The sequence below is a fragment of the Setaria viridis genome, chromosome 7, assembly GCF_005286985.2.
Source record: "Setaria viridis chromosome 7, Setaria_viridis_v4.0, whole genome shotgun sequence".
NCBI classification, from domain to species: domain Eukaryota; kingdom Viridiplantae; phylum Streptophyta; class Magnoliopsida; order Poales; family Poaceae; genus Setaria; species Setaria viridis.
Genome location: NC_048269.2, coordinates 7,784,752 through 7,848,543, shown reverse-complemented (window position 1 = coordinate 7,848,543; position 63,792 = coordinate 7,784,752). Strand labels below are relative to the sequence as shown.

At 45.4% G+C, this 63,792-nt stretch overlaps 2 protein-coding genes across 2 annotated transcripts; one reads left to right on the top strand and one right to left on the bottom strand.

Moving 5' to 3' along the window:
- The first annotated feature begins 10,809 nt into the window (after positions 1-10,809).
- LOC117865664 (cytochrome c oxidase subunit 2) lies at positions 10,810-16,402 on the top strand. Its single transcript, XM_072295403.1, has 2 exons — positions 10,810-11,687; positions 12,920-16,402. The coding sequence occupies exons 1-2, from the start codon at positions 11,300-11,302 to the stop codon at positions 13,345-13,347; spliced, it is 816 nt and encodes a 271-aa protein (XP_072151504.1). The 5' UTR covers positions 10,810-11,299; the 3' UTR covers positions 13,348-16,402.
- A 43,997-nt stretch (positions 16,403-60,399) lies between these two features.
- LOC117864559 (uncharacterized mitochondrial protein AtMg00810-like) lies at positions 60,400-60,912 on the bottom strand. The gene has a single exon (XM_034748692.1). The coding sequence runs from the start codon at positions 60,910-60,912 to the stop codon at positions 60,400-60,402; it is 513 nt and encodes a 170-aa protein (XP_034604583.1).
- Between the last annotated feature and the right edge of the window lie 2,880 nt (positions 60,913-63,792).

Genomic DNA, 63,792 nt, shown 5'->3' with positions numbered 1-63,792 from the left:
ACAGCAAAGTAAACTCTCGCTGATGATAGAAGAACAACTCTTAGGGCAGTAGCAAGGAAACTATGAGCTATTTATTGTTCCTTTCTTAGACAGGCTACAAGATAAAGGATGGCTTATGGTCTATTTTCTTACTTGACTATCCTGCCTGACTTGGCAAATAAAAGAGAACCCCACCGGAATTGGACTTGTTTGCTACCTTGGGAAATCTTTCTGCTTACCTACTTGCTGACCTTAGGATAGGAAATGCATATTACCTGAAAGCTAGTCGCTCGGCTGGCACGCTATCAAAGCACTTAGGATTGGCTGGAACAGAACCCCCGAGAAACTTTTTAACATTTCGGAGAATATAGAGAGGAGGGAGATAAATGTATATTTTGTATCGTTTCTTCGATACCTCGCTTACGTTTAACTTCCCTTCACCAACCTCAGAGGGTACTACGAGCTTAGACTCTCTAAGATATCCATCACTAAACTAAAGAAAGTAGCGAAAATCATAAGAGAAGCTTTGTGTTCAGAAGGTTGGGAAGGAGTACGCCCGGTTTGTCTTGATTTGCTTCATCCATGATTCCCCTTGTGGAGTGAAGTGGAATGCTAAAGATACAAAAGTGAACCGTAGGATCTCGTCTTACCCCATTGACAAAACTTGTCCAAGAAACCCTGTATGTATCGACTATGTAAATAAAGCCCTAATGTTTCAATTCCGCATACACCAAGAACGACCAATTAGCTCTAGCCAAACCTTTAACATAATTTTTCATTTATGCCCATACAAAAAGGGACAACAGGTTTTGCCCATTGGTTCAAAGAAGTATTAAAATTTCCTTGGATGTGTATTATTCTTCTGGATTTGGTCGGTTGTATTATATATCGACTTTAAAATATAAAAATTGAGCATTCTACTGTCAATGAAGTACATACTAAAATTTGGAAATGTTGAGCTCTATTGTTTGGAATAGGCTCGCTCCATCCTTCCGCCCGGCTGTGCTTTTACCTTTTTTTTTGGTAGTGGTCTCCTGGTATTTTTTTTTAAACGCCTGCCTTTTCCAATGATGGTGGAACCAGATCCAACACTTTCGGGATATCTCCCCGTGCTGCGCTCCGCATGTCCCACCATCTGAGCTAACCTAACCTGTCCTTAGCACGGACAGCACTCAATATCTCGCAGCGGAATATGTCTACCGGAGTACGCTCCGCAAAGCTCCTCACTCGGCACACAATCTATATCCAAGTCCCCCATCGCACTCCACAAGTTTGGGACGACCCCTTTCTTAATGGTGCCTTAACACAAGGCTTCCCTACTAAACCAGTACACTAAGTACGGGATCACTACTCATGACTCCTTGGTCTTCATAGTCCTCGAGAACACGATCAACAATGTCTCCCATACATTGTATGACGAAATGCCTCCTCACTATCCAATCAAAAACCAGACTTCCAAGATCCATCTCACTCAGACCCTTTTGAATGTAGCGGATAACAACGGAGCGGGGCTATCGAATTGATATGTATTCGAATCTTAGGAGCTGGTAATCACTGATATGCTCATATTGGTGACGTTATTGTTGCTGTAATCAAAGAAGCAGTGCCCAAAATGCCTCCAGAAAGATCAGACAGAAGTAAGACGAGCTGTAATTGTACGTACATGTAAAGAACTCAAACGTGACAACGGTATGATAATACGATATGATGACGATTGTCATTGATCAAGAAGGAAATGAAATCCAAAAGGAACTCGAGGTGCGATCGCTCGGGAATTGAGACTTATGAATTTCACTAAAAGAGTCTCATGAGCTCCTGAGGTATTAAAAATACTAGTAGTGGAGACTATGATATAGTAGGGTACCAGAATATAGATCAATTAGTAGATTGTGTCTGACGCATATACATGAAAAAAGAAAATAATTATATAATTATAAGAATAAGAATTCTAATCTTAATAAAAGGAAGGGTTCGAATAGCATCTACTAATATTACCGAAAACTTTGTGAAAATACTTCTACGAGAAGGTTTTATTGAAAACGTTCGAAAACCTTAGGGAAAGTAACAAATCTTTCTTGGCTCGTGCCCCTGCTCCTGGTCTTCGAACTAGTCATTAATGGTCGGCAACATAGGTACCCTTTTTCGGTATGTGCATTGCGAACACTTTCATTTTTAGCGTCTCATCTTCTCTGGAGAAGCTCAAATCGAACGGATAGAGCAGATGGTCCAACTACAGAACTTCTTCTTTTTCATTACTTCCATGGTCGTGCCCCGTGGCACGGCAGCACCCGTACTATTGAAATGGTTCGTCAGTAGAGATGTTCCCACTGGTGCCTCTTTTTCCAATGGTACTATAATTCCTATTCCTATCCCTTTATTCCCTTTTTTGGTCTATCTACATTCAAGGAAATTCATACGCTCCATGGACAGAGCAAAAAGTGGAGTGTTGGTCAAAGCAAGCCGCCCTATTCTATTACCAGACAAAATTGGGAGAAGCTCATCCGCTAGAAATGCTTTATTTCGTTTCGTTCCCGTTCTTCATTTCCTTATTATCGAATCCATGGGGGACTTGTCATATTTAGAATCTTTCTGCGGTCTGCTCTGTTTACAATTCTTTTGTACTCTCTTCTCTTTACCACGCGATAGGTCAGCGAAGCGTGAGCGGGCGCTTCGAAGTAAAGGCCAAACACTTCGGCCTAAGGGGAATGAGCAACAAAATGACAAGATGAGGTGCCCCGGGCACCCCCATATAGAAAGAAGGGTCGAAGGTTTTGGGCCTGTAGCTTTCCCCGCCCCCCCCTCGTCGAGTGGTGCTTGTTTGGGGGGTGTGCCACCTGAAATCGGGCTTGAAGCTCTCGCCCTACCAACGAGCCGACTGTTGATGGCTGTTGGTCACGACTACCACAAAAAAGTGAAGATGAATCTTTCTATTTCACATGGAGGAGTGTGCATCTTTATGTTGGGTGTTCTTCTGTCGTGCGACCCGATGGCTTATGTGCGACCTGTGGCCCACGCCTCCTATTCTATTTGTTCAGGGCGGGCGGCGTGAACTCTGATTCGATCCGGGTATTCAATCCCGCCGCTGAGATGCTCAGTTGACTCCTTAACCTTGATAGGAAGATGGCTTATTCCTAAATTCGTGCATAAGGGTAAGGAACTTTGGATGAATTAATGCGAATGGGTGTAAGCCTCGCAGCTCGGAAACACCCAGTGCTGACCACACTGAGAGACACGAAAGCGCAGGTAATGCCAGTTGGCGAAGTGGCGTTAAGCATCCCTAGCAGTACGCAAAGAGAGGTCGTGATGATATCATCTACGTCCGTACCGCTCCTCGTGGAGTAGATCCCGCATCCAACCAACCCTTTTTTGACCAGGGAACGGGAGAATTCCCACTACCGCAGGCAGGCCAGCCGGGCCGTGAGCGCGGTGGGAACGGGCTTCCCAAAAAGCGAGCCCCGGCCCGGGTCAGCATAGAATGGGGGGGGGGGACGGCCCTAATGTTGTGTTGGCCGGGTTGCGGGCGGATAAAAGCGGACGTGGGGACTCGGGTCGGGGCACAGCGTAACTAAGAGAGCCATTCCATTTAGTGCGAGACAGAATGGGCGGGCACAAGCGGTCTGGTGTCCGAGCCGATTGGTCAGACGATGACTACTGCACATATTATATTAGCCGCCTATCCCGGAATGGACTGGGATGGAATAGAAAGAACGCGAAGCAACAAGCAAGGGATGAGCGCTTTGTTGCTAAAGCGCATACGTTTTCTTGCTGGGTCGGTTTGTTTTTTGGGGGTGGGGCAATAAGCTTGCTTCTTCACAAGCTTATCCCCGCCCCCTTTCCTGTCTGTCCCGACCGGCAGCAGTTGGGTCTCCCCATCTCTCCTCAACTTCCCCGGTCCTCGGCCTGAGCTGTATGAGGCAGAAACTCGTCCCACGTACGGTTCGGAGGCCGAGCCCCACCCCTGCAATAATGGTGCGGCTTAGGTCAACTAATACGAATAAGATACAGTTCACTCAACGATTGCCTTTGGGTCCCGAACTCCATATGGGGAAGGAACGTTGTTGTTTGCGAGGTCTCGATCATTTACATGGACCCACTTCTCATTCCATTTGTGGGAATTTTTTGATTTATAAACCGTCCCCAACGAGCGAAAGGTTCATGTTTGAACATGATGAATCACTTCGTGCCGACCTGTTGCCCATAAACTTTCCTGCCTCATATGAGAATGGAAAACTGGAAGATTTTCTGCATCGGTGGATGAAGAATCACGAACATAAGAATTTCTGGTTTAGCATGTTCCCAGAAAGAAGATACTTTTTTTCCATTCGAGAAACGAGGAGCACGACTGAAGTGGCTATACATACAAATCCATTTACGGATCTATATGCTCCGATTGGAACTGGAAGTTCCAGAACTAGCGGCTGGTATACCACCATAATGAAATTGCCTTTTATTTTTAGTATTCGGATAGGATTTCTGTTGGCTTCATCGGGAGGCTCGCGTAGTTTGTTACGTCAACTCCAAAAGGATAAGTTGCATTGGAATCGAGAAAGTTTCGTTCATAATTGCATAAAAGGAGTAAAAATAGTGGCTGCGGCGCGTCGAGGGTCAACCTTGATATCGAATAACCTTTCGAGCCTTCCCCAATGGATCTCTATCCTCCTTTGAAACCAGTAGAAGTTCACTGACCATCCCTGTCAAACATAACCCAAGGTAGGATCGAGAGGAGAAGAATAGGACTCTTGCTAGTATCATAACCTCTCGATGGGAGTGATTCCCCGAAAAGAGATCGTTCCCAGCATCCTCGAGTTCGTAGTCAAACTCACCTTCATCCACCTTTCATGGACTGGCGCGGGCAAGCGCCGATGTCTGGAGCAGGAGATGGAAGCTTGGGTTGAGGAGGCTGTCAACGAGTCATCAAAGGCGATAGATTGGTTATATTCGGATTCGTTTGCTTTTTCTTTTTTTTTGTTGTGAGAGGTCTGAGTCCACAGCTGGGGAAGAGTCGTCAGATGACAATTGAAGTAGGGGTCTGCCTCTTTCAAAGGGAAGCAAGAGTCTCATAGGGAAGGAGATCCTGCACAGACCAATCCCAATCTGGAAGAGAGTCTTGTTGTCAATGAAAGCAATGAGACTATGTCACATATCTGCCTATCTCGTGTTGTGAGCTATAAAGTACCCACCAGGGGGTGGACCAAGAAAGAGGCAGGCGATTGGGTCCTTCCCATCCTCTATGATGTCAGTCTCTTTGTCATTCTTTCACCCTTGCTGAGTAGTGAAGTGAGCATACTCAAGATCCAATTCATCAATCATTTGAGTTGGTACGAACATAGGAATCCAGACTCCGCTTGATTCGATCTTCAGTTTCGACCTTCATCAGTCAGGAAAAAGAAGAAGGACCCACTTATTCCACTCAGAGAGACCGAACCAGGCAACAAAAAGGCTGAAGGAAGTTCTCTTTCCATTCCAACTAAACTAAGTGAAAAAAGGGGGAGAGCAAAACAGAAACACAGGAACAAAGAAACTATGTCCAAACCAACGAGTCCTTTGGTCGACTCTAAAGAATGTATCGGGAGTTGGGAGTTAGCCGTCTCATAGGAGTGATAGCTGGGTTTTTCACGGAGTTTCTTCGTACGATTGAAAAAAGAGTGCTCTAGGTCGGAGAAAACAAGAAGAAGATTGTTCACCAGTCTGTCTCCCAACCTCTTTAAAGCAGCTACCTACCGTGATATGGTCTTGGGACAGCATTGGCACCTCCGTTTGCTGGATCTTCTAGGCACTCTAAAGCGCTTCCACGAGAGACAGATGGACTTTGAGTTATAGACGGAGAAGAGCCTTTAGAGGATCAAGAGTGATTCCTCAATAAAACAAATGGGATTTTGAGGGAGGGCTGAACGTGATGTACTGAAGGGTTCGCTTTCGCTGATCGGCGCCAGTCTTTCCTGCTGTGAATTTCCCAGGTCGAGAGTGGCCCTTTCCTTCTACCTTACTGAACCCATTCACCAATGATTGGATCACTCAAAGCCAAAGACCAATTCCTTCCTTTTAGGTGGTCTAGGTGGCTGGGATACTATGCCCTTATTTTTAGAGGCTCAAAGACGAGTTCTTTGAAGGAAGCAAAAGAACCCATGTGTCTCGGATGAAGTCTACCCTCTTTTTTTTGCCAGGAAGAAGAATGAGATCCAACTCAAAGTCAAGGAAAGCGGCCTAGACCACTGACTTTTGATGGAAGGCTTCTGAACATGGATTGGTCTGATAAAGCCAATTTTTCGGCGAAGAAAATATTTTATGAGAGCACTAGACCTTCTCTCTTTCAGGATTGATTCCCACTCACTGCCTGATAGTAGGCTTGGCCCATGAGACCTATTGTCTTATTGTCCTGGCTCACTTCACTACTTTGGAGGATGGGTTTTTCCCCTTTTTGGTTCGCAAACGCTCTAACCCATCGAGAAGCTCCATCCAAATTGGAGTTGATGTGAGCACTTCCCCAGAGGCAGAAGCTGAGTCTACAAAAGGGTGGGAGCATAAAATGTAGGTGAGTCAATTGCGTGTGGCCTTCAAGTATTTCGTATTGTAACAATATTCAATCGGCATCCAAACAAAGGTGCATGTACGGTTCCTAAGGGATACAATTTTGTCCTAATCAACCAACTTCATCGAGAAAGATTAAATAAGTTGATAGCGCGATCTCGTACTAACACATACTCTCTAAATATTGAAGAACTTGCATGCGGCCTTCAAGCCACAACCGCGGTATGAGTTCTGATCTCAGACTTTGTTTGGGGGCTGCTTGCCCCTTCGCGTCGACAAGGAAACTGTGGACGACAATGGGTTTAGAATTAGAATAGAACGAGGACCCTATCGAACAAATAGAGGAAAGGGCGGAAAGGGGAAAAAGTAAAGTCTAAGCGACACGACATATGGCACGAAAAGGAAATCCAATTTCGGTAAGACTTGATCTGAATCGTAGTTCAGATCCAAGTCGGTTCAGTGAGGGCGACCGCGAAAGTCACCGAATGGGTTCGGTCCGTCTTTTCCTGATCTTTGTTTGTCCCCTCAAAAAAAGGCGTGAGAGGACGTTGCAGATGTCCGGGACGGACACGACTTCTTCTAACGCTAGAAGACCACAGGAAGAAACCCGGGACCAGAGCATGTCGTGAAAGACGCACACGGGGCGGGCGTGCTTCGACCGTGTCTCCGGGGCACAGTTGAATGTAGATATCATGAACGCGAGGATAAGGATACCAGGCCGAGAAACGCGGGCAAGTACTCCCCTAATGTGCCGATCGCTAGCGCATCCAGGGCCCCGGCGCCCAGCTCCGCTTGAGAGGCCGTCACTGATCTGAAAAGTGCGTCTGCGGTTCGGATAGACTGATTCTGCGAACGCCTAGCCCCAGGAATCAATAAAAAAACAAGTGCGAAGTTTCATTTCAGATCAGTGAATAAACCGAAAAAAGAGACCTTTCTCGCTCGGCGCCGCACTATGCTCCGCTTCAACAAATGAGAGTTTTCGGTGGAACCGGTGAACCACGCGAGCTGGTTAGATGCGTGGGGCAGAGGGCTCGTAGTACCTGATAGCGCAGCTATGCAGTGGAAGGGAAGGAGCCTAAATCGACCCCCTTCTTTCTTTTTTATTCAAAGACATAAAATCACAGTACAAAGAGATTGGACTCTCGGATGAGACTAAGCAGCTACCGTTCCGACGCGCCCCTGACCCTATCTTGATTAAAACCGAAAACCCTCTCTAAGGTGGAGCCTAGTTGAAGCTGTCATTCAAAGAAAAAATGGGAATCAAAATCCACTTTTAGGGATATAGATGAAGTCTCGCTCAGTAAAGAGAGTTGTAGATTCGTAGAAGAGGATCAGAATACGTGCGCTACAAAAGGCAGCTAGCCAATGAAAGTAAGTGGAAAGAATATAGTACTTTTGTACTGACCCCTCCGGGGCCCCCGGTTGTTTTGGCGCGCCCTACCCCAACGTTAGACTATTGCCTTTTTAGCCTACGCTTGCTGCTTGCAGCATGGATTCGATAGATCTATCGAATCCATGCTTCCCCCGCCCCGAAGCGAGACTCTATCCAGATCTCAAAGAATAACGAGCTAGGCGGCCGGCGGGCAAAGAAAGGGGGCGGGCCGGCCGGTCGGGGCCTTGGCGATACGTTCTTCTTTCGAAGCGTTTTGCCAATAGAGCGAGGGCGTCCTTCTGGGGTGGGGCGTTTACTTGAAAATGACAACCGCCTGTTCCAGCAGCGGGGGCCTTGCACGAAAGCAAACCGCCCGATTAAGTAGCAGTTGCTTCGCTGATGGGCCCAGTGAGGGGGGCATTGTCCCTCAGTTCTTACCAACCTCAGGTGTGTAATCGACATCTAACTTATTATCTTCTATTTTTCATGCAAGCCTGACCTCAGCTGTCCATTTCTTATTCATTCAGGGCGCCCCTAGTGGACTTGGCGGTGCTCCTTTCTCAAACCAGAACAACTCAGAACGTTAGGGAAAATAAGGGAAGACCACCTGAGCGAACCGACCGAAGGGACTTTATTACTTATCCGAACCGAACGTTAGCGGCTTAAGCTAAGCCTATCACGAGCAGCGTTGCTGCTTGATCGGCGGGGAGGAAGATCTCAAAGTATGGGGCAAAGGATCAAGCGCTTTTACTTTGCTTTGTCCCCCGGGATCCACCACAGGTTGGGTTTGAGAGCCGTGTGATGGGTGACTATCTAGCACGGTTCAGAGAGCACGTGTATGTAGTCTGCGCTGGTGAATGGAAGCCCCCGCCGCAAAAAAGAAGCGGCTTTTCCCACGGCTCTGTCACCATTGACTCTATTTATTATTATGGTAAATCATTGTATCAAGATGTCAATCTTAGATCTTATTTCAGTTCGATACGTCCACCTACGAGACTCACCTTTGGCTTTCGTCTCGGTAGGTGTATTATTCTACATTTTCCCAAAAGGACATTCATTCATTTCTTTCTTCCCCGTTGACCACTACGACTAAAACGACGCGACAAATCAAGACCCGGAAAGGATAAGGGACGGTGGTGGGCATTTGGGAAAGTCGGGCCGATCGGGTGTCTTCATTCAAGCGAGGGTACAGAGGAAGAACGAAACGAAGTGAGAGGCCGGGGGGCAGGGAAAAGAGTCGAGTCGATCGACCGGGAGAAGCAAAACGAAATCCGGATTTGGCCGAAAAAGATGCAACGTTATGGATACCATGACCGATCACCATCGAGAAAGAAGAATTTTTCTAAATCACTTCGGGTGAGCGGGGCCTTCAAGCATCCGAAATACGCCGGGGTTGTAAATGACATAGCCTTCCTGATAGAAAATGACGACTCCTTCAGAAAAACTAAGTTATTCAAGTTCTTTTTACCAAAGAAGTCCCGCTCTGACGGCCCGACGAGTCATCTACTAAAAAGGACCCTCCCCGCTGTGCGCCCCTCCTTGAATTATTCGGTCATGCAATACTTTTTTAATACAAAGAACAAAATGCATTTCGACCCCGTCGTAGTTCTCAATCATTTCGTGGCACCGGGTGTGGCTGAACCATCTACGATGGGGGGAGCGAAGGGAGGAAGCTTAGATAAGAGAATACGCTCTCGCATCGCTTTTTTTGTAGAAAGCTCGACCAGCGAGAAAAAGTGTTTGGCCCGAGCCAAAAAGAGGTTGATCCACTTCATTCGCCAAGCGAATGATCTTCGCTTCGCGGGAACAACAAAAACCACCATCTCGCTCTTTCCTTTCTTCGGTGCTACCTTTTTTTTTCCAAGGGATGGGGTTGGGGTGTATAATAACCCATTTTTTGAGTATGCCCGGGAACAACTCCTAGGTCAATTAAGGATCAAATGTAGGAACCTCATGGGTAAGGATAAGGTAATGGAATTGATAGAGAAATTCATAGACCTAGGTAGGATAGGCAAATTGATAAAGGGAATAGAGATGATGATAGAGATCATACTGAGAAAGAGGATAATTCCGTACGGGTACAACTCTTATTTGAACGAAGTGCAAAAAATGCGATCTTTTTTGTCTAATAGAACAAACACTAATACCTTAATTGAGTCGGTAAAGATCAAATCAGTTTATCAAAGTGCTTCTCTGATTGCTCAAGACATCTCTTTTCAACTGAGGAACAATCCAATCTCATTTCGTTCCATTTTTAGTCAAATAGTGAAGGATATTCCTTTAATAATGCCAAAAGGGGTGGAGGGGATACGTATTTGTTGTTCTGGTCGATTAGGGGGTGCGGAAATAGCTAGAACTGAATGCGGAAAGTATGGAAAAACATCTTGTAATGTATTTAACCAGAAAATCGATTATGCTCCTGCGGAAGTATCTACTCGTAACGGAATTTCAGGTGTCAAAGTGCGGATCTCATATAGTCAAAATAAGAGGGGACGTGCTATATCCGAAACGTACGAAATATAGTAAATATAGTAAATGCAGATGTAGTAGGGGTCGCGAACCGGATGGTACACAACTTGGTTTTGGAAGATATGGCACCAAAAGTAGTAGAGCTGGTCGTCTTTCATATCGAGCCATTGAAGCAGCGCGTCGGGCTACAATCGGACAATTCCATCGTGCTATGAGCGGACAATTCCGAAGAAATTGTAAGATATGGGTAAGAGTTTTCGCAGATCTTCCTATTACGGGGAAACCCGCAGAAGTTCGAATGGGAAGAGGAAAAGGAAATCCTACGGGTTGGATTGCTCGTGTGTCCACGGGACAAATCCCATTTGAAATGGATGGTGTGAGTTTGTCAAATGCTCGACAAGCCGCTAGATTAGCGGCGCATAAACCATGTTCGTCAACCAAGTTTGTTCAGTGGTCGTAACGTAATTGGTTAGTGGGGAAAAACCGGGCCGGGACTCAAAAGAATTTTACGAAGTGTTTGTTCCTGAACGAGGGAAGTGGAAAGACAAAGAGGGATAGGGAGCTCGCCTCCTTCTTTTTTGTAATCGCCGAAATTGAAATTGTACGACGACCCTTCTTGTTCCAGGCATACGACCCTGAGACGTGACGGTGTCACTTTTCCGGCCCGGTAAAGTGACAGTTATATAAATAAGAATAAGAAAGAGAAGCGTGATGTTGTCGTGTTGTCAGCAATCAAATTATCGTAAATAGATAGTACGGTTGCGTTGTTTCAATTTGTGTTCGTCTGTCCTTGGGTTACAAAGGTGTGGGCCCGCTTACTAATATGGGGAGGGTTCCGCATGAAAAAGACAATCTTGAACTTCTTCGTTTCGTTGGTAGAACCAACGACGACCAAAATCCAAGTCTCCCTTTCTCTTTTGGGAGCTGAGCTGAAAAAGATGGGAAATTCCAATGATTCTTCGTTCATTAGAATGTCGATTCCTCACAATCGCTCTTTGTGATGCTGCAGAACCATGGCAATTAGGATCTCAAGACGCAGCAACACCTATGATGCAAGGAATCATTGACTTACATCACGATATCTTTTTCTTCCTCATTCTGATTTTGGTTTTCGTATCACGGATGTTGGTTCGCGCTTTATGGCATTTCAACGAGCAAACTAATCCCATCCCGCAAAGGATTGTTCATGGAACTACTATCGAAATTATTCGGACCATTTTTCCTAGTGTCATTCCATTGTTCATTGCTATACCATCGTTTGCTCTGTTATACTCAATGGACGGGGTATTAGTAGATCCAGCCATTACTATCAAAGCTATTGGACATCAATGGTATCGGAGTGCGCCTCTTAACGAGGGTGATTTAAGTGCAACGAAATGTACCGGTGGTTCGCGAAGCATCTGGCTTACCGGTCATCTCCCATTCCCGTCGTCGAGAGACTAAAAGAACTATAGCATGCCAGAAACGGGGAGTTGAGAGACCTATACCCCGAAATGCTCCCAGCATAGGAGCCTATGGTTCCATTCTTGTTATTGCTGGAGGTACACATACCTCTTCTCGGTGTGGTGGAGCGATATACGAAAAATAGATGCTAAGCCTGCAATGTCCGATAACGGGGCTTCAGTAGTGAATCTATCGGCACCACAGCAGTGGCATACAACTTTGGACCTAAGGGCCAGCCCCGTTACCTTTCGGAATGGGGGATCCCCGTTGGCAACAACCACGGTAGTAGTTGCGGAACTACTGGGCCAAGAGAGGACAACCTGTTGTTCCTGCTCCTCCTTCTTCGCTTCGGGGACGGAGGTCCTACGGTAGGTAAGAGCACGCACAAGCACTTGACCGAAGGGGACCAGCGCTTCTACTCCTCCACCGAGGAGCCGTTCTTGCGAGAAGCAAGGGATGTCGTGAACGGTGGGAGGTCAAAGAAAGAGAATTGACCTCTGAATACAGTGATCCTATGATCTAGATAGACTCCGTCCTTTTTTTTTAGATAAGGGTGACTCAAGAGGGGGTGGGACCAGCTGGCATAATGCAGGCTGGAACGTGGGAATTCGAGGTCTCATGAACGAATTTTTTTTTCAAACATACTTTCCGGTCAGGCCTATGGAGGATCCTTTTAGATCTACGGGCCGGCCGTTCACATGAGCATAGGGAATCTATACTCGAGCCTTCGACTTGGCCCCTGACAGGATAGATGAGGAATCACTCTTGATCTGATTTATTGGGGCCTACAACTTCGCCAAAGCCGACTAGCATCCCTTTCCACTGCGCATTTTTCGAACAAAGAAGACTACTAAAGGATCGAATTCGCTTTTCGTGGTGAACTGGGCCGTCCCATACCTTCATTTTTTTCTCATGTGTGTTGAACATTGTCTTCCTCGGTTCCAGCTTCACTGATGTAGGTAGGGCTGGGCGAGAAAGGGTCCCCTCTTTCCTATTAGTAAGCGGGCCTTCGATTCCACCGGGGTCTTACGGTCTCATAGAGGGGGGAGAACCACCTAACTAAAGAAGAATAGCGCTCTTTTAAAATAAGAGTAGGCGTGGAGAGCTTTTTGCGGGGAAACTTGCAAGTCAAGTTTGGGGGGAGGCGGGCGTCGACCCAACCTTATGAGTATTCGGACTATAACAGTTCCGATGAACAGTCACTCACTTTTGACAGTTATACGATTCCAGAAGATGATCCAAAATTGGGTCAATCACGTTTATTAGAAGTTGACAATAGAGTGGTTGTACCAGCCAAAACTCATCTACGTATGATTGTAACACCCGCTGATGTACCTCATAGTTGGGCTGTACCTTCCTCAGGTGTCAAATGTGATGCTGTACCTGGTCGTTCAAATCTTACCTCCATCTCGGTACAACGAGAAGGAGTTTACTATGGTCAGTGCAGTGAGATTTGTGGAACTAATCATGCCTTTACGCCTATCGTCGTAGAAGCAGTGACTTTGAAAGATTATGCGGATTGGGTATCCAATCAATTAATCCTCCAAACCAACTAAACCGGGGAAGCTGAAGCGGAAATGCAATTCTCGGGTGAGGGAAGGGGGAAGCCCCTGGAAGGCTTCGCTCGCTCGCTCAAAAAGCTCTAACGCTCGTTTACGAGTGGAGTGCATAAGCCCTTATTGAAGTAGGGCGAGGCCTTACTACACGAGCTCGTAAGTCAAGCACGGAACGAGCCTTGTCTACGAAGCTTCGCTTCATCATCTTGCTTGCTTTTGGCGAAGCTTAACGCACTATAACATAGGCATGCATGATGGTATGGTAGGAAGACTCCTTTTAAGGCCGACCACTACATAGGAGCGATAGGAAGCCAAGCCGTCAAAAGGAAAGGCGAGCAGCCCTTATTGCAATAGCAAACGGCCTACTTATAGCCCTATTTATACCCTTTCTGGGGGCATTCTAAGGTATTCAATGTTGCTGACTACTAAGACTTCTGTTTCAGCACCATTCGGAAACAATGTTAGGCCCTAAGTCAATCCAACATTTTCTCCATCAGAATAAGGGAATTCCTTATCCAACAAGAAGTCATGGATTAATTTGCCGAGAGGAAGGGCAAAGCTCAACCAATAAGTCTACTAAGCACTCGTGTGCTTATGCGTTCGTTTCCTTATATCCGCTTTTCTATTACTAAAATTGTGAGAAATACAACGATTGAAACACCTTGTTACTGGAAGCGCGTAGACCGAAAGGATGAATTGAGCCACTGGTCCTTAGTTAGGGAGAGACCTTGAGAGAAAGTGGTGCCGATAGGAGATCAAATTATTGACGTGGGTGGGAGATTGTTTGAGTAGGCTCAGTAAGGGATTACCCGCGGGCTGGGTGAAAGAGCTTTCAGAAACCTTTTCACTACAAAAGGTGTGGTGTACAACTTCCGATTCTTTGCCAACAGGCAAGTCGATACTGAAACTACGGAATCTATTCTATTGAGTTGCTCGTGAACAACGAATTATGTGTTGCAAATCGTCTAGTGTCGAAAAGCTAATGTTTCCTCGAATAAGCCCTGGGCTGACTGACAGCATAGTGAGGTAAAAAAATAATAGGAAAGAGCTAGTGTAAGAAATGCTTTTTTCTATAAGATTAAGATGGTCAACGTTGACTATTTCCAACTTCAGAGAGTTAGACTAGGTGATAGATATCTTATTTCTTCTTTCTTGCTTGTAACATCTGCTTATAACCCCTTCTTACAATGCGGGATAAAGGCTAAGACCACTCACTTCTTTCGCATCAACAGAAAAAGGGCTGGCTGATAATAGTCCCCATGTGTTTGTCCCCACGCGATACCCCCAAGCGAAACTTCCCTTTTATGTATCGCCTTGAGTTTTTGATTTTCAATTTTTAGCACTGATTCAATTAAAAGGGCACATCTTCTCCGGAGCGTCAAAAATGAAAAATGTTCGTTAAAAATGAAATGCCTTATCGGCTTTCTCTTTCATACAGCCTTATTTCGTCGCTCGTTTGTTTCTTCCCCAGGCGAATTTCTTCCCTGGGCTTGCATCCCACGGTCTCTCAAAACTACACTTCACTCTAACTAAGGGTGATGCGAGCAAGTTGGCTAAGCCCATGTATCGCTTCTGGGAGTACAAGTTTACAGCTATACATAACCTAATGTCGTTGCTCAATGGTGTTGGTTGTGGGGATTTTGAGATAAACCTGTCTTCTATCATTGCCAACATATATCAACCATTCAACACTATATCAAGTGTGACTCATTAACTACCTTAATACCACGCTAAAAAAGATCCATTCAATTAAGTTAGATATACCCACCACTAAGAGGGATTCTGCAAAAGCTTCGCCCTTCGGCCGTCGCTAATTCTATACTAAAGATGGATGCATGCATCTATAGCATGTTATGCTTTTTTTATATTGCACTCCTTTGTCCTTCGGCCTTTTTTTACTCTTTTAACCATTCCTTTATAGGACCTGTTACTTATGAACACCTATTGACGACTTGGTGAAGCTTTTCAGACTCTTGCTATTACTTTACATCTTATCAATTGTTTGATCATTCTGAATTTCTTCCTCCGGGCCACCCTTAATGATCTTTTCGAACGATATACTCGAAAAAAAAAATGGTATTTTCATAAGCTACGCTAATGTTCATCAAAAAGATCTCGCTACTGCTAGAAGATGTTAATTTTCGACAATTCCATTAGAGTGCTTTAGAGTGGGGTTACACATATAAAGTTTCCTTAGTGTTTCAACGCTGCCGAGAGGTTCAAGATCCATGACGCACAGGATACGCTGTTCAATTACTACTACATCTACTGTTACGCTATAGTATTTCTATGGGCTTCTTCACAACACTAACAGTCATCAGCATTCTGGTTTTTATAGCGCTTTAGATGCTTCTGCCCGTAGTTGTAGCTGTAATGCTCTAATACCTAAGTAGCAAGCCTCTTCTTATAGCTCTTATTATTTATACACCATCTATGGTTCTATGCTGCATATGCGGGTTTGCTAAAACCATTTTTTTAGCAGGAAATAGCCAAATTCCATTCTTAATACAAGGCCGCAGGTCAAGGATAAGGGAATCTGATTTATGATACATGCCTGGAGCTATTGTGATACATGTGATACAACCCAGATTACTTTTCTTTATTTACTGATGAGTGTTCATCAATGGAGAGAGATCCTACTCAAACCCTACTCAGTACAGGTTTAGGGATGCAAACTTTTTCACACTCAAACACAGACCACGACTTCTTGAAAATGAGCTTAGGCAACTTCTCACCTAGTTGACTAGTCACATCTTTATCTGCTGGCTTCCCTCTCTCCATTCCTCCTTCGGCTTTGAAGTAGACATTGAAAGCGTATATGATACTTTCTAACTAGAATGACTCCAGCTAATCTTCTACTAATAGGTACTACAAAAGAGCGCACTTAGAAAAGAGAGTGTCATTTCGAAGAAAGGCAAGGCGGATAGGAGAAAAAGAGAAGAGTGGGGTCTACCTATTGTGTAAGCATCAACAAATTACTTTGAAATCGGGAGAACCTATTTTGTGACTTGGTCGGCATCGTGCTCTCTTTCACACAGTCTTCTCAAGTCACTAATGGCACAACAACAGGAACGAGTACACAATTGAATAAAAAAGGGAATTCACAATAAGGTGGCAAGATCCTTGTCCGTGGCAAATCTATGTTGTTGGCTACCTGGCTATTGTCTTTTCGAAAGTAGTTTATCAATTGTTATTTTCTTCTTGCTTAGGCCCTACTTCTGAAACAAGTTCAAGTCATCTAGAAAAGTATAGAATGCTTAGGACAAACATGGTGTTATTTCACATAGGCTTGTAGTGAAAGTATTGAGTGCTTCTTTGAGTGGGTAATCGATTTCAACTCATCTTTCTGGATTGTGTGAGTTCTTCCTCATTGAATAGGAGAGTAGGATGTAGCATTCTTTCTATCTTGATGTGGAGTGATCCCCGAGAACGGTATGGTCAGGAAGAAAAAATACTTTGAATGAATGATGTAGGCTGTGGATCCCTTTTGTTGATGAAGTGAAGAGATAGCACCAATTTCCTTTGCTTCTTAAAAGACTTCTAACTGCTAACAGCGAGAGTGCCTTAGATCAGGAGCATGAACAGCACAATTACCCGGTTCTCATTGAAGAAGAAAGAGAGCTTGCTTGGTATACCTACTACGCCCTAATAGATTGTTGTTTTTTACAATGAATTCTTTCATTCGTATTTCTCTAATCCAGTCTTCCCTATCCCACAGAACGAGGGAGGTATCCACTAAATCAATATTTTCTTAAGCAAGTGAGCGGCTTAATAACCTTTATTTTTTCTCGTATCTAAATAAGAGAGAACATCTGAGAAAATCAACATTATACTGATTTAGAGACCTGTGCACTTTGATTCTAGGATGTCTAGCCCTTATTGCTAGTTATAGCATTTGGAGATCAAACAAAATCTTAATGAATTTCGAGGCTAGCCTAGTATGCTTTCTTTCTTCTTCCCTTAGACTGCTGTGGTTCCTCTCTAAGACCCGCTGTGTGAGCTACGCGGTTCTACTTGATTTGTCAAATCCGGTAGATTGGTATTCCATTGCAACATTCTAAACCAAGCCAAATTACACTTAAGGAAGGCTTATCTATGATTCAAACTAAAAGCTAACACTGTGTGTGACTAACAGATGGTTGTTGATTCGTTCATGGTATGATAAGCTTCTTCTTCATGAAAACTCCTCCTTTGGCTTTTCAAAGCATATAACACTTATAACCAGATAGCGCTCTAGGTCGAATCTATCGTTCTGGAATTCTTCACTTCCACGACGGCGATCTTTTCTCTGAGAGTTCACTCTTTTCCACCACAATTGAATGCTTCTTATTTATTGGTCATAAAGCACACATGACCTTACCGTGTTTAGTAACAAATGTTATGAAATATAAGGCTCAGGGTGTCGCCGTCACATTCATCAGAGCAAAAACCCGAAGAACTTGTTTAGCCAGGGATGTCCCTCCAAAGAACAACCTTTTTTTCTCACTGAAGAAAGAGGTTTCAGCTTTAGACAAAAGAAGTCTGCTCTGCGGGTGATACAAAGGGAAAACGAGTGTGGTAAGTTGTAGACATCTAGAACTCAAATAACTTATCAACAGAGCTATCTTTTGATAGCATTTCAATGGCTTATTCAAGGTCAATCCGTTATAAATGACATACTGCACAGGTGCTGTTCTTCATAGCTGCTATTGGTCAACTTGCATTCTTCACTGACATACATCAATTTCCCAATCCTAAATTCAATAACAAAAGAATGTCCTCTCAGAACCAAAAACTCTTCCCCGCCTGCTTGCATCTGGAAACTATGTGGTGCTCGGGATGAACCGATGTCTAGAGCACTTTCTCAAAAACAAGAAGACTACAAATAGAGCTATTCAATCAAACTCAGGTACTATGATGGTGGACTACCAATTCTCTTTCTTGTTGAATGCAAAAGAAGCAAGATTATAGGCCGTATACTATGTGATTTCATCTTAGACGATCAAATCACTAAATGATCTCTCTCTACGGCACTCTTATTTCAATGTTTGGCTAGGCTTCTTCTTTCCCGAAGGACCTCTCACTCTCTGGAATGTCCGATTAACCGCTGCTTAGTGGTATCGAATGATACAAAGTTGTTCAAGGAGCTAAACGCGAACACAAGAAATTGCGTACCTTAGATGCCATAAGTGTTCCTTACCGAGGGAAAAAGCATTGGGACTACTTTACCCACCCTTATTAGCAACCTCATCATAAAGAGAACCCAGAAGGACAATATGCGGATCTTCTCCTTGCCTTCCTTACAGCTACGAGAGACGAAAGGTGCTTCAGAAAGCTGAGAGAAAGACACCAGGATCTACTGCCACAGTATGATACCAATGAACATACTTGAGCCACTGCTGTTCCCTTTTACTCATAATGGAAAGAAAAGAGATGCAGAAAGAAGAGTCTAAAGAAAAGAATCGAATATATAACGATTATAGCCGTGTATGTAGTAGGAAGAGGAAAGAAAGAATTAATACAACTATGTTGTCAACTATTTATGCTCATTGCTAGAGTGAAATAAGTTTCTTCATGCGCTTACGAATAAGCAAAAAGAATAGATTCTTACTCAAATAGTTTGGTTTGTAGTGTAGTTTTATTTCTTGACTCTAGTAGTGTAGTTAGCATGCCTTCCGTTCCTTGCTTGCTTATGCACTTTTTAATTAAAGACGACCTTTCAATTAATTATTGACTGGATAAAGTAGTATTAGTTAATATACGCTGATTCAGACAAATCACAAATAAGAGACAGTCTTTTTCGATACTGTATGCTAGGACAGACCTGTAGGTGAGCACAAGCACAGCCAGCCTTCCACCTCTTTATACTTATGTTTAGCAGTGTACCTGGTCTTACTTCTTTTTCAGTTTACGCTTGTGTCCCAAGCTTGCAAGTTCGAAGAAGAGTATTGTATTGACCTGAATCAAGTCTTGCCTATTATTGCTGGGCAAAAGCAGTTTGATAGGAAGAAGTCCGTATTTCTACCGAAAAGTAGTTACGAAAGGAGGAGTTTTCTTGCATAAGTTGTTGACGTTGCTTCCGGAGAAGTAGTTAGTTTCCAGAACAGAGCGAGAAAGAAGAGAAAGAGAGGTACGCACTGTGAAAGAAGCCAAGCCCTCTAACCCATTTCTCTGGTCCTATATGTTTTTTTTGCAAGTACCATTCCTGCTATTCGCATTGATTGAGTACTTTAGAGTCTTGATGGAAGTGTCAAATACTTAGTAGGAAGTCCCGGTGGGTAATCACCAAATGTTCTAGTACAAGTACATCCAGTTCCGGGTGGTCATCTAGTATGGGACCTAAGAGAAGCCCTTTTTGAATCCTTTTATTAAGCCATTGCTAATCCCGTAAGGCAATCCTTCAACGTTGTAGAAAAGAGTTCAATACAAAAGCACACAAAGGCTTTGGACTATGAAAGGCTACCTTTATCATGCATGAATAAGGCCGGGAGATTATGTCCTCAACAAACCTATCTACTACTAAATGACAATTAAAGGGACGCCAACCATTGGAGGTGATACTGGTGATGGTAATGGTGAATATTCTTCTCTTTTTCCTGGGTACATAAAGATAAGAAGAAGGCAACGAAAAGCACTTAGAAAAGGCTATTAAGAAACTGATCCACTATTTGAATTGAAACCTGTCATCCACGTTAGAAAGAGAGCCATGAAAAGCATAGATCCTCAAGGAAAGGAAAAAACACCACTTCGTCTATTTACGATTCCCATAAACCAAGCCATGCTTTCTTTTATTTAGTAAGCTCAGCCGAAGAGCCCTGGACCGGCAGCACCTGCAAATGAAACATGCATGCCTTTCGCTGCGCGCCTTTACTTGCTTCGAAAATCAAACAATGCATTTCTTCTCAACATAAACATATACCGGTCTTTCTCTCTAGCCTATACTTGACCTTGCGTACAAGCCTATTATCCTATCGGTATGCCTATGTGACCCATATGTGCTAAACCGGTACTTGTTACTTACTTCTATCTATTAAACGTTACCGGTACTTAGTTACCGTGACTTAATAATGCTTAGTACAAAACCTTACTACGTAGTTCAAGCTATACTGACCTTTCCATGTTTTGTACTCATCACTTGCCTATGAGCTTACCTGTGAATACTTTGTCCAGCAGCCCTTGTTTCTAAGCACCCATCTCTTGCTTTGCCTCGTGCAAGTGATGGCTGCGGCGTACTCGCAGCACTCTACATCGCACTCAAGATGGCCATGAACTTAGCGTAGCATGGTAGCCCCAAGATGGCATGGTAGGTTCCGCGAAAGCCTACCACCTCGAAGGTGAGGGTCTCCTTCCTGTAGTTGGAAGGAGTCCCAAAAGTGACGGGTAGATCGATCTGCCCGAGAGGCATCGCCCATTTCCCTGGCACGATGCCGTGGAATGGCGCCTCGCTGGGCCGGAGGCGGGAGCGATTGATCCCCATGGTGTCGAGAGTCTTGGCGTAGAGGATGTTGAGGCTGCTGCCCCTGTCCATGAGCACCTTCGTGAGGTGCTTTGTGCCGATGATGGGGTTGACGACGAGCGGGTAGCATCCTGGCTACAGGAGACGCCCCGTGTGGTCGGACCAGTCGAAGATGATGGCAGATTTGGACCAGTCGAGAAAAGTCGGGGTGGCGGGTTCGGCCGCGTAGACCTTGCGAAGTTCCAGCTTCCAGTGACACTTGGAGTCGTAAGCCACCGGCCCGCCAAAGATCATGAAGCAGCCATCCATGTTGGGGAAGCCATCTTCCTTCTCTTCGCCATCCTTCTTGTCCTCCTCAGGCTTCCATCTCCAGTCGCCCTTCACTGGGTTGCCTACATAATACCTCTTCATGAGGTTGCAGTCCTTGTAGGCGTGCTTTGCGGGGAACTCGTGGTTCGGGCATGGTCCCTCGAGAAGCTTGTCGAAGAAGCCGGGGGTGCCCTCAGGGGGCGGTTGCCCCCGCTTGTGCTCAGCAACGGCCATGATGGGAGCCTCGCACCGCTGCTTGTTCTTCTTCTTTTGCTAGCAGTTGGAGGTGCCCTCATCGGCATCCTCCTCCCGCTTTGCCTTGCCTTTGGAACGATCAAAGATCGCCCCGACGGCTTCTTCGCCCGAGGCGAAGCTGGTGGCGATGTTGAGGAGCTCGTCCGTGGTCCACGGGCCCCTACATCCTAGCTCGTGGACCAGGAGCCGGTAGAAAGTTCCTGCCAGGAAAGCTCCGATGACGTCGGCATCTGCGACGTTGGAGAGCTCGGTGCACTTCCTGGAGAAACGTCGGATGTAATCGCGGAGGGACTCGTCCGACCCCTGGCGACAGCTCTGGAGGTCCCAGGAATTGCAAGGGTGCATGTATGTGCCCTGGAAGTTCCCCATGAAGATCTCCTTCAGGTCGTTCCAGTTACGGATCCGACCTGAGGGGATGTGTTCCAGCCAGGCTCGCACCGAGTCGGCCAGAAATAGAGGGAGATTGCGAATGATGAACAGGTCATCATCAGCCCCCCTACTAGCTCACAACCCATGGATACCTTGTGAGCCCCTTCAACAATTTTTGGTCATAGATTGAGGAGAGGGAGAAGAAAAGAGATAAGAAGAAGAGGAAGAGGAAGGAGAGGAGGAGGAAGAAGAAGGATTGGTAGATGAGCCCCCTCTTAGTAGCTGGTCCGTATTCATCATTGTGCGGTTTGCCTACTGTTATTCAGTATCTTTGATGAGGTGGTGTTAGAGTTAGGAGCTATTTGTTGGCAGATTTTTAGTTTATGGTTGAGAATTGTAATAATGGGTGGTTGAGTACACAACTCATGAAGAGATTGAAATAAATAAATTCTTTGATTCTATATCTATACTATAAAGAACGACTTCTTTTGAAAACACCACCTACCAAGAGATACACTCCCCTACCCCTCATCCAGAACCCACCTGTCAGGACCGACCCTACCAAAGTGATGGATGAAAGGAGGTAGGGGAGGACAATTTTTTGCATGTTAGAAAATACTTTTTGCGATTCTAACGATTTTTTCTCATTGATTGCCGATTGTACCCGCCCGCCGTACCCACCCCAACCCACCCTCAGCAATCACGCTGCCCCTCTCCTCTTTCCACGCCCGCGGCAATCACGCCCTGCCTCCTTGGCCTCCTTCCTCCTACACGACCATGCTGCCGCTCTGTCAAGGGAACTCAGGGGAAACAATCGATGGCAGAGTTGCAGGTACTTTACTGAATCGATGATGAACAAGATGAAATCAATACAGTCGCCACCAGAGAGACGACAAGGCTACTGCTAACTACTCTACCAGCTACTAGGGTTTAGATAAATGTTGTTTGATGCCTATTATAGCAGAAAACTCGGTCCCAAATAGCATGGGCCACTCAGCAGGAATTACCATAAGCAAACATTGTTTAACAACTAAAAATAGAGAGTAAATTGGTTCAGGCACGCTGATGGAGTCGAAGTTGACGATGACCCTCCAATGCTTGATGGACGGCATCCAATGAAGTCGCTGAAGCATTACACTTGCCTGCCGACTTGTGGACTCCTTGCTTGACTAAGGAACTGAATGCACAATTGAATGGCTAAAGGTCTTGCCGCTCCTGACAATGCCCCCTCCTTAAGATCCTTGTCCTCAAGGATGAAAGAAAGGAAAGATTTTGCGTATGAAGGTGGCATCTTCCCATGTAGCTTCTGACTTTGGCAAATTGATCCAATGGATGAGCTGGCACAACTGGTTCGTTGTTCTTGGGAATCATTCTCCTCTAAAGGATAGCTTGTGGAGCAACTTTGATGGTGCCCTTTTCATCAATTAGAGGTAGCTCTAGGCTAGGAACTACATGTGAACCCAAATGTTTCTTCAGCTGACTCACATGGAAAACATCATGTAATTGACAACCTTCTGGTAGCAGTATCTTATAAGCTGATTTGCCAATTTTTGCTAGAACTCTAAAGGGACTATAGTATTTAGAATGCAACTTAAGACACTTGTAAGCTCTCAAACAAGTATGTGTGTGTGTGTGTAGGGCTAAATGTTCAAGTAGACCATGTCACCTTCCTCAAATTCTCTATTAGTCCTATGTTTGTTAGCTTGTTGTTTAATTCGTGTTTGAGCTTTGAGAAGATTATCTTTTATGACTTGATTGGCCACTTCTCTGTTCCGTAACTATTCTTGAGCAGACAAATCTGGATAGTCAGGAATGACAACTTCTGCTACCATTGGATGAGGGAATCCATATAATGCTTGAAAAGGGGTCATTTGAGGGATGTGTGAAATGCTATATTGTACCACCATTCTGCTAATGACAGCCAGTGGTACCATCCCTTGAGACTTCTAAAACACGTACATCTCAAATAGTTTTCTAGGCATTGATTGACTCTTTTAGTTTGCCCATCAGTTTGTGGGTGGTAAGCATAAGATAGGTGCAACTGAACTTTTAGACTCTTGAACAAGGATTGCCAAACTGAACTTGTGAAGATGGGGTCTCTATCAGTGACCATGACTGTAGGCAGGCCATAAAACTTGAATACATTATCAAGATAGATAGTGACTATGTCTTGTGCAATATAAGGATGACTGCTGGCAATGGAGTGTGCATATTTGGTGAATCTGTCAACTACCACCAATATTACATCTTTACCTTGAAATTTTGGCAATCCTTCCACAAAATCCATGGAAACATGTGTCCAAGCTGATTCTTGTACTGTTAATGGTGCTAGAAGTCTAGGGTATGGAATATGTTCAAACTTATTCATTTGACACACTGGACGGTTCTTCACAAAATCTTTGACTTGCTATTGCATGCTTGGCCAATAAAATATCAATTGCATTTCTTATATGTTGCTTTTTCACCTGAATGACCACTGAATGTTGTCATATGAGCACCCCACAATTGGCTATCATCTCCAATCACAAGTCTTCCCATGTACCTGAGCACCCCACTGTGCAACGAAAAATTTGGAACTGCTGCTCGATCAATGCTGAGTTTAGTTAGAAGATCCACGAAGTGGTTGTCATGCTGGTAACTATCAATCACTTGCTGCATCCAAGCAGGAACAACATAGGAAATGCCCATGACTTCTTGAGAATGAGAAGCTCTAGACAAGGCATCAGCTACCTTATTTTCTCTTCCTTTTTTGTATTCAACTCTGTAATCAAATCCCAACAGTTTGATTAATAATTTATGTTGAACTCCTTCAACCAATCTTTGGTCTTGAATGTACTTTAAGCTTTGCTGATCAGTTTTAATGACAACTTTTTCTCCAAGCTTCCAGAATAGCCATTGCCTCTTTTTCATAAGTTGAAGAAGCTGCAACTTTTTATCCTAATGTCCTGCTAAGAAAGGATACAGGCCTGCCATTCTACATAAGTACTGCTCCAATGCATGAACCACTTGCATCTGCCTCCAATAAAAATGGCTGACTGAAATCTAGTAAAGCCAACACAGGTGGAGCGTGTTGGAGGTATGCCCTAGAGGCAATCATAGAGATGATGATATTCCATTTGTATCCATGATTTGTATTGTGTTCCTTGAATATCCATTAAAGGCTACTTGAATTGATTTGCAATTATGTGAATTGTGTGTGAAACTCTTTACTTGTATGGTTATTCTAAAGTTGTCCCTAGTCGGAGTTCATGTGAGGACACACATGAATATTAGACTAGCACATGTGTTAGTTGATGACTATGTTTCACAAGTCATGGACATGGAGATGTTGAACTAATAATGTGGGCACATGTGGAGACATGTGCTAGGACTGACCCAACACGAGAAGTAGTTCTCTCTTTAAACAACATATACGCTTTGTCCTTAGACCTGCGATTGTCGCATGTTTTCAAGATGTGGATCGACCTACTTAGGGGCTATCAAACGCTACGCCATAACAGGGTAGTTATAAAGGTAGCTTTCGGGTTTGTCAAGAAGCATGCTGTGAGACATGGTCAATCAAGATGGGATTTGCCCCTCTCTGATTGAGAGAGATATCTCTGGGCCCCTCGAGTGATCGGATCCGAAAATGCATGGCCATGCTACGTACGGTTAAGAGTTAACCTACAAAGGGATTCCGAATCACAGGATCGAGAAAGAGCGGTCGGCTTGAAGCTAGACCAAATATCGTGAGGCAAAGGGAATAGCATGTATATTATGTTGTGATGGTTCGTCTGATATGATCTTCGTGTGCGTATAGGAGTTGGCACGTCTTGCTCGAGGCCGCTACCGACTATTGGGCCAAGTAGGAGTACTCGGGCCATGTCTATACGTATCCGAACCCATAGGGTCACACACTTAAGGGGCTGGAAGCCCAATTCGGATGTGATCCGAGTTGGATTAGGTTTAGAAATACTAATGGGCCTCGGACCCAGAGGCCCGTTAGGAACCTCTATAAATAGAGGGGTGGGGGCGCCCTAGGGTTTACACCTTTTTGGCGAAACTCATCTGCCGCGCCTCCCACGCCCTCGCCTGTTGCAACTCACGGATCTAGCAGTCCGGCTTGCGACGCTTCCTCCCTGCACGTGTGGATACCTTGGAGGTGTTGCGCCTGCAGCACTTGGACGAGCCGCCGCCGAGCCACGACGAGCCACCGACGAGCCACGACGAGCCGACGACGAGCCGCGGCATGAGGGAGATCTTGCTGCACGTGGACGAGCTGCTGAGGAGCTGCTGGACATCGACGTGATCGACTACGTACGACTACGTTGATCAACTTCACTGCATCGACGCGAATCTACATCTTCCGCACTAGTAGTGCGTCGAGTGGTAATCCTGTGATCCTTATACGACAGTTTTCCTGGTTTACGCGGTAGAAAAATTTTGTTTTGCGCTAGTGTAGCCTACCTTGTATCCCAACAGAGTGGACATGATTTCTTTCAACTGTAAGAATGTTGTCTATTGTGAATCAATCCACTGAAAAGCATTCTTCTTGAGAGCATTGAATAGTGGTCTACAAATTATGCCATAACCTTTGATAAATCTTCTTTAGTAGCCTGCTAATCCCAAGAATTCCCTCAACTCAGTTACACAACTTGTTGTTGGCCATTGCTGGATAATGGAAATCCTTGTTGGATCAGTAGCAACTCCTTGTGCACTTATAACATGTCCTAGATACTCTATTTTAGATTGAGCAAATGTACACTGGCTAAGCATGGCATATAATTTGTTCTCCCTCAAAACTTCTAGGATTGATTTAAGGTGAGAGACATGATTAGCTAAGGACTTGCTATAAATCAAGATGTCATCAAAGACTACCAATGCAAACGTCCTTAGAAAATCAGATAGCACAATATTCATCAGAGTCTGAAATGTAGCTGGGGCATTTGTTAACCCAAAGGGCATGACTACATAATCAAAGTGTCCCATGTGAGTGGTAAATGTTGTTGTGTGGATATCTTCATCTTTCATTCTGATTTGATGATAACCAGATCTTAAATCTATTTTTGTGAAGATTTGTGCTCCAAACAACTCATCCAGTAAATCTTCTATTATTGGAATGGGGTACTTATTTTTCACTATGTTGGAGTTGAGCTGCCTGTAATCAACACACAATCTCCATGTGCCATCCTTTTTCTTAACTAGAATGATTGGGGAAGAGTAAGGCCTTACACTTGGTTTGATCATATTAGCAAGCAACAATTGTTTGATAAGCTCCTCCATTGCATTCTTCTGATGATGAGGTAACCTATAAGGTCTCTGATTTATAGGCTTACTATCTTGAATTAGTGGAATTGCATGATCCACTAACCTTGTAGGTGGTAGTATATCAGGTTCTTGGAAGATATCTGCAAATTCAGACAAAAGGCTTGCTACTTCTGATGGAAGTTCAGATGTAGATGGTTGTGATTTAGAGCTTGAGTTGTTCAAGATGATAACAGCTTCTATTTCCTTCTTTTTCAATAGCTGGCATAATTTCTTTGCCGCAGTTACTAAACTGTTGTCTTGGATAGTTTTATCAGAGAATGTAACCATAGATTCACCATTCTTTGTGATAGAAAATTCTCTTCTTGTTAGGTATAAACCTACTGGACTATGAGTATAAATCCAATCTGCACCTAAGATAATGTCATAACCTTTTTGCTCCAGAAATCTGAAGTCAAAAGTGAACTCGTGGCCATGAATCAAGTATGAACAATTTCTGCAAGCTGTGGCACTAAACATCTTTTTTGCATGAGCTGCAACAACTCTCACTCCTTCCACTTCTGTGATGTCAGAATGTACTTTGACAACAAATTTGGAGCTAATGAATGAAGCATCACCGCCACTGTCACCTAGTGCTATTGCTGTCTTAGAGCCCAATTTCAGCTTCAATGTGAATGTTCTGGAGGTAGAGGGTGTTCCTGTTAAAGAATGCATGGATATTTAGTAAGTTGCCATAGTGTTGGTATTCTGCAGATCAGTTTCTGCTGTTTCATCACTGTCTTCCACAATAGCTACTTCTTTAGTGCCTTCTACATTTTCTACCAAAATCACAGAATAAAGTTGTTTGCCCTTACAGACTTTTCCATGACCAGGGACCCATGGCTCTCTGCATTTGAAACATTTTCTAGCAACCTTGAGTTCAGCTAATGATGGGTTTGTGTTAGCCTTCTCTTTTACTTCAGATTTATGTACTTTGTTTTTAGAAATAAAGGTGTTGTACTTTCTAAAGATAGGAGTGGCCTGTTCAAGTCTCTTAGGATACTAGTAAGCCTGGGATAAAGCTATTGGTCTATGGCATTGAAGGTGGTATTGGATGTGATCTTTGAGGCCAGAAATGAAACTGCAAATGAAGTAAGTGTTAGACATAGAAGCGTTATGTCTTTTTACCATACTCACCATTTCTTCAAATCTATCAACATAATCCACCACAGAGTCCGCTTGTTTCAAGTTATAGAATTGATCCACAATGTCATATTCAGAGACCAAACTAAATCTGTCAGTGATCATCCTACAGAATTTGTGCCAAGGTAGATTGTTTGCATTACAGCCGATACTTCACCAAAATTCTGCCTTGCCATTGATATACAACACAACAATTTTGACTCCATCCTTATTAGGAACTCCAATCATCTCAAAGTACTTTTCAGCCTTCATGATCCAACCATCCATGTCTTCACCATTGAATTTAGAAAAATTTAATTTTGGTCCTCTTGCCACTGCTCTGTGCTGGAATTGCATCTGTTGGTTATAATTTGGAATTGGAGGTGGTTGTTGTTTTTCTCTATGGTCTCTGGATAACTGTTGTTGTGTAGTGACATTGGCTTGGTGTTGGTATTGTCTTTGGTGTTGTTGAGGTTGCTGCTGCAGTTTTATAGGGTGAGCTGTATGGGCTATATTTGATTGAGGAATAGGTTGTTGTGGGAATGGCTCTTCAAACTCATGAATATTCCATGGATGGGCAATCCAGTCTTGCTCATAATCAACATAATCTTCATTATAACAGTTTTCCATCCCCTCTTCTTGACCCTCATTAGAAACATATTGCTGGTGGTACTGATCATGGCTAGGATGAACTACTTGAGCTCTAGCATTGGGTGGTGTTCTATAAATGTGCTTGCTATGCAACTGAGCAACATCTCTAAAGTGCAAAGCTTTTTGTACATTGCTACTGTGTGGGTGAGGCACATAGTAATTCATGGACTGTTGTTGCACATATATGTTTTTACCTCTAAAATTGGAGCCTTGATCTGGCAAATTTGGATCTGTAGCTTGTGCAGCAATATCATAAAAAAGCTTCACAATTTTGTCCAAACTTCCTTGGATTGACTTGTTCTGAGCATCTTGTTCCTTCATGAACTTGTCCAGGGTGTGATGAAGTCCATCCACTTCCATAGCAGTAGCGTACAATACTTTCTCACCACCTTCAACCGTGTTCACCATCTCCTTCTTGTGGAATCAGTTTGATTACCCTCCCTGGTAGTTCCATAGAAGATTCTACCGCCACCTGAGACATGGATTTGGTTGAGGAATTTTACACAAGAACAAGTCTTGCAACCCTAACCAAAGAGAATGTCCCACCAACTCCTCCACGGAATTAGATCCCAAGCACATTTTATACAAGTTTATACAAGAACAACTGTCTTTCAACCCTCACTAGCAAGAGATCAATTGGCAGCTTTTGGGGAAAAAGGAGAATTTCTCATAGATACGGGTGGGTGGGTGGGATTTTATATGGATGAGTCAAAACAACCAGCGACCCTGCCAATCGGACAAAATCTGAGAGATTTGGCTCTGGAATTGGTTTGGATCCGGCCAAGGATGCTGAGCTTTGGATACCTTTATCAAGAACTTGGCACATGAGAAAGGAATCGAACTAGAAGTAAACCAAATCACAAGGGAACTCAATTTGATTAATAATTTATGTTGAACTCCTTCAACCAATCTTCGATCTTGAATGCACTTTAAGCTGTGCTGATCAATTTTAATGACAACTAAAGTGCTAGCATAGTAGTGTTTCAATTTTCTCAAAGCTTCTAGAATAGTCATTGCCTCTTTTTCATAAGTTGAAGAAGCTGCAGCTTTTTGTCCCAATGTCCTACTAAGAAAGGATATCGGCCTGCCATTCTGCACAAGTACTGCTCCTATGCCTAAACCACTTGCATTTACCTCCAATACAAATGGCTGACTGAAATCTAGCAAAGCCAACACACGTGGAGTGGACATAATTTGTTTCAACTGTAAGAATGTTGTCTATTGTGAATTAGTCCACGAAAAAGCATTCTTCTTAAGAGCATTGAATAGTAGTCTACGGATTATACCATAACCTTTGATAAATCTTCTGTAGTAGCCTGCTAATCCCAAGAATGCCCTCAACTCAGTTACACAACTTGAAGTTGGCCATTGCTGGATAATGGAAATCCTTGTTGGATCAGTAGCAACTCCTTGTGTACTTATAACATGTCCTAGATACTCTATTTCAAATTGAGCAAATGTACATTGGCTAAGCTTGGCATATAATTTGTTCTGCCTCAAAACTTCTAGGATCGATCTAAGGTGAGAGACATGATCAGCTAAGGACTTGCTATAAATCAAGATGCCATCAAAGAATACCAATGCAAACTTCCTTAGAAAATCAGATAGCACAATATTCATCAGAGTCTGAAATGTAGTTGGGGCATTCGTTCACCCAAAGGGCATGACTACATAATCAAAGTATCCTATGTGAGTGGTAAATGTTGTTTTGTGGATATCTTCATCTTTCATTTTCATTTGATGATAACCAGATTTTAAATCTATTTTTGTGAAGATTTGTGCTGCAAACAACTCATCCAGTAAATCTTCTATTTTTGGAATGGGGTACTTGTTTTCCATTGTGTTGAAGTTGAGCTGCCTGTAATCAACATACAATCTCCAAGTGCCATCCTTTTTCTTAACTAGAATGATTGGGGAAGAGTAAGGCCTTACACTTGGTTTGATCATATTAGCATGCAACAATTGTTTGCTTTGTGTGTCAATCTCAGAGGATGGAACTTATGCCAAGGTGTTGATACAGATCAAGGAACAACTAGATCTGGTGAGGGAGGAGATCTGTGCTGAACATATGCCATGTTTGTTGTAGCTGTTGTTCATTCTTACGCCAGTTCGCTATAACCCGAAAAATTTTAAACTCGCTCTCCGGGCATACCATGTTGAATAAAATTTGAAATACCTCGCTTTCTTCTATATGCACATGATCTTCAATATCGTCATCTGTTAGAAGTTGTGTGTGCAGTATACTTTTCCTTCTTAATACACCAAAAAGTGGTTAGACATGACATATGGAGATTTTTATTTGTGCGCATATGTGCATGAATGCTCTTTGGCCACATGAATTGATTGCCGGATGTGTGCTTTCCCCTTCTTTTTTTAATTTCTTCGTTTCCATGATATCCATGTAATACTAGCTGTTCTCATTTTTACTAATGAAGAAAATTAAGGTCCTGTCCGATCTGCCAATAGCTGTGTTGAAAGCAGAGATGGAAGAAGCGCGAGTGAGGATAAGGCAGGATTGTTTTTTATTTAGACTTGGGAATGCTGATGTTATGAGGTAATTTTCCAACGTTCCAGTTCTTAGTGGTTCAAATTATCTAGAGTGATCCTTTAATTGAGAAGTAATTCTTCCACTACGAAGAGTCCACTTAACTACAGCTCTTTATCTAGCATGCCTTCTAAAATTGACATCCAAAACTCAGCTGGAGCTATCGTATCTGAAACTTGGAGATATGGACAAGCAATAAAAGATCTTAATTCTCATCCGGTAAGTTTCTACAATTCAATAGATATTCTCACGTAAGTAAATTAAGAGTAGATGCGAACTAGGATTGCCATTGTTTTTTTATTAGTTTTTTAAAGCTGAAGCTTAGAATATTTCTTTGATTTCTGGTAAAGCAACACCCAACTAAAGGAATTGAGTTATATTTTTTTATTACAAAGTGACATAAGTAAGGGAGTAGTTTATAAGCATATGGATTCCTGCTTAGTAAATTGAGAGTACGCTGAGACAATTACATCATTTTCTTGGCTATGAATTTTTAATGGGAGAAAATGATGTTAGCTGCAACCATTCAAACCTTGCAGAACCAGAGGTTCCTTTCAGATTGGGCCAATGGATTCCGGCAGCACCGAGATTGAGACCAGCAACTACATGTGACCATTGCCATTGTGCTTGAAGGACGAATCACAAGACAAGATTGCTAACCGTAAGCTTTCTTTACAACCATGATTTTATCTGATTCACTATTGTTTCTTTTTACTTCCTGCATGTGCATTAATCTCAGTAACTTCTAATAAGGATCTTGTCTCTAGGCTAAGGAAATTACACATGAAGAAAAAGGGAAGATGCACTTTCGTTAAAACAATGTTTTGAAGAAGTTCATGCTTGGCAATTCGAAAAGGATGGAAATTTCGTGGTAAGATGTCTATGACAACTAATACATTGAGGCAGTGAGAGACCATGAATGGTTTTCTCAGCAGTAGTGCTGTTTCTGAATGGTTGAGATCAAATGCTTCAAAATATTGAGGTGAATGTACTGGAAGAACAATTTCTTTTTCACTTGTATATGGTTTCTATAATGGTCTATGATTTAGAGTTTGAAATTTGATAGAGTGTCATCACAAGATTTACTTAGATTTTTGTGACACTGCTGTGCTGGCAGGCATGCTGTTTGGGACGGCGCTCCGGACTCTGATTTTGGTCATGGTTATTTGGAAGGCTGAAGTAAGTGAACCACTCGTGACTTATCAAAACTTCTTAGAAAACATTTGATCTGAAAGCTTATCAACAATGTAGAACAGAACTTGTTGTGTGAGTACTGCATTTCTTTTTTTTCCTTCTTAGAATTAATGGCGTGCAATGGAATTTTAGTTTTTGTTTTCACTGTGTTTGAAGGACCGAAATGACGACCAGAGGGAGGTGAATCGGAGCCTCAAAAATTTCTTTCAAAAACTTAGTCTGCTATCCCAAAATCAAACCCCAAATCCAAACTAGCGGAAGTTGAGAGATCCACGAGCTAACTAGGTGACTGAGTGTCTATGGTATTGACCAATAAACACAACGAGATCCTCGAGAAACAATCCGAGCGAAAACTATGATAGATCAACTCAAGAACAAGAACACTGCATCGGCCGGGACAGTTTCTGCGTGCCTAGGGCGGACGGTCCGCAGCAACAGGACCGGATGGTCCGGACCAGGGAGACAGTCTCTGTCAGTCTGCGGACGAAATGCGGACGGTCTGTGGCAAGAGAGCCGGACGGTCCGGACCAGGCGAACGGTCTACATGCTTCAAGATAGTGTCCTCCCCAGAAACTCACGAACACAAATTTTCCCAATTCACGACCAAAACAACACCAACTTCCATCAAAATCGAAGCAAGGTATCACAAGGAATTAGAGAAGCTACTCCTAAGAGATCATCGCTCAAAGATTTGTCAATCTACGGAAAATTCAAATCTTGTCAAGAACACCACTTTCAACCCCGAAACTTGAATCGCTCCGATCTATGAACTCGTGAGGTTTCAATCGGAATCCTTTGGTGGAAGGGATCAACTCACGTCCTAGTTCACTTCAAATCAATCGGTTAGATTCAAAACATCCCACAAATCATGAATCGAACAAAAATGTGAGAGGTGAAGAAGAGGAAGAAACAAGAACGCGAAGAACACAAACGTGAATTGCATAAAGAGATCATCCCCTAAATCCCAGAGGACACGAGGAGGTTAGGGCCTCCATTCCCGCAACAAACTTTAGTTCAATTACATGGATTAGGTGCTCAAATCATCCGAGGACCTCTAGAGAGATAAACTAGAGAGAGAAAGAGACTAGACTCTAATCTAAGGATAATTCCCTACTAAGAAAGAGGTAGAAGAGGTGCTGAAATAACCAGGCCCCCATCCCTATTTATAGTCCAGGACGAATGAGTGAACTACCCCTACAACTACAACTAGGACAACTACCCACGCAGGGGCATTTTGGTCCAAGTTTTTCTGTGCTCATCGGACGGACACGCCACCTTCATAACTTTGCTTCGCCTCAACGCAAGCTTCGCAATGATGTCACGTGCCCTCCTTCTCGAAGCTCCGGTCGCACCAGGCTTGCCCCCAGTTTTGAGGCCCAAACTGGCAAACCTGCCTGCATGGTGGTTTTGAGGCCCAAACCACCCAAACCGTCCATCTTTGCTTGGCCACCATGCAACCTCCTTGATGTCAATGCGTGTACGGTCTCCGCCAAGTCTTTGACGCCTCCAAGTCTTTCACTCCCGGCTCCTGGGCTGCCTACTTGACTCGCCTCCGTCCTGCTTGACTCGATCGACGCCGTCTTCATCTTGTCATGTTCTCTTGCTCTTCTGTGCACCATGTGGATCGCCAATGACTCCACCCGGACTCCTCGGGTCCATCGGTCCAAGCCTACTCGCGTTCATCCTTCACCGCCCTTGGTCCATCGGCATGAACCTTTCACTTACCGCATGCCGTCGGCCGTCACACCGCATCCTACACCTGCACATCACAAGCCAAGAGCAACATCATTCCAACACAACATTGTCAATCACTCATCATCAAAGGGTGACCACCATTGGTCCTCAGTGTTCATTTCAATAAGCCAATGGGCAAACTATTAAATTGTGTCAAACTATTAAACCAATGGGCAATGCGATACATAGGAAGGGAGCATCAAATTTTCTAATCAAATGTAGCTATAGATTCTACTTTGTATTGGCAATGGCCAAGGTGAGTTCCCTGTACTCACAGCCACACTCACACACACATATGTTAGAGGTAAAGGAAGGAGATAGAGAGTAGAGCACACACACTGAAACAATTGGTGCTGCTGAACTAATGAGCCGCAGCTGCTCTTCTACTTCTTATAGAAACCAAAGTCAAACTAGAGTACATACTAGAATCAGTACTTCTGCCAACTACCTACTCCAACTGCCTACTACTTAGTACAATACTTGATAGGGCATTCTTACCCTTCTACTCATTGCACTGCTGCCATATACGGTAGACAGTAGCAGGCCAAGGAGCTCTACCTGCTCCATTGACTTTTGCAAAAGGAAGAGATTAGCTTAAGATCTAAGCAATTAATTTAACAAATCTTCCCCTAGTTGTGAGGCTCTTGCTTGATCTCTTCAACACCAATCTTGATCCTCAACTCCTAGAGCCAAAGACGCCTGAGTGGCTTGTTGAGGATGTCCCTGAGCTGTCGAGCAGTCTCGACATACTCGAGCTTGATCCATCCTCCATCAACGTAGTCTCTGATGTAGTGATACTTGGTATCGATGTGTTTGATTCAGTCATGGAGGATGGGGTTCTTTGCCAATACAATGGCGGACTTGTTGTCCACCTTCAGGACCAGTGTGCAGAGCTTTTCTCCGGTGAGCTCTTGCAATAGCTGTCCCAGCCAAATTCCTTGGCAGCATGTCATCGTCGTGGCAATGTATTCAGCCTCATAGATTGATAGCGTGATAACTCGTTGCTTCTACATTTGTCAGGAGATAGGGTAGGAATTGATGACGAACAGCATGCCTGTCCTGCTCTTCCGCCCATCAACATCTCCGGCCATGTCACTGTCACTGAATCCAGTCAGTTCTAGCGTTCTTCCTCCACTCCACCTCGGTAGACGATGCCATGTCCAATGGTTTCGACCACATAGCGGAGGACTCTCTTGACGGCGGTGGCATGGTCCTCACATTGATTCTCCATAAATCGGCTCAAGTAGCTCACAACGAACTTGATGTCCGGCCGTGTGTGCATGAGGTAGCACAACCCGCTGGTGATGCTCCAATACTGCATCACGTTCACCCTTCCCGCCATGCTTTCCTTGGAGAGCTTGATCTTCTCCTCCATAGGCGTCTGACATGAGTTGCAATCGATCAAACTGCCTCACTCCAGGAGCTTCTTCGCGTAGGATCTCTAGCGCAGCGTGATCGCGCCCTTGCTCTGTTCCACCTCAATGCTGAGGTAGTAGGTGAGCAGGCAAAGGTCGCAAATGCGGAACAACCACTTCATCTCATGCTTGAACTCCTCCGTGTCTTCTTCCTGCTCTCTGGTGATGGTGAGGTCATCCACGTACACGTCGACGATCAGCAGGCCCCGCCTTGACCGTCACGTGTATAGTGCATGCTCGTTGGCGCACTTGGAGAAGCTGAGCGACACGAGGCTGACGTCCAGCTTCATGCTGCATGAGCGCGGCGCCTGTCAAAGCCCGTACAGAGCCTTGCATAGGTGGAGCACCTTGTGCTCCTGGCTAACGATGGTAAAGCGCGGCGCCTGCTGCACGTAGACCTCCTCTGTGAGATCCCTGTTGAGGAATGCAGACTTCATGTCCAGGTGATGGACGCTCCAATCCTTCACCACCGCCAGTGCTTGCGCCACTGCCAGCACAAGCAAGAGTTGTACAGACTCCATTCATGCGATGGGCACAAACACTTCCTCAAAATCAATCCCTTCATGCTGCATGAAGCTCTTCGCAATGAGCGAGGCCTTGTGTCGCACCACCGTACCCTGCTCATTGTGCTTCCCCTTGAAGACCTACTTCAATCCAATCGGATGGCACCCAATTGGTGCATCAATGAGCTCTCAGGTCTTGTTTTCCTCAATTGATGCCATCTCCTCCAACATCGCGGCCCACCAGCACTTCTCCTACTCTGCTACCATGAAATTGGGCGGCTCCTTAGCGCTGCCCAGGTGTAGCTCAAGATCATCCAGCTTGTGGGCTGTTAGCCCGGGCGGACTCTCATCCCCACCGATGTCATCCACCACCCGGAATCATAGTGGCCTGCCATCATGCTCGGTGTCGACGTACGATGACATGTTTGCTAGTAGAGAGACGAAGCGAATTGATGAGTCAGAGCTTGATGTCATGGAGGCGGGGGTTGCCTGCTTGGTAGGCAATGCTATTGGAGTTGCTTCCGCTGTTCCTAGGGTAGGGGATCCCCCTCCTGGGGATGGTGGTGGTGTGGCTTCCCTTGTTCCTAGAATAGGGGAGGCCTCTCCTTGATTTTCTGCTGCCTCTTCTTCTCTGCTGCCATCGTGGTACTCTACGTACTGGACAGTGAAATGGCTTCTGCTGCCACTGGCTATTTCCTCCATGCCACTAGACTCCTAGTCCTAGCTCGCCGCCTCATCAAAGATGACATCACACGACACGGCGACGTGTTGTGCCTTTGGATCATAGAGCATGTAGGCCTTGCTCCCATGCTCGTAGCCTAGGAACACCATCAGTGTGCTCCTGTCATTGAGCTGCTTCATCCCCGGCTTTGTCACTTTCACATGCTCGACGCAGCCAAACATCCGGAGGAAGGAGATGTTGGGCTTTCGCCCATGCCATTCCTCGAATAGAGTTGTACCCTTCAAGCTCTTCGTCAGCGAGCGGTTCAAGATAAACACCGCTGTGCTCCCTGCCTCACCCCAAAAAGCCGCCGGCATCTGCTTTGCCTTCAGCATGCTCCTGGCCATCCAAACAATGGTCTGATTCTGCCATTCAACCACGCCATTTTGCTGCGGTGAGTACGGTGTTGTGAGGTGTTGTCCAACTCCCACCTCCACGCAGTATTGGGTGAACTCGATCGAGGTGAACTCCCCACCACGATCAGCCTGCAGCACCTTGAGCTTCTTCCCTATCTTGCGTTCATGCATGTCTTGAAGTGCCAGATGGCCGTCGCTGCCTTGTCCTTGGATGACAGCAGTGTCAACCACATGTATCTACTACTTTCGTCGACGAGGAGGAAGAAGTGCCTTCTGCCATGTGTTGCCTACGTGATTGGCCTAGACAAATCCCCGTGCACGAGCTCCAGCAGGTCCTGCTCATGGTAACTCACCGTCTTGGGGAACAGGGCGCGCCGCTGCTTGCCGGCGAGGTAGCTATTGCATAGCTCGCCCACATGCTTGATAAGCTACAGCCCATGGACCATGCCATGGCGCACTAGGCTTGTCAGCGCGTCGAAGCTCTGGTGTCCGAAACGCGCGTGCCATCACCACGCCTTGTCATCTTGCCTTGCCGATAGGCACACCAGCTGCTCGATGGTGAGCTCTAGAATGTAGAGCCGGTTCTTGGTGTGCTCCACCTTGGCAAGCAACTTGTGCTCGCGGTAGCAGATGCGGAGAACTCCACTGTCAATCAGCACCTGGTAGCCTTGCTCATCCAATTGGCCAATGCTGACAATGTTGCTGCGGAGCATGGGGATGAAGTAGACGTCCATCACTGCGTGGTGCTTGCCGGACTTGCAGTTTAACAAGACCGTCCATGGCCTTGGATGTCATTCCAAAGTTTTCGCCGAACTTGACCGTGCCGATGATGCTGGTGTCGAGCTTGGAGAAGGCCTCTCTGTTCCCCGTCATGTGGTTGCTCACGTCGGAGTCAAGGTAACGCCGCTCTGTTCTAACGCCTTCACGTCTGAGGTTGACCTACACGTGCCTTTTGTCAAGCACAACACGTGCGAGCGGGACTTCCTCAACCCCATCGCTAAGGGCACACACCTACACCATCAGGAAGGCAGGCTCCTCCTCGTCTTCATGAGCCAGGTGCGCGCGGTCTTGGTGGTGCAGCTACTTGAAATCTTGGGCACAGTGCCCAATTTTGCTGCAGTTCAGGCATTGGTCCTTGCTGATGTGGCTGCCGCTGCCACCATTGCCACTGCCTTCTTTGCCGCCGCTACCTCCTTTCTTCCTTGTCTTGCTACATCCTCTTCTGCATCCGCCACCACCGCCACCATGCGAAACAGAGGACCCCTCCCCTATCTTCTGCTCGTGCATGCATGCTACCCACTGCTCCTTGGTGAGCAGCAATTGGCCACTGGAGGATGTGTGCACCAGCGCCTCCACGATGTGGTCCTTGACTGCCTTGAGCCATCCCTCGATGTCTTCAATTGTGAGCTCGCTCATTTCAAGCAGCGTCTTGATTTACATTGCAATTTGGGTGAATCGCAAGGGCATGACCCGTAGGAACTTGGCGACAGCCTCCTCCTCACTGATGGTGTCACCAAGTGACCCCAGTTGGCTCACCATCATCGTGAGCCAGAGCATGAAGTCCTCAATAGCCTCACCATCATGGAAGATGATCACCTCGTACTCGCGGTGAAGCTACTGCGCCTTCGCCTTCCACACGCGGTCGTTGCCGAGGCGCATTGTCTTGAGGCTGATTCAGGCCTCCTTTGCCATTGTTGGCCCAAAATGATTTTTTATATTATCAACACCCACAAAGGGGCAATTTGGGGTACAAATAGGCCAACCATGGGTAGGTGGCTTAGAAGCTAAGCAAAAAATCTAAAGACCATCTAAGTAGATAAGGTGCACACAGGCACATAGATAGATAGATAGCATACCCAACACACACATGACTTAGTCTATCAATCTCCCCTCAAGTCTTGCATGTCTTGAGTGGTAGCTGGACCATCCCAATCCTAGAGCAAAGTTCTTGAAACTTGATCCTTCAAAGGGAGTTGGTGAGGAGGTCGGCGAGTTGATCCTTGGTGTTGATATAGTTCGCCCCGACGCTCCCTTCCTCCAAGAAACCTCGGATGAAGTGGTACTTCACTCTGATGTGCTTGCTTCGCTCGTGGAAGATGTGTTGGAATACGAGGTAGGCTACACTAGCGCAAATCAAAATTTTCTACCACGTAAACCAGGAAAACTACCGTATAAGGATCACGGGATTACCACTCGACGCACTGATGCGGAAGATGTAGATTCGCGTCGATGCAGTGAAGTCGATCAGCGTAGTCGTACATAGTCGATCACGTCGACGTCCAACAGCTCCTCAGCAGCTCATCCACGTGCAGCAAGATCGCCCTTGTGCCGCGGCTCGTCATTGGCTCATCGTGGCTCGTCGGTGGCTCGTCGTGGCTCGTCGGCGGCTCATCGTAGCTCGTCGGTGGCTCGTCCAAATGCTGCAGGCACAACACCTCCAAGGTATCCACACGTGCAGGGAGGAAGTGTCACAAGTCGGACTGCTAGGTCCGCAAGTTGCAACAGGCGAGGGCATGGGAGGCGCAACAGATGTGTTTCGCCAAAAAGGTGTAAACCCGAGGGCGCCCCCACCCCTCTATTTATAGAGGTTCCTGACAGGCCTCTGGGTCCGAGGCCCATTAGTACTTCTAAACCTAATCCAACTCAGATCACATCCGAATTGGGCTTCCAACCCCTTAAGTGTGTGACCCTATGGCTTCGGATATTTATAGACATGGCCCGAGTACTCCTACTCGGCCCAATAGTCGGTAGCGGCCTCTAGCAAGACATGCCAACTCCTATACGCACACGAAGATCATATCAGACGAACCATCATAACATTATGTACATGTTATTGTGGCGGAACCACCCAAATTAAATTGACTAAAATGCATATAAGTCGCCTGACACGCGATTATGCACTTTAAGCAAGTCAACCTGGTCGACCGTCGGATTTCATCCGATGAACCACTTACACAGGATCGAGAAGCATCGCCCACACGAAGTTGAGTAGCACAAAGATTACAACATTCCCATCACATTGACTTATTTCCACAAATTATTACATCAGAGTTTCTGAAATTCAAGCAAATTTGCAAGGTTCGAACAGTCGAATAAAACAAGCGAAAGCTAAACGTCGATACATGATATCATGACGAAGCCGATCATGAAATCAAAAATCCCTACCCTCGCCGTCCGAGGAGGGATTCCACTCGACTGTCCAGCTCGGAGGGAGCTGGGTAGGTCAAGTGGTGCCAGCAGCCAAACTATTAACATCACTTGAAAAGTTAAGCCACAACAAGGCTGAGCAACTAATACTCAGCAAGACTGACCCGTCGGGTAAACAATTTTACCAAGACCTAGACATGCAAGGCTTTTCTGGCTCTGGGTTTGCTTTGCCAAAAGCGTCTAAAATAGGTCCTTACTTTCAATATTTTAGCTCAAGTTCTATGTTCTTTATCCAGTCTAGATTAGCAACTTATATTGAGCAAGCATAGTTTCCAAGCAATTAAAGAACAAGCATCAAATTAATGTCACCATCATGTTCCATCGTTACTCAATGCAGAATAGCGATCAAGTAGTCCCAAACTGTGAGAGGCAGACGAATCGATTCGAGTTTATTAACCATGCATGGCGAACCTAATCTCACGACATCCGCACACCACGAGGGGTCGCTTCATTAGTTAGTCATCCCCATCGATCCCTTAGGCACGTGTCAGGGCCAACTGCCTTTGGCATGCAATGCTCCATAATCCCGGTCTCTGCCATACTATGACCGCACTTGCACCCACATGATGCACCATGGGAAATAACGTTCCAAGGACAGTCGGAGGGTATACCACGCCCCAGTTCAATCAGGTACTAGGCTTCCCCATCCCATACTAGGTATGAGATTAGAACTTTCAAACACTTGATCACGAACGCCGATACGTTTCGATCTTAGATCAATTTTATTTAGACAGACGGGACAATCCACCAAGTATCAAACATAAGCCCAACCCCGTCCGTCATCCTTACAGTTGCAACATAAATAAAACATTCAACTCCTATAACTCGCGAGTGATAGGAATCACTCAACTTTTACCGCGACCTATTAAGCATTGCAACTACTCGACATTAGCAACTAGTATTTAATTCAAGGTTTTAAGTTCATGCATCTACGGTTTCAATCAACTCCTACCAACGTAAATGCACAATCATAAGCATCAACAATTTGCATAAAAGTAAAATAGGGAATTCATGCACCGGGGCTTGCCTTCAGGAAAAGTTAGCGGTTCCTCAGGGTCTTGATCCGGTTCAGGCTCGCCCTCCAAGTGATGAAGCTCCACAGCAGGGTCTTCCTCTGGTGCCGGGTGGAGCTCGTAGGCTCCGTCAGCGAGATTTGCTTCTATACGACATGCACATGCAAGAGTTTAGTTGTATTCGCGTGTGTACCCAACGATGCAAGGCATGGCTTAAAGAAAAAGGAGTTGCAACAGCCACATTCACTTGGACAAGGTTTAACTTTCTTTAACTTCAAACGAGTGTGGTCAGTTTAAACTTGAGTTCGAATTTGATGGCGATTGTGTACATATATAGTTTCTTACAACTTAGAGTTGCATAAAGAGAGTGAAAGGTCGTGTTTGGGTGGTTCAAGTGCATTAGGATAGTTACTTACTTCTGAATGTTTTTATGCACCTCTTCCAATTTCCACATATTTGGTGTATTAGGATTTATGTTTCCTTTTATTCCTTTAGGTCGATTAATTTAACCAAAAAGATTTCATAAACAAATAGTAGCTAAAGGTACTGAGAAAATTACAGCACCTTACTTAAGCCAACAATGAGTTACTGTAAAATTTTGGAAGCCATTAGATGACTCAAAAAGGAATTACATGCATTTCATTATTAAAGGTAGCATGAGCTTAACTTTTTCTATCTTCCAAGTTACAGTGAAACTAAGGATGAAATTTTACCAGTATATTAAGGGTGTGTTACAGGAGCTCTGGTGAATTTTTCATGATTTTTGGAGAAGGGCAACTATTTTCCCTATTTTCCTTCTAATTAAACATGCTTAACAAGGAAGGTGTTTTTCTTTCTGATTTGCACCACAACTTATATTTTTCCTTCAAACTATACAGTAAAACAAACTTAACCCAACTGGTTTCACATTTTTTTGAGCTCTGGATCAAAACTTATGCAAAAAGGAAGATTTAATCTTAGATCCCCAAAATAAAGTTAAATCAGTGACATTAAGTTCTAGACTAGAGCCCTAATCATTTTTCTGAGCTTTTAAACATAAAAACAAGCAACACAGAGTTGGTTTTACATTTTTCTCACTTTTCTTCTGTTTATTAGGATTTAAAAGGCCTAAACCATGATTAAAAGCATAAGATACTATTTACAATAGTAACATGAGAAAACTTATTTTTCTTAGGAACTAGACAGAGCAAGGATTCCAACAAAAGTGGTTTGGTATTTTTATGATTTTTCTACGATTTACTGGGCATTTACAAAATTTAACCCTTTTTCTGCCTATTATTAAACTAAAAAGCCGAGGCAAACTTGCATCCTACCCCTGCGTCTACGAGTTAAACACGTAGGGGTCCCTAAGTTTTTGCGCCCAGGCCCCTAGAAAGAATGGGGAAGACGCATTGTCATCCCGGGGGGGGGGGGGGGGCGCGGCGGCGGCGAGGAAATCCCAAGCGGTTCGCTAGTAGGGATGAGGCAACAAGTTGCCGGAGAGGCTTAGGGGCTCACCTGAGCTTGATTTGGCGGGTCTAGGGTGACGGAGATTGCCGGCGGGGGTCGGAACGTGGCGGCGGCGACCGAGCTTGGCGGGCGGTGGTGCAGGCGGCGTTCCGGCACACCGACAGTGTCGGGGAGGCCACGAGCTGCTCAGAGACTTGCGCGGAGGGGTGGCGAAGTGGGCGGAGAAGTCGTTGGAGTGCAGGGTGGCGCGGAGATGTGAGCTCCATGGGAGCCTAGCGGCGACGTAGAGGAAAAAGCAGAGGTGCGGTTGCGGGCAGTGGCAAAGGGTGGCGCTAACGGCGAGCGTGACCCTTTTATAGGGCAGCGGTGGAGCGGAGGGTTGAGGGGGGGCTCCGGTGGCGGGAGGATAAGGCCGGGGAGCGTCGGGTGCATCGGCGAGGCGGCCATTGGCCAGCGGCACCATGGGGCTGGGGAGGCGGAACTCCGGGCGCCCTCTTGCCGCAATTGGCCTCGGGCGGAGCATGTCGTGTGCCTCTGGTTTGTCAGGCGGGCGAAGCGGAGGGCCATGGCCTGGGTTGGGCAAGCGGGCGGAGGCGCGGGATGTCGATGGCATGGCGGCTTCTCCGGTGGGCTGGCAACGCGCGGGTTGGGCGGAGCAGATGCGCGGCAGGGATAAGGCACGCGCGCGGCCAGCGGTTGGCCAGTCCGACGTTTGCCCCATCCTGTCGCAGGCGCGGGTTGGGCGCCGTGGCTCTCGCCCTGTCACTGTCTCGTCGGGGATAGGGCGCCGGCGAGCTGCCGGTGGCCGGCGGCCACACAGCACGCGGCGCGCGGGCGAACATGCCCCGGGCGCGCGGGCGTCGAGGTCACTTCGGGCAGTAAGCCCAACCGGCTTTGGGAGCTCCTTTCTCTAGATTTTTCAACTAAACTTTCAAAACTCCTTTAAGCAAACTTGTTCAACTCTGAGTGTAGTTCAAACTTGGTTTAAGGTATTTGTTCAGATTTGGAAAGGATTTGGAGATACCTTGAGCCAAAGTTTGCCAAAAATCTGGAAATACAGACTTAGTCAATCTAGCCGGCGAGGTGGAAATTCAAGGGTTTAGCTATCTTTGACTCGATTTTAGGGGAGCTTCTGAGTTGAATTAGACTTAAGTGTTATTGAAAGAGTTGCTCTCCAAACTGAGGAATTCAACTTCTATTTAGGGTGTTTCTTGAGTTTAGTTCAAAAATTTGGAGGAACGCCCTCGCCAAGAGGTGCACTCTGAGCAGTTTTCCAGACTTAGTGTTGTAGCGCCCAGCGGCTGAGTTGTCTGTTTTACTAAACTTTGACCAAGATTTTGAATAGGTTCGGATTCGATTTGGACCTGAGTCAGTGTAATAAAGTTGGAACACACTCGAGGGACTACAACTTTTATTAAGGGCCTGACTGAGTTTAGATATGAAGTCGTGAGATAACAGGTTGCAAAGTTGGAGGAAAACTTGAATTCCAGGACTTGGGTGGTTTATAGGGTTCCTCAATACTCCGGTTTTGATTCCTATTTTTGTCTTCCTCCCACTTCGAATTAGAAAAAGTGCCTTTAACAAAAGTTGTTTGAAATTAAAAGTTTTACAACTCTTATTTGGGCAAAAATTTAAGTTTTCATATAAAATCTCAAATTTTATTTCGAACTCCAAAAAGAGCTTCTTAGGGTTAAAATGGACATTTCACTTTTCGCTTAGTGACTAACCACTTGTTTAGATGTACAAGTACTTAATTTAGGTAGAGTTGTTACAGCTATTCCCTTTGCCTCATGAAATTTGATCTAGCTTCAAGCCGACTGCTCTTTCTAGATCCTGTGATTCGGCATCCCTTTGTAGGTTAACTCTTAACCGTACGTAGTATAGCCATGTATTTTCGGATCCGATCACTCGAGGGGCCCAGAGATATCACTCTCAATTTGAGAGGGGAAAATCCCATCTTGATTGACCATGTCTCATAGCATGCTTCTTGACAAACCCGAAAGCTACCTTTATAACTACCCTGTTACGGCGTAGCGTTTGATAGCCTCTAAGTAATTCAATCCACACCTTGAGTAAATGCGACAATCTTAGGTCTAAGGACAAAGCGTACATGTTGTGTAAAGAGAGAACTACTTCTCGTGTTGGGTAAGTCCTAGCACATGTCTCCACATGTGCCCACATTATTAGTTCAACATCTCCATGTCCATGACTCGTGAAATATAGTCATCAACTAATACATGTGATAGTCTAATATTCATTGTGTGTACTCACATGAACCCCGACTAGGGACAACTTAAGAATAACCATACAAGTAAAGAGTTTCACATACAATTCACATAAGTGCAAATCAATTCAAGTAGCCTTTACTGGATATTCAAGGAACACAATATAAATCATGGATACAAATGGAATATCATCATCTCTATGATTGCCTCTAGGGCATACCCCCAACAGTCTCCCACTTGCACTAGAGTCAATCTAGAAGGTACCTAATACCCATAGCTCTTACATGCGCATCATGCTTAGCCTGCGGGAGTGATTTTGTCAACGTATCAGAAATGTTCAGATCCATGTGTATTTTGCATATCTTGATCTCACCCCAGTTAACAAAGTCTTGAATGAGATGAAATCGCTGCATATTACGTGTTTGTTCTTCTGGTGGTTCCTTAGCTCCTTTGCTTGCGCAATTGCCCCATTGTTATCACAGTAGAGATTCAACAGGCTGGACACATTCGGGAACATACCAAGCTTAATGAGGAAATTCCTTATCCAAATACCCTCCTTCGCGCCTTCCTTAGCCGTGATGTACTTGGCTTCTGTCATAGAATTGGCCACCGTTTCCTGCTTTGAACTCTTCCAACTAACAGCACCACCATTTAGCGTGAACACAAATCCTGATTGTGACTTTGAACCATCTCTGTCAGTTTGGAAACTAGCATCGGCGTAACCTGTTACAACGAGCTCCTCCTCACCTCCATAGATGAGGAACATATATCTTTAGTCCTTCTCAAGTACTTAAGAATACTTTTCACCGCTGTCGAGTGACTCTCACCTGGATCAGACTGGTGTCTGCTTGTCATACTTAGCGCATATGAAACATCTGGGTAAGTACTTATCATTGTATACATGATGGATCCAATAGCCGAGGCATATGGCACTCTACTCAGGCGATCTCGCTCATCAGCAGTCGAAGGACACTGAGTCTTGCTGAGATGTATGCCATGTGACATAGGTAAGAACCCTTTCTTTGCCTCTTCCATGCTGAACCGCTTCAACACTTTGTCAATGTAAGTATCTTGGCTTAATCCTATAAGCCTTCTCGATCTATCTCTATAGATCTTAATGCCCAGAATATATGCCGCTTCCCCTAAGTCCTTCATCGAAAAGCTATTTTTCAGTGAAGTCTTTACGGACTCAAGCATAGGAATGTTATTTCCAATCAGCAATATGTCATCCACAACAGAGCTCCCACTATCCTTCTTGTAAACACAAGACTCTTCTTCATTCTTGGTGAAGTCAAACCCTTTGACCACTTCATCAAAACGAATGTTCCAACTCCTAGATGCTTGCTTCAATCCATAAATGGATCTCTAAAGCTTGCATACCTTTCCAGCATTTTTTGGATCGACAAAACCCTCGGGTTGTATCATATACACGTTCTTAGCTAAGTTTCTATTCAGGAAAGCTGTCTTGATGTCCATCTGCCATATCTCATAATCGAAATATGCAGCTATAGCTAGAATAATCCGAATGGACTTAAGCATCACTACGGGCGAGAAGGTCTCGTCGTAGTCAACTCCTTGAACTTGTCGAAAACCTTCTATGACAAGTTGTGCTTTATAGATGTGAACATTTCCATCCATGTCCTTTTTCTTCTTATAGATCCACTTGCACTCTATGACTTTAACACGAAACTTGATTGTCTCCCATGAACTCTATTTCGGATTGCATGGCACTCTGTCATTTTTCGGAATCTGGGTCCATCATTGCTTCTGCATATATCGCAGGCTCATCATTGTCCAACAATAATATTTTCCGCATTTCACGGAGCCTTGCCGACCTTCGTGGTTGTGGCGGTGCCATGGGTATCTCAACTTGTTCTGCTACGTTAGCATCACTCATTGATTCTTGCCCGATCGGCTCATCTTGAACTTCTTTAAGATGAACTGTCTTTCCACTCTTTTCTCCTTTTAGAAACTCTTTCTCTAGGAAAACCTCGTTTCGAGCGACAAACACTTTGCCCTTTGACCAGTTGTAGAAATAATATCCCAAAGTTTCCTTTGGATATCCCACGAAAATGCACTTATCCGACTTGGGTGTGATCTTATCCGACTGAAGTCGCTTGACAAACACTTCACATACCCAAATCTTTAGAAAAGATAAACTGGGAACCTTTCCAGTCCACATCTCATATGGTGTCTTAACTACGGATTTAGATGGTACCCTATTAAGTGTGAAAGCTGCTGTTTCTAGAGCGTATCCCCAAAATGACAACGGTAGGTCCGACTGGCTCATCATTGATCGAACCATGTCTAACAAATTTCGATTACGTCGCTCGAATATACCGTTTCTCTGAGGTGTTCCAGGCGGCGTAAGTTGTGGAACAATTCCGCAACTCTTTAGATGATTGCTAAACTCGTGGCTCAAATACTCACCTCCACGATCAGATCATAAGGCCTTAATTTTCTTGCCACGCTGATTTTCAACTTCATCCTAAAATTCCTTGAACTTTTCAAAGGTTTCAGACTTGTGCCTCATCAAGTAGACATAGCCATATCTACTAAAATCATTAGTGAAAGTTATGAAGTATTGGAATCCTCCTCTAGCCGTCGTGCTCATTGGTCTGCATACATTGCTATGTATGAGTTCCAACAAGTCTACTACTCTCTCAGGGAAACCTGTGAAAGGCGTCTTGGTCATCTTGCCTAGCAAGCAAGCCTCACATGTCTCGTATGATTCAAAATCAAATGAAGTTAGAAGTCCATCAGAATGGAGCTTCTTCATGCGTTTTTCACTTATATGACCCAAACGACAATGCCACAAGTAGGTAGGACTCAAATCATTAGGCCGAGACCTTTTAGCACTTACGTTATAGATAGGTGAACCATCAAGATTTAAAACAAACAATCCATTTAAAATGGGTGCAAAAGCCATAAACATATCATTCCTAGAGATCACACAACCATTGTTTTCACTCGCAAATGAATAACCATCCTTCATCAAGCATGAAGAAGACAAAATGTTTCGACTTAAACTAGGAACGAAATAACAATTATTCAACTCCATAATAAATCCTGACGGGAGGTGGAGTTGTATAGTCCCGACGGTCAACGTAGCAACTCTTGCATTATTTCCCACGTGGAAATCAACTTCTCCTCTTTCCACGCTTCTACTTCTTATCATTCCCTGCATTGAATTGCAAATATGAGCAACCGATTCGGTATCAAATACCCAAGAATTAATAATTGTATCAGCGAGAAATATGTTGTCTATAACATTAATAACAAGTGTACCTGAGGTGGAAGTACTCTTACTTACGTCATTCTTCAATGAAGCTAGGTACTGCTTCAATTTCTCTTCCAGTGACCAAGTTCATGATAGTAAAAGCACTCTTTGTCTGGAGCAGGTCCAGGTCCAGCTTTAACCTTGGGCGCTGGGTTTGGCTTGGACGTTCCAGCCTTGCCCTTCTTCTTCCAAGAATTGCCCTTCTTCTTAAAGCTAGGCTTGTTCTGTATAGCCATCACATGTCTGCTACTAGCGTTTTTCTTGATGTCAGCCTCTGTTGTTTTAAGCATGCTACACAGCTCATTCGGACCCTTCTTCGTCCCATGCATATGGTAGTTCGAGATGAAGTTCCCACAGCTAGGCGGAAGAGACGAAAGAATGAAATCAGTGGCCAACTCTTGGCCTAGTGGGAAGCCCAACTTCTCCAACCGCTGAGTGTAACCAACCATCTTGATTACATGTGGTCCTACTACTGCGCCTTCTGCTAGCTTGCTCTCCACAAAGGCCTTAGACACATTGAACCTTTTAGTCCTGGCCTGTGTTTGGAACATGTCTCTAAGTGCCACGATCATATCGTGCGCCTCATGGTTTGTTTCGAACTACATCTGCAGCTCGGGTTCCATGCAAGCAAGCATAAGGCAGCTTACTTTGAGGTTAGCATCACATGCTTTCTTGTAAGCATTCTTAGCAGCAGCAGGTGCATCATCAATAGGTTCTTTTGGTAATGGGTTGTCTAGAACATCTTCTTTTTTCTCAGCCCTGAGAACAATTCTCAGGTTATGGATCCAATCCGAGTAGTTTGTTCCATGCAACTTGTCCTTCTCAAGGACTGAACGCAAAGCAAACGGTGTAGTGCTGCTAGGTGTCATTTAATCTACAATAAAAGTAATGCAACATACACTAAGACAAACGTACCCATGATAGAGCAAATCACATTAAACTATTTTAACAGAATCTACTCCCACTAAAATCAATATCCCTCTATTGATACTTAGTGATTCAGGATCCACAACTAACAAGTCTACTAGTGAACTTTAGCATCACCACTAGCAAATAAGGTAGATCGGTAAGCAACTTCTTGCTAATCATATCACATATGACTCCTGTTGTTGGGTGACATCTCCATGTCTCGGCGCCCAACCTTTATGCCCCAAGGTCCTTAACCATTAAGATAACCTTGTTAAGCAAATCAACCCTTATGCATGTAAGTGTCCGATACAAACCCGTCTAATCAAGGAAAACTAGTGGCACCCTAATTTCATAGACCCACCACTAATTGTACAAGACATGGGATAGTGCAAGTTTTAGTTGGGAGAGAATACTAACTTAAACTTTGTGAGGGATCATTCTACTTTTAACATCATAGCATGCAGAAAGTAAAACATAAACAGAATAGCATTCACACAATTGTGACACAGTATGGCCCGTTTTCTTATGTTGATCTCCATCTCCACAGAACTTGTTCATCATGGTGATCTCCATCTCCATGTTCCATGTGCGCCATCCTCCTAGTGATGAGTCCTCCAAGAACTAGAACATGCTATTACGCCTAATAGCTAGTAATGAATCTAGTAATGAAGATTACATAGTTGCTTGGATCATCACAGATTGGTACGCAGACCATTAAATACAATAAAGTGACAACACATATGGCTCCTGCCGTGTTGCCGTACGCGCGACACGCAGGTCACGAATGAGTTACACACATGCATCACATACACAAGGGGGCCATACTGATCACAAGATACATACAAACATCCTGCAAAACAGAGTTAGGCGTCCTAACGTTCTAAACTTCGGATGCCCGAAACTCCATCTTCCAAGCCGAATTTGGGAAATCTAATTTCACCAAAAACGGCGAAGTGGTTGAATTTCATGTGTAACTTTTTCTGTAGATCAATTTTCATATAAAATTCGCCCCGGTCCGACATCGTACCGAAAAGTTACGGCTGATTTACCGAAGCATACGCATACGGCAAAAATCCCGACCCCGGCAGTAGATCCCATCTACTATTGCACATCTAATGCGCCTGGCGTATGACCCTGGATTTCGATTCGACCAATCATATTGATCTTCGCTCACTGCAACTGGATTTACAAGTATCACTTAACTCCGATGGCGGAAACCGACCGGTAGGAGTATGTCGTTACACTACCATTGCAGCAAGGGCACGAAAACAGGACATAGATCAAACTGAAAACTCGCATATCTCCATATGCACACATCCCGAATCCAAAACTAAACAGCTATGGCTCTGATACCACTGTTGGGATACGAGGTAGGCTACACTAGCGCAAATCAAAATTTTCTACCGCGTAAACCAGGAAAACTGTCGTATAAGGATCATGGGATTAACACTCGACGCACTGATGCGGAAGATGTAGATTCGTGTCAATGCAGCAAAGTCGATCAGCGTAGTCGTACGTAGTCGATCACGTCGACGTCTAGCAGCTCGTCAGCAGCTCGTCATGTGCAGCAAGATCGCCCTCATGCCGCGGCTCATCATCGGCTCATCGTGGCTCGTCGACAGCTCATCGTGGCTCGTCGGCAGCTTGTCGTAGCTCGTCGGTGGCTTGTCCAAGTGCTGCAGGCGCAACACCTCCAAGGTATCCACATGTGTAGGGAGGAAGCGTTGCAAGTTGGACTGCTAGGTCCGCGAGTTGCATCAGGTGAGGGCGTGGGAGGCGCAGTAGATGTGTTTCGCCAAAAAGGTGTAAACCCTAGGGCGACCCCACCCCTCTATTTATAGAGGTTCCTGATAGGCCTCTGGATCTGAGGCCCATTAGTACTTTTAAACCTAATCCAACCTAATCCGAATTGGGCTTCCAGCCCCTTAAGTGTGTGACCCTATGGGTTCGGATACCTATAGACATGGCTCGAGTACTCCTACTCGACCCAATAGTCGGTAGCGGCCTCTAGCAAGACGTGCCAACTCCTATATGCACACGAAGATCATATCAGACAAACCATCACAACATTATGTATATGCTATTCCCTTTGCCTCATGATATTTTGTCTAGCTTCAAGCCGACCGCTCTTTCTCGATCCTATGATTCGGAATCCCTTTGTAGGTTAACTCTTAACCGTACGTAGCATGGCCATGCATTTTTGGATCCGATCACTCGAGGGGCCCAGAGATATCACTCTCAATCAGAGAGGGGCAAATCCCATCTTGATTGACCATGTCTCACAGCATGCTTCTTGAGAAACCTGAAAGCTACCTTTATAACTACCCTGTTACGGTGTAGCGTTTGATAGCCCCTAAGTGAGTCAATCCACATCTTGAGTACATGCGACAATCTCAGGTCTAAGGACAAAGTGTACATGTTGTGTAAAGAGAGAACTACTTCTCGTGTTGGGTCAGTCCTAGCACATGTCTCCACATGTGCCCACATTATTAGTTCAACATCTCCATGTCCATGACTCATGAAACTGTTGGGATACGAGGTAGGCTACACTAGCGCAATTCAAAAATTCTACCGCGTATAACCAGGAAGAACTGCCGTATAAGGATCACGGGATTACCACTCGACGCACTACTGGTGCGGAAGATGTAGATATGCGTCGATGCAGTGAAGACGATCACGTAGTCGTACGTAGTCGATCACGTCCAGCAGCTCCTCAGCAGCTCGTCCACGTGCAGCAAGATCGCCTCCGGTGCCGCGGCTCGTCGTCGGCTCGTCGTGGCTCGTCGGTGGCTCGTCGGCGGCTCGTCCAAGTGCTGCAAGCGCAACACCTCCAAGGTATCCACATGTGCAGGGAGGAAGCGTCGCAAGCCGGACTGCTAGATCTGCGAGTTGCAACAGGCGAGGGCGTGGGAGGCGCGGCAGGTGTGTTTCGCCAAAAAGGTGTAAACCCTAGGGCGCCCCCACCCCTCTATTTATAGAGGTTCCTGACGGGCCTCTGGATCCGAGGCCCATTAGTACTTCTAAACCTAATCCAACTCAGATCAGATCCGAATTGGGCTTCCAGCCCCTTAAGTGTGTGACCCTATGGGTTCGGATACGTATAGACATGGCCCGAATACTCCTACTCGGCCCAATAGTCGGTAGCGGCCTCTAGCAAACGTGCCAACTCCTATACACACACGAAGATCATATCAGACGAACCATCACAACATAATATACATGCTATTCCCTTTGCCTCACGATATTTGGTCTAGCTTCAAGCCGACCGCTCTTTCTCGATCCTGTGATTCGGAATCCCTTTGTAGGTTAACTCTTAACCGTACGTAGCATGGCCATGCATTTTCGAATCCGATCACTCGAGGAGCCCAGAGATATCACTCTCAATCAGAGAGGGGCAAATCCCATCTTGATTGACCATGTCTCATAGCATGCTTCTTGACAAACCCGAAAGCTACCTTTATAACTACCCTGTTACGGCGTAGCGTTTGATAGCCCCTAAGTAGGTCGATCCACATCTAGAATACATGCAACAATCTCAGGTCTAAGGACAAAGCGTATATGTTATTTAAACAGAGAACTACTTCTCGTGTTGGGTCAGTCCTAACACATGTCTCCACATGTGGCCACATTATTAGTTCAACATCTCCATGTCCATGACTTGTGAAACATAGTCATCAACTAATACATGTGCTAGTCTAATATTCATGTGTGTCCTCACATGAACTCCGACTAGGGACAACTTTAGAATAACCATACAAGTAAAGAGTTTCACATACAATTCACATAATTGCAAATCAATTCAAGTAGCCTTTAATGGATATTCAATGAACACAATATACAAATCATGGATACAAATGGAATATCATCATCTCTATGATTGCCTCTAGGGCATACCTCCAACAGTCTCCCACTTGCACTAGAGTCAATCTAGAAGGTACCTAATACCCATAGCTCTTACATGCGCATCATGCTTAGCCTGCGGGAGTGGTTTTGTCAACGGATCAGAAATGTTCAGATCCGTGTGTATTTTGCATATCTTGATCTCACCCCGGTTAACGAAGTCTCGAATGAGATGAAATCGCCGTATTACGTGTTTGTTCTTCTGGTGGTTCCTTGGCTCCTTTGCTTGCGCAATTGCCCCATTATTATCACAGTAGAGATTCAATGGGTTGGACGCATTCGGGAACACACCAAGCTCAATGAGGAAATTCCTTATCCAAACACCTTCCTTCGCGGCTTCCGAAGACACGATGTAGTCGGCTTCTGTTGTAGAATCGGCCACCGTCTCTTGCTTGGAACTCTTCCAACTAACAGCACCACCATTTAGCGTGAACACAAATCCTGATTGTGACTTTGAATCATCTCTGTCGGTTTGGAAACTAGCATCGGTGTAACCTGTTACAACGAGCTCCTCCTCACCTCCATAGACGAGGAACATATCTTTAGTCCTTCTCAAGTACTTAAGAATGTTTTTCACCGCTGTCCAGTGACTCTCACCTGGATCAGATTGGTGTCTGCTTGTCATACTTAGCGCATATGAAACATCTGGGCGAGTACTTATCATTGCATACATGATAGATCCAATAGCCGAGGCATATGGCACTCTACTCATGCGATCCCGCTCATCAGCAGTCGAAGGACACTGAGTCTTGCTGAGATGTATGCCATGTGACATAGGCAAGAACCCTTTCTTTGCCTCTTCCATGCTGAACCGCTTCAACACTTTGTCAATGTAAGTATCTTGGCTTAAACCTATAAGCCTTCTCGATCTATCTTTATAGATCTTAATGCCCAGAATATATGCCGCTTCCCCTAAGTCCTTCATCGAAAAGCTATTTTTCAGTGAAGTCTTTACAGACTCAAGCATAGGAATGTTATTTCCAATCAGTAATATGTCATCCACATATAAGATTAGAAATACTACAGAGCTCCCACTAACCTTCTTGTAAACACAAGACTCTTCTTCGTTCTTGGTGAAGTCAAACCCTTTGACCACTTCATCAAAACGAATGTTCCAACTCCTAGATGCTTGCTTCAATCCATAAATGGATCTCTGAAGCTTGCATACCTTTCCAGCATTTTTCGGATCGACAAAACCCTCGGGCTGTATCATATACACGTCCTCAGTTAGGTTTCCATTCAAGAAAGCTGTCTTGACATCCATCTGCCATATCTCATAATCGAAATATGCAGCTATAGCTAGAATAATCCAAATGGACTTAAGCATCACTACGGGCGAGAAGGTCTCGTCGTAGTCAACTCCTTGAACTTGTCGAAAACCTTTTGCGACAAGTCGTGCTTTATAGATGTGAACATTTCCATCCATGTCCATTTTCTTCTTATAGATCCACTTGCACTCTATGGCTTTAACACCATCAGGCGGGTCAACCAAGTTCCAAACTTGATTGTCTCCCATGGACTCTATTTCGGATTGCATGGCACTCTGTCATTTTTCGGAGTCTGGGTCCATCATTGCTTCTGCATATGTCGCAGGCTCATCATTGTCCAACAATAATATTTCCCGCATTTCGTGGAGCCTTGCCGACCTTTGTGGTTGTGGCGGTGCTTCTCTTGCCATGGGTATCTCAACTTGTCCTGCTACGTTAGCATCACTCATTGATTCTTGCCCGATCGGCTCATCTTGAACTTCTTCAAGATGCACTGTCTTTCCACTCTTTTCTCCTTTTAGAAACTCTTTCTCTAGGAAAACCCCGTTCCGAGCGACAAACACTTTGCCCTCTGATCGGTTGTAGAAATAATATCCCAAAGTTTCCTTTGGATATCCCACAAAAATGCACTTATCCGACTTGGGTGTCATCTTGTCCGACTGAAGTCGCTTGACAAACACTTCACATACCCAAATCTTTAGAAAAGACAAACTGGGAACCTTTCCAGTCGACATCTCATATGGTGTCTTAACTACGGATTTATATGGTACCCTATTAAGTGTGAAAGCTGCTGTTTCTAGAGCGTATCCCCAAAATGACAACGGTAGGTCCGACTGGCTCATCATTGATCGAACCATGTCTAACAAAGTTCGATTACGTCCCTCGGACACACCGTTTCTCTGAGGTGTTCCAGGCGGCGTAAGTTGTGGAACAATTCCGCAACTCTTTAGATGATTGCTAAACTCGTGGCTCAAATACTTGCCTCCACGATCAGATCGTAAGGCCTTAATTTTCTTGCCACGCTGATTTTCAACTTCATTCTGAAATTCCTTGAACTTTTCAAAGGTTTCAGACTTGTGCCTCATCACGTAGACATAGCCATATCTACTAAAATCATCAGTGAAAGTTATGAAGTATTGGAATCCTCCTCTAGCCGTCGTGCTCATTGGTCCGCATACATCACTATGTACGAGTTCCAACAAGTCTACTGCTCTCTCAGAAAATCCTGTGAAAGGCGTCTTGGCCATCTTGCCTAGCAAGCAAGCCTCACATGTCTCGTATGATTCAAAATCAAACGAAGTTAGAAGTCCATCAGAATGGAGCTTCTTCATGCCCTTTTCACTTATATGACCCAAACGACAATGCCACAAGTAGGTAGGACTCAAATCATTAGGCCGAGGCCTTTTAGCACTTACGTTACAGACAGGTGAACCATCAATATTTAAAACAAATAATCCATTCACAATGGGTGCAAAAGCCATAAACATATCATTTTTAGAGATCACACAACCATTGTTTTCACTCGCAAATGAATAACCATCCTTCATCAAGCATGAAGGAGACAAAATGTTTCGACTTAAACTAGGAATGAAATAACAATTATTCAACTCCATAATAAATCCTGACGGGAGGTGGAGTTGCATCGTCCCGATGGTCAACGCAGCAACTCTTGCATTATTGCCCACGCGGAAATCAACTTCTCCTCTTTCCACGCTTCTACTTCTTATCATTCCCTGCATCGAATTGCAAATATGAGCAACCGATCCGGTATCAAATACCCAAGAATTAATAATTGTATCAGCGAGAAAAATGTTGTCTATAACATTAACAACAAGTGTACCTGAGGTAGAAGTACTCTTACTTCCGCCATTCTTCAACGAAGCTAGGTACTGCTTGCAGTTTCTCTTCCAGTGACCAAGTTCATGACAGTAAAAGCACTCTTTGTCTGGAGCAGGTCGAGGTCCAGCTTTAACCTTGGGCACTGGGTTTGGCTTGGACGTTCCAGCCTTGCCCTTCTTCTTCCAAGAATTGCCCTTCTTCTTAAAGCAAGGCTTGTTCTGTATAGCCATCACATGGCTGGTACTAGCATTTTTCATGATGTCAGCCTCTGCTATTTTAAGCATGCCACACAGGTCATTCAGACCCTTCTCCGTCCCATGCATATGGTAGTTCGAGATGAAGTTCCCATAGCTAGGCGGAAGAGACAAGAGAATGAAATCAGTGGCCAACTCTCGGCTCAGTGGGAAGCCCAGCTTCTCCAACCGTTGAGTGTAACCGACCATCTTGATTACGTGTGGTCCTACTGCTGCGCCTTCTGCTAGCTTGCTCTCCACAAAGGCCTTAGACACATTGAACCTTTTAGTCCTGGCCTGTGTTTGGAACATGTCTCTAAGCGCCACGATCATATCGTGCGCCTCATGGTTTGTTTCGAACTGCATCTGCAGCTCGGGTTCCTTGCAAACAAGCATAAGGCAGCTTACTTCGAGTTTAGCATCACATGCTTTCTTGTAAGCATTCTTAGTAGCAGCGGGTGCATCATCAGCAGGTTCTTCTGGTAGTGGGTTGTCTAGAACATCTTCCTTTTTCTCAGCCCTGAGAATAATTCTCAGGTTACGGATCCAATCCGAGTAATTTGTTCCATTCAACTTGTCCTTCTCAAGGACCGAACGCAAAGCAAACGGTGTAGTGCTGCTAGGTGCCATTTAATCTACAACAAAAGTAATGCAAAATACACTAAGAAAAACGTATCCATGATAGAGCAAATCACATTAAACTATTTTAACAGAATCTACTCCCACTAAAATCAATATCTCTCTATTGAAACTTAGTGATTTAGGATCCACAACTAACAAGTCTACTAGTGAGCTTTAGCATCACCGCTAGCAAACAAGGTAGATCGGTAAGCAACTTTTGCTAATCATATCACATATGACTCCTGTTGTTGGGTGACATCTCTATGTCTCGGCGCCCAACCTTTATGCCCCAAGGTCTTTAACCGTTACGATGACCTTGTTAAGCAAACCAACTCTTATGCGTGTAAGTGTCCGACACAAACCCGTCTAGTCAAGGAAAACTAGTGGTACCCTAATTTCATAGACCCACCACTAATTGTACAAGACATGGGACGGTGCAAGTTTTAGTTGGGAGGGCATACTAACTTAAACTTTGTGAGGGATCGTTCTACTTCTAACATCACAGCATGCAGAAAGTAAAACATAAACATAATAGCATTCACACAGTTGTGACACAGTATGGCCCGTTTTCATATGGTGATCTCCATCTCCATAGATACTGTTCACCATGGTGATCTCCATCTCCATGTTCCATGTGCACCATCCTCCTGGTGATGAGTCCTCCAAGAACTAGAACATGCTATTACGCCTAATAGCTAGTAATGAATCTAGTAATGAAGATTACATAGTTGCTTGGATCATCACAGATTGGTACGCAGACCATTAAATACAATAAAGTGACAACACATATGGCTCCTGCCGTGTTGCCGTACGCGCGACACGCAGGTCACGAATGAGTTACACACATGCATCACATACACAAGGGGGCCATACTGATCACAAGATACATACAAACATCCTGCAAAACAGAGTTAGGCGTCCTAACGTTCTAAACTTCGGATGCCCGAAACTCCATCTTCCAAGCCGAATTTGGGAAATCTAATTTCACCAAAAACGGCGAAGTGGTTGAATTTCATGTGTAACTTTTTCTGTAGATCAATTTTCATATAAAATTCGCCCCGGTCCGAGATCGTGCCGAAAAGTTACGGCTGATTTACCGAAGCATACGCATACGGCAAAAATCCCGACCCCGGCAGTAGATCCCATCTACTATTGCACATCTAATGCGCCTGGCGTATGACCCTGGATTTCGATTCGACCAATCATATTGATCTTCGCTCACTGCAACTGGATTTACGAGTATCACTTAACTCCGATGGCGGAAACCGACCGGTAGGAGTATGTCGTTACACTACCATTGCAGCAAGGGCACGAAAACAGGACATAGATCAAACGGAAAACTCGCATATCTCCATATGCACACATCCCGAATCCAAAACTAAGCAGCTACGGCTCTGATACCACTGTTGGGATACGAGGTAGGCTACACTAGCGCAATTCAAAAATTCTACCGCGTATATTCAGGAAGAACTGCCATATAAGGATCATGGGATTACCACTCGACGCACTACTGGTGCGGAAGATGTAGATATGCGTCGATGCAGTAAAGACGATCACGTAGTCGTACGTAGTCGATCAACGTAGTCGTACGTAGTCGATCACATCCAGCAGCTCCTCAGCAGCTCGTCCACGTGCAGCAAGATCGCCTCCGGTGCCGCGGCTCGTCGTCGGCTCGTCGTGGCTCGTCGGTGGCTCGTCGGCGGCTCGTCCAAGTGCTGCAAGCGCAACACCTCCAAGGTATCCACACGTGCAGGGAGGAAGCGTCGCAAGCCGGACTGCTAGATCCACGAGTTGCAACAGGCGAGGGCGTGGGAGGCGCGGCAGGTGTGTTTCGCCAAAAAGGTGTAAACCCTAGGGCGCCCCCACCCCTCTATTTATAGAGGTTCCTGACGGGCCTCTGGATCCGAGGCCCATTAGTACTTCTAAACCTAATCCAACTCGGATCAGATCCGAATTGGGCTTCCAGCCCCTTAAGTGTGTGACCCTATGGGTTCGGATACGTATAGATATGGCCCGAGTACTCCTACTCGGCCCAATAGTTGGTAGCGGCCTCTAGCAAGACGTGCCAACTCCTATACGCACACGAAGATCATATCAGACGAACCATCACAACATAATATACATGCTATTTCCTTTGCCTCACGATATTTGGTCTAGCTTCAAGCCGACCGCTCTTTCTCGATCCTGTGATTCGGAATCCCTTTGTAGGTTAACTCTTAACCGTACGTAGCATGGCCATGCATTTTCGGATCCGATCACTCGAGGGGCCCAGAGATATCACTCTCAATCAGAGAGGGGCAAATCCCATCTTGGTTGACCATGTCTCATAGCATGCTTCTTAACAAACCCGAAAGCTACCTTTATAACTACCCTGTTACGGCGTAGCGTTTGATAGCCCCTAAGTAGGTCGATCCACATCTAGAATACATGCGACAATCTTAGGTCTAAGGACAAAGCGTATATGTTATTTAAAGAGAGAACTACTTCTCGTGTTGGGTCAGTCCTAACACATGTCTCTACATGTGTCCACATTATTAGTTCAACATCTCCATATCCATGACTTGTGAAACATAGTCATCAACTAATACATGTGCTAGTCTAATATTCATGTGTGTCCTCACATGAACTCCGACTAGGGACAACTTTAGAATAACCATACAAGTAAAGAGTTTCACATACAATTCACATAATTGCAAATCAATTCAAGTAGCCTTTAATGGATATTCAATGAACACAATATACAAATCATGGATACAAATGGAATATCATCATCTCTATGATTGCCTCTAGGGCATACCTCCAACAAAAACATAGTCATCAACTAATACATGTGCTAGTCTAATATTCATTGTGTGTCCTCACATGAACTCCGACTAGGGACAACTTTAGAATAACCATACAAGTAAAGAGTTTCACATACAATTCACATAATTGCAAATCAATTCAAGTAGCCTTTAATGGATATTCAAGGAACACAATATAAATCATGGATACAAATGGAATATCATCATCTCTATGATTGCCTCTAGGGCATACCTCCAACAAGACGGGATTCTTCGCTAGAGCCACAGCAGACTTGCTTTCCACCTTGAGCTCCACTACTTCAGTGTCCTTGCCAAGGAGATCACCGAGAAGCTGAGAGAGCCAGAGAGCTTGAGTCGAAGCGGAAGAAGCAGCGATGTACTCGGCCTCATAGTTGGACAAGGCCACCACTTGCTACTTGACTGACTGCCAGCTGACGAGGCAATTACCAAGGAAGAAGAGCATCCCCCTCGTGCTCTTGCTGGTATCGATGTCACCAGCGTGGTTGCTGTCACTGTAGCCGATGAAGTGTGCCACCCCGGGACACCTCGAGTAGTGGAGGCCGTAGTCGAGAGTCCCCTCGATGTAGTGGACAATCCTCTTGATGGCCTGCTTGTGCTCCGTCATCGGTCGTTGCATGAACCGACTGACATTGCTGACGAAGAATGCCAAGTCTAGCCGCATGTGGGCAAGGTAGCGAAGGCTCCCCACAAGGCGCCGGTACTGTGTAGCATCCACCTCCTCAGCCATGCTGTCGTGGCTCAGCTTCAGCCTCTCCTCCATTGGAGTGAGAGTCGGGTTGCAGTCGGTGAGCCCACCTAGCTCAATGACGCGCTTGTCATAGGTGGTCTGTCGGAGTGTGATGCCGGAGTCGTCCTGGTGCACCTCGATCCCCAGGTAGAAGGAGAGAGGCCCTAAGTCACTCATCTAGAAGGTGGCCTTTATCCCCTCCTTGAACACTTCCACCTCCTCATCCTTGGTGCCCGTGATCACCAAATCATCGACGTAGATGCCACCAGCAGGGCAAAGCCTCCGTTCCCCGCTGGTAGATGGCCACCTCGTGCAAGCTTTGCTTGAAGCTCATAGTCTTTAGGGTGAAATCTAGCTTGGCATTCCAAGCTCATGGTGCCTGTCACAAGTGGTAGAGGGCCTTGTGTAGGCCCAACACCTTGTCCTCCTTGCCGGGGATGATGAATCCCGGTGGCTGGTGGACGTAGATCTCCTCCTTCAAGTCGCCATTAAGGAATGCTGACTTGACATCCATGTTGTGGATGCACTAGCCCTCCTAGACTACCAGCTTGAGGAGGAGACGCACGGACTCCATTAGTGCAATAGGAGTGAAGGCATTGTCAAATCGACCCCTTCCTATTGCACGAACCCGTGTGCCACCAAGTGAGCCTTGTGCTTGACAATAGCACCATCTTCATCCTTCTTTAGCTTGTACACCCACTTAAGGGTGATCACGTGGTGACCGGGAGGAAGATCAACTAGCTCCCAAGTTCAATTCTTCTCAATAGCTTCCATCTCCAGCTTCATCGTGGCACCATGCCGCGTGTCCCTCAGCCTCAGTGAAAGAGCGAGGCTCACCATCATCGTACGCGAGGTGCAACTCATGCGCCGTGTGCACAACATCATGCGCCGTGTGCACATGCTGTGTCTCTGGGTCAAGGATGCGGTAGGCCTTCACCCCCTCAGTGTAATTGATGAACACCCTGGGGTGCTCCTGTCGTCGAGCTTGCCGACGTGGCTCAGCTCCTTGACATATGTGAGGTAGCCAAAGACGCGGAGGTGGATGACCGCCGGCTTGCGCCCATGCCAAGCCTCATATGGTGTCATACAATCGATATCCTTGGTAGGCGAGCGGTTGAGGATGTGGATGGCTGTCAGCACCGCCTCTCCCTAGAAGATGGCAGGCATCCTCCTCTGCTTGAGGAGGCCCCAGGCCATGTCCACCACCATCTAGTTGCATTGCTCGATGACGCCATTCTACTGCAGGGTGTATGGCGTGGAGTAGTGGTGTTGGATCCCCTTGTGGGTGCAGTATGACGTGAACTTAGCCGCCGTGAGCTCGCCATCCTTGTTAGTGCATAGCACGCACAGCTTGCAGCCGTACTCGTTCTCCGCAATAGCTTGAATGAGCTTGATGGCATCTACAGCAGCTCCCTTGGTGTCGAGGAGGACCACCCACATGTACCGGGAGATGTCGTCGAAGAGTAGTAGGAAGTAGTGTCACCCTCTAGGTGTAGCCGATGTCATCGGCCCGTAGAGGTCACCGTGCATGAGCTCAAGCCACTCCTTGGCTCGCAAGCTCGCCTAGCGAGGGAAAGGGCGTCACTTCTGCTTCATCGTGACGCAGTTGTCGTAGAGCTACTCTAGATGGTCAACGCACGGCATGCCCTGCACCATCTTCTTGGTGCTGAGCCACTTCAGGGCCTCAAAGTGGAGGTGCCCAAAGTGCTCGTGCCATCACCAAGCCTCATCATCACGGTGAGCAGCAAGGTAGAGCGGCTGCGCCACCTCTGCGTAGAGGACGTATAGGCGGTTCCTCCCTCTCTCCACCCTAGGGAGTAGATCCCAAATCCGGAGCACTCCACCGTTGATCTCCACACATGAGCCACTCTTATCTAGCTACCCAAGGCTGATGATCGAGTTTCTCAGCGCGGGGATGTAGAAGACTCTGGAGAGGACTTGGTGCTCGCCAGTCTTGGCAACAAGAACAATGGATCCGATGCCCTTAATGTTCACAGCCGAAGAGCTGCCGAACTTGACGGAGCCGCATATGTTAATGTTCATGTCGGAGAAGTACTCCCTGCGCCTGGTCATGTGGTGCGTGGCACCACTGTCGAAGAACCAGCCGTTGATCTTGTTGTTGCTGGTACGATCGCTGAGGAAGACGCGTGCGCGTGGCTCGTCGAGGTGGAGGAGAGCCATCACGGCTGATGCCACTGGAAGTAGCTCGATGCTCTCGTAAGCCAGGAACAGAGCCGGCTCCTCCTCCTGTACACCCTACGTGATGTGGGCCTGACCGCGCCTTGGCTGGCGACACTCCCTAGCCCAGTGGCCAGTCCTGCCACAGTTGTGGCACGTGTTGTCTCATGCCAGCTTGCACTTGCCAGTAGTGCCACCCTGGGTGCCTTAGCACGCGCCGCCCTCGGCACCTCCTTGTGTCTTGGGCGCCTTGCGTGGCTTGCCGCGTTTGCGGCCGCCAGTCGAGGAAGAAGGCTCCCCCTTCTTCCGTCCCTCTAGCGGGCAAGCCACTGCTCCTTAGTGAGGTGGAGCTTGCTGCCAATGCTGACAGGTCCACGAGACGTTAGCTCCTCACGGTCATCGACCGCCTTGAGTTGCCCCATCAGCTCCTTGATCAACAACGCTGAGAGGTCAAGCAGCGTCTCGATGGAGATAGCGAGCTGCGAGTACTTCTTCGGAATGACTCACAGAAACTTTGCAATGGCTTTCTCCTTGTTGATCTTGTCATCACTATACTGCTCCAGCTGCTGCATCAGGCTAGAGAGGCGGAGGGCGAAGTCGTCGACGTCCTCACTTGGCTTGAAAGCCAAAGGATCCCACTTCTACCAAAACTTTTGCGAGCAAGGTCTTTGCCAACTCGGGCCACAGCGATAGCATCCAAAGCAGCCTTGGCAGTCCTCTTTCCCAAGAGGTTCGCGCCATCTCCATTGGGAGCGTGGCGAGCAACGCCTCGAGCACTTGCCGATCCTCATGGCTATCGACGTCGCCATATTGGACCGTGTCCCACATCTGCTGCACCTGGAGCTTCACCTTCATCACCGAACTCTATTCGATGTAGTT

What these genes read in the sequence shown, in the direction of transcription:
- LOC117865664 (XM_072295403.1), top strand. Translation starts at nt 11,300, where the DNA reads ATGATTCTTCGTTCATTAGAATGTCGATTCCTCACAATCGCTCTTTGT. An exon ending in TGGACATCAATGGTATCGGA is followed by an intron (nt 11,688 to 12,919) that starts GTGCGCCTCTTA and finishes GAAACTTGCAAG; the next exon opens with TCAAGTTTGGGGGGAGGCGG.
- LOC117864559 (XM_034748692.1), bottom strand. Translation starts at nt 60,912, where the DNA reads ATGAGTGACTTAGGGCCTCTCTCCTTCTACCTGGGGATCGAGGTGCAC.